General features: G+C 44.3%; 4 protein-coding genes and 1 long non-coding RNA gene across 9 annotated transcripts in view; 1 reads left to right on the top strand and 4 right to left on the bottom strand.

Moving 5' to 3' along the window:
• CLCN1 (chloride voltage-gated channel 1) overlaps positions 1–251 on the bottom strand; it is a 38,999-nt gene extending 38,748 nt beyond the window's left edge. Inside the window, exon 1 of the mRNA XM_006159591.2 lies at positions 72–251. Within this exon, the coding sequence (XP_006159653.1) occupies positions 72–251 (180 nt within the window). The remainder of the gene's footprint in view (positions 1–71) is intronic.
• A 7,976-nt stretch (positions 252–8,227) lies between these two features.
• CASP2 (caspase 2) lies at positions 8,228–25,753 on the bottom strand. Of its 2 annotated transcripts, XM_006159592.3 has the most exons (11): positions 25,653–25,753; positions 21,630–21,780; positions 21,164–21,331; positions 20,958–21,039; positions 19,446–19,540; positions 19,025–19,201; positions 13,655–13,783; positions 13,406–13,496; positions 10,191–10,340; positions 9,915–10,024; positions 8,228–9,760 (listed from the first exon to the last, which is right to left on the bottom strand). In XM_006159592.3, the coding sequence occupies exons 1-11, from the start codon at positions 25,724–25,726 to the stop codon at positions 9,629–9,631; spliced, it is 1,359 nt and encodes a 452-aa protein (XP_006159654.1). In that variant the 5' UTR covers positions 25,727–25,753; the 3' UTR covers positions 8,228–9,628. The 2 variants fall into 2 exon arrangements, with proteins under 2 accessions (XP_006159654.1, XP_006159655.1); XM_006159593.3 differs by lacking the exons at positions 8,228–9,760; positions 9,915–10,024 and adding an exon at positions 13,263–13,320 and having other exon boundaries at positions 10,219–10,340.
• A 289-nt stretch (positions 25,754–26,042) lies between these two features.
• LOC102499958 (uncharacterized) lies at positions 26,043–37,352 on the top strand. Of its 3 annotated transcripts, none has more exons than XR_336171.2 (7): positions 26,043–26,120; positions 27,696–27,956; positions 28,100–28,217; positions 28,829–29,004; positions 29,652–29,884; positions 29,966–30,079; positions 36,441–37,352. It is a non-coding gene; the product is annotated as an uncharacterized LOC102499958 (long non-coding RNA). The 3 variants fall into 3 exon arrangements; XR_336174.2 differs by having other exon boundaries at positions 29,652–29,856; XR_336172.2 differs by having other exon boundaries at positions 29,652–30,079.
• On the bottom strand, positions 26,114–28,987 carry TMEM139 (transmembrane protein 139). 2 transcript variants are annotated; one of them, XM_006159595.2, is made up of 4 exons: positions 28,983–28,987; positions 28,539–28,551; positions 27,855–28,103; positions 26,114–27,630 (listed from the first exon to the last, which is right to left on the bottom strand). In XM_006159595.2, the coding sequence occupies exons 2-4, from the start codon at positions 28,547–28,549 to the stop codon at positions 27,246–27,248; spliced, it is 645 nt and encodes a 214-aa protein (XP_006159657.1). In that variant the 5' UTR covers positions 28,550–28,551; positions 28,983–28,987; the 3' UTR covers positions 26,114–27,245. The 2 variants fall into 2 exon arrangements, with proteins under 2 accessions (XP_006159657.1, XP_006159658.1); XM_006159596.3 differs by lacking the exon at positions 28,983–28,987 and having other exon boundaries at positions 27,855–27,999; positions 28,539–28,832.
• Positions 37,353–38,373: 1,021 nt separating the features above from the next.
• GSTK1 (glutathione S-transferase kappa 1) lies at positions 38,374–42,564 on the bottom strand. The gene is made up of 8 exons (XM_006159597.3): positions 42,394–42,564; positions 41,861–41,942; positions 41,560–41,688; positions 41,243–41,343; positions 41,091–41,126; positions 39,442–39,558; positions 39,003–39,096; positions 38,374–38,671 (listed from the first exon to the last, which is right to left on the bottom strand). The coding sequence occupies exons 1-8, from the start codon at positions 42,463–42,465 to the stop codon at positions 38,622–38,624; spliced, it is 681 nt and encodes a 226-aa protein (XP_006159659.1). The 5' UTR covers positions 42,466–42,564; the 3' UTR covers positions 38,374–38,621.
• Positions 42,565–69,998: the final 27,434 nt, after the last annotated feature.

The following is a 69,998-nucleotide window of genomic DNA, read 5'->3' on the forward strand; positions in this document are numbered from 1 at the left end:
ATTCTTAATTCTCGTCAAGCTCAGGCATCACCGTCTCCCCTGATGGCAGCCCCCTCCCCTGAGGACTTTACCTGTGTGGGGTGGGTGCTGTGGTGGGGGTCTGCGTCCTTCCGGAGCCTGCGCTGGAGGCCCCTGTTCTCAGAGGGCAGTCCGTAGCTGGTGTGGTGTTCAGTGGGCAGGTACTGGTACTGGGGGGCGCTGCCCCACCAGCTTTGCTCGCCCCCACGTCGCTGTGACTCAGATCGCTCCATGTCCCCTCCCTCCAGCCCCGGCCAGGACCTGGCCTGCTTGCCCCGTCCTCCCCCCAAGGCAGCTCCTTAAGCCTCTGCTCCTGCCCGTCCCCAAGGCGTCTGGGGCAACATGCCCACCTCCAGCTATTTATAGCCACCTCTCCGTCACATGACCCCCCCCTCGGCCACATCTGATCTGCTTGGGGTCGAAGCAGGTGTGAGAGGCTGCGGGGTGGGGGCTGGGATGAGAACCTAAGGGGCAGCCCCCCAGGGAACTCCCTGGCCCTGGCCGAGTCAGCAGCATTGTCCTCTCCTGAGTTACCAGGAGGCTTCCAGCCCCACGTCCCTGGTCCCTCTATAAATATCACCCGAACCAGAAAGGGAAACTGCTTAGTACGCTGTCAGCCCCGTGTGCAGAGCAGATGTGCATGACGCCGCCTGTGTCCCCTTTGTCAGAGAAGGTAGGGTGGGCGGTTGGGCGAAGTGACTCTGACATCCAGAGATGCTGAAGGGCTGACTCACCTGGGAGAGTACCTGGTGCCTCCCTGCCATCTTCCCCTGTGGGGTGGCTCCCAGCTCCATCCCTTCGCCAGGCGGAGTCCTCGTTGCACCCTAAGATTCTGTCTGGCCAGCTCCCCCAGCCCGTCCCATTTCCAAGCTTCTCCTCCACTCTGCCTTTCTGTCCACCAGAGGCTCCTAAATAACACTTTGGTGACATCCTTTGATCCCACCCTTATCACCTACTGGGTGCGGGCTGCTTGTGGGAAAGTGATAGCCTTGGGTTCTGGAATGTTCCCTACTTCCCAGACTTCTGTGTGTCAGGTACTACACCAGCCCAGACCTACAGGGAGGGACAGAGCTTCCACATGGACCATCACAGTTCTATCAGGTAGGTGAGATAACAGAGATAACAGGCACGGGGAGGGTGGAGGTGGGAAGGGAGGCAGCGTTTCATGATGAGTCCAACAGACATAAAAGATGATGGGGAAGTACTCTCTGCTGTTCTTCCCTTTTCAGGCCAGTAAATCATTGTTGGTCAAGCCCAAACTATTCTATCTGGGATTGCTTTTATTTTTCCTCCATTGATCTTCCTAGGACAGTCCTTCCCTAGGAACTTGTCACTGAGGAAGATACAAACTGAGCCAAAGTGAGGTTGAGGTCCACCACAGGTGGGAGCCGTTCCGGAACAGTCTACGTTAGGGACTGCAGGGTGGGGGCACTGAACATCTCATCCATGAGGCGATTATCACCTAGCTAAGTGGAAAGAGCCAACACATGTAGGAAAATAGACACCCAGAAAGGCACCTTTCCCAGGTGCTCAACATCACTCTTCAGGGAAATGCAAATTAAAGCCAGAGATACCACCTCATACCTGTCAGCAGGGCTAGTCTCAGACAGGAGAATCTCTCAGTGTTCGAGAGACACAGGGAAAGGAGACAACCTGTGAGAAAGGAGAACACTCGTGCACCACTGGTGGGCGTAATTACGGAAAACAGTATGAAAAGTTCCTCAAAAAGTTAAAAATAACTACTATATGACCCAGCAATTTCACTTCTGCATATATACCCAAGGGAAGTAAAATCAGTATCTCAAAAGAGATATTTGTACTGCCACATTCACTGTCACATTATGAGAGAACATCAAAAAAGGTTCATGGAAAAGGAAATTAAAGTATCATTAAAGTATTTTGGTATTAAAAATACCAGCAGTTAGCGTAATGGCTATGTCACTGGACTCCCATGTAGCCGACCGTGGTCCGAGTCCCAGACCCAGTGGCTTAAACTTACGCTGGGCATGTGTGCATGCGTGCCTAAGATCCTGAGAGGAGAAAGGACTGTGGTGTGGCCATACCCCCTGGGGGGGTGATTTCTCACTTTCTGTCTCTCTGTCTCTGTCTGGCAAGCACACGTGCCCTATAGCAAAAACCTCTTCAAAAAAGAAAAAATATCTGAGGGCCAGTCAGGGGCTGAGGAGCCAGTTCCTACATGGCTGACCATGGTTCAGGTCCTGGCTACACACTTAGGAAGCATGTGGGTGCATGTGTGTGAACATTTAGGAAGCACATGGGTACATGTGCATGTGTGCCCCAAATCCTGACAGGATGGAGAAATGGAAAAGGGAGTGTGGCATGACTGTGCCCCACTGGGAGTTGCTTTCTTCCTGTCTCTCTCTTGTAAGTGCATGTACCATCTAACAATACATAAAAATAAAACAAAAACTGAAATCCATGCATACTTTTTTTTTCTTGCACCAGTGACACATTCACTCACCAGAGGAGAGAGAGGAGAGAGAGTGAGAGAGAGAGAATGCCCTAATGGGGCCCAATCATGCCACAATCCTTTTTCCTCTATGTCTCCTTTCTGTCCAGACTTTGGGGACACACACACTGTGGGTGCCTTTTTTAAGCCCCCGAGGCCGAGATTCAAATTGCACTTAACCACTGTGCTACAGAGCCAGCCCCATATTTCTTCCGTAATACCCATTTTTCCACAAACTTTTTGAAGACCTTGCATATTCATAACAGCTAAGATATGAAGACAACTTAAATGTTCAACAGATGGATTAAGAAAATATAGTGGAGGGGCTGGCAGGTGGCATGGTGGTTAAGGGTGCTGGACTCCCACATGGCTGACTGTGGTTTGAGTCCTGGACTTGGAGGCTTGCTTTCTCACTTTCCCTCTCTCTCTCTCTCTGGAACTATTCAAATGTAACAATAAATAAAGTTGAAGAAAATAATTATAAAAAAGAAAATATAGGGGACCAGCAGTTGGCGTAATGGCTATGTCGCTGGACTTCCATGTAGTCGACAGCACTGAGTCCCAGACCCGGTGGCTTAAACCCATGCCGGGCATGTGTGCATGCATGCCCAAGATCCCGAGAGGAGACTGGCGGAGAAGGGACTGTGGCATGGCCATCCCCCCGGGGGGTGATTTCTCACTTTCTGTCTCTCTGTATCTCTTTTTCTGGCAAGCACACAGTGCCCTATAGCAAAAAAATCCTCTCCAAAAGAAGAAAATATAGTGGATAAATATATGCAAGAGAGTATTATTCAGTTTTTTAAAAAAGAAATCCTGTCACTGTCAATGACATGGAGGAAACTGGCGGTCATTTTGGTAAATGAAATAAATCGGACACAGAAAAACACACCCCGAATGATCTCACGCCTACGTGGACTCTAAACAAGTCAAACATATAGAAGCAGAGAGTAGAAAGGAGTAGGGTGCAGGGGTTGGGAGGTGTTTGTCAAAAGGAACAAGGTTTCGGTTTCGTGACATGAAAATTTGGAAATCTATGCACATGGTGACTAGAGTTGCTGAGGATATATCTTAAGTGTTGTCATCACAAAAATAAAATAAAATAAAATGGTTACTGTGTAAGGTGATGAGTATGGGTAACCAGCTTAATTATGATGACCATTTCACAATGTGTATTAATACATCAAGTTTTATTTCACATCTTAAATAGGTACTTCTATTGTCAATTATGTCAATAAAGCTGTAAAATACAAAAGCATATTTTCTGACAATAGCCCTACAAACCTCAAGGCCTACAACCTACCCATAAAGATTACAAATGTGTGATTTGAGGGGTTAAAAGAACTGCGCCAGGGCTGGCAGGTGGCATGGTGGTCAAGGCGGCTGGACTCTGCATGGCTGACAGTAGTTTGTCTCGAACCCGGCAGCTTGCTTTTTCACTTTCCTTCTCTCTCTCTGGTCAACTTCAACAAAATTAAATAAAATGACAATAAATAATTGTTTCAAAAAAAGAACTGTGCTAATACCCACCTTTTCTGCAGGTAGACCATAAGAAAATATACTTAAGGGATTCCTGTGAAATGAAAGGAACAGCTTCTTAAGACAGAGCAGAACTGGCAAATGGCGTAGTGGTTAAGGTGCTGGTCTCCCACATGGCCGACTATGATTCAACTCTCAGGCTTGGCAGCTTGAAAATCACGCTGGGCACATGTGTGTGCATGCCCAAATTCCCCGAGAATGAGGAAGGGATTGTGGCATGGTTATGCCCCCTACGAAGGTGATTTCTCGCTTTCCCTCTCACTGTCTTTGGTGAGTTCATGTCCTCTATGACAAAAACCTTAAAAAACAAAAAACAAAGAAGATGGAGCACCAAAGTGAGCATACATTCCGTGGAGGACTTTAGAAACAGAGAAGATGGGGAACCAGCAGTTAGCGTAACTCATGCCGGGCGCGTGTGCGTGCGTGCCCAAGATCCCGCGAGGAGAATGGAGAAGGGATCGCGGTGTGACCATCCCCTTTAGGGGGTGATTTCTCGCTTTCTGTCTCTCTGTCTCTCTCTGTCTGTCTGGCGAGCGCACGCGCCCTATAGCAAAAAACCTCTCCAAAAAAAAAAGATGTTCACCTGCTGGAACCTGATAACCTTGAGAAACAAGTATCAGATGCAATTACTACTTCCTTACTATTCCTGAGAAAATTAAAACAGTGCAGCCTGGTCAGATTCTGAGATTGAAGGCAGAGTTCTGAGGGGATGGGGACTGCCCTTGCATTTGCTGAAGCCCAGTAGAAGTGTGCAGTCTAGAAGGAACAGGCCAACTGCAATTCTAGAAACCAGATTGTGGAATTAGGAAGGTCAAGGACACCTTGAGTGCCAGTGCTAAAAAGAATTTAAGAGTAAATATCTTGTGTTTGAAATTAGAAAGAATTCAAGTCCCATGGGTTGTTTTATAAGAGAATGAGAAAAATATATACTATGGCTACCTGTCACCCCAACATTCCACTGGGCCTCATGTTTAGGTTTTAGAAGGGCTAAAATGGGCTTCTGTGTTGTCTCAAGAAACTCCTAAATTTGAGAGCAAATTCATACTTATGCATGAATGTGTATTTTTCTATTGTTTTAGATTCTCCTAGGGTCTATAGTTCTAAGAGGTTCAAACCTATAGGCTTACAGAATTGCTCTTTGTAGGAAGGCTGTATAAAACGGCCATGCAGGGGACGGTACGTGGCATGGTGGTTTAGGCATTGGACTCCCACATGGCTGGCCATGGTTTAAGTTCCAGACCTGGCAACTTGCTTTCTTACTCATTCTCTGTCTGTCAAACTGAAGAATAAGAAATAAAATGAACAAATAATTAAAAAAAGAAAGTGGACATGCAGGGTACACCATGAAAGGGAGGAGTCTGTGTCAGGTGTACCCATGGTTGCCTATGAGCCAGCCTGTCCACATCCCACATCAGTTTAAGCATTAATTTTCTTTCTGGGTTATACCCTTGTTTTCAGACTCTATCTTTGGGTCTGGTCTCCCCAGCCTACTGGATAACATAACTGTTATTTTCTTTAAGGGTGTTTTCAGTCCTCATTTTCTCTCTACCTATCAGGCAGAGCAGAGCCCAGGTCCCTCTGCTTTTAGAAATGTCTGCTAATCAGCCAGGACCTCCTGTGGACATGCCTTCTGTGCAGCTTCCTGCACTGTGGCCCTTCTCCTCCACTCCCCTTTGGGCCCGGCCTTCCTAAGCCCCGAATATTCAGCTTTGCTCTAGCAATAGATAGTTCTCTTCCCCCCCCTTCTGGCTTTTCAAACATGATACACTTTCCCCCAAATTATCTTCTAAAGTGGGGCTAAGATGGAATACAGGTTTTAGTTTCTGTCTCATTTTCCCAGCCCAATGGGAAGAATAAATAGCCCCATGAGGTGAGGAGGAAAAAAAAGTCTCATGCCAGTAAGTTACAAAAAAAGAGTTATAAGCACACATTTAGGGTGACAGTTTAGTTTTGTAGCTTGGTCTGTTTCCTCAGAAAAACAGTAACTAGGTTTTGTGGATAAATGAATGCATGCAAAAAAAACTTGCCATAGCGTTTGACCCAGAGAGAGCACCAAATATTAACTCGCATTATTGAAGCTTGGGCCAGTCCCGTAGCCTAGTGGTTAAGGGAGCTGGCTGGGTCCAATGGGACTGGTCGCAGTCTAAATCCTGGCTCTGGTAGCTTGATAAACACATCAGACACATGTGCACGTATGCTCCCAAATCCCACCAGGATGAAGAAATGGCGAGGGAATTGCAGTGTCCGCTCCATAGAGTGGTACTTTCTTCCAGTCTCTGACAAGTACACATGTCCTCAAGCAATTAGAAAAAGAAAATAAATAAATGAAAACTCATTCTGCTAGTGAACACTTTTTAAAACACTTGGCAGAGGGCACATGTGCTTACTAGAGTCAGAGAGAGGGCAACGGGGAGGGAGAAATTACCCCTCAATGGGGCGTGACCACGCTGCAATTCCTACTCCATTTCTTACCCTGTTGGTATTCTGGGTACATGTGCATACCCCGTGGTTGAGATGAACCAGTTGGCCCTATAGGATTCAGCTGTCTTAACCACTTGGCCACAGGGCTGGACCCTAGACAGTTCACATTTATCAAGCATTATTAAAGCATGAATACCACGTGACTTAGATGTATCATCAAATTTACTACCTTGGCCAAGTCTCTGCTGTCTTCAAAGGCAGACCCAGCATTGGAAACCAGACCTACTAATTGAAGCTCATGCCCTTAAAGTGACATTTCCTCCTCTCTTGATAATTATTTCTGAGCCTCATTTTCCTGTTTTTTTTTTTTTTTTTGAGAGGTTTTCGATATAGGGCGCATGCGCCCACCCGAACGACAGAGAGATAGATAGAAAAAGCGAGAAATCACCCCCCAGGGGGGATGGCCATGCCACAATCCCTTCTCCTCCATTCTCTTCTTGGGATCTTGGGCACGCACGCACACACGCCCAGCATGAGTTTAAGCCACGGGGTCCGGACTTGAACCGTGGTCGACTACATGGGAGTCCAGCAACATAGCCATTATGCTAACTGCTGGTCCCCGACATTTTCCTGTTTTGAAGTGGGAAAATGACTCCTTCGTGGGACTGTGGGGTAGATAGGATGGAAAGCTGTTTGCTGTACCTACCACAGCACACACTCCATGTTACCAGCCTTGTTAATGTCTCTCTCCTGCTTAGCTGAGACTTCCTCCCTTCCCTTCCTATCACAGCCTGGCCTGATACAGGAATGTTTCATGTGTTCTCCTTTTTAGAGAAGACAGGATGGGGAAGGGCAGTCTCAGCTCAGGGAAGGGATAATTTTAGAAGAGAATCCCCTGGCAGAGGTGAGCAGGGGGAAGGGAATAGAGCTGTGAAATTCAACCTGAAACCCTTGTTCAAGGGTGGGGGTGGGAAGCATGTGGAATCCAGCTCAGAGCCATCCTGCTCTGTAATCCCCAGACATATCACACCTCCAACACTTATTCTATCCTGAAAATGGGTATTTACCTTATTCCTACTGTCCTAGTACTCTCCTAACTTCCAGATTGCATCTCGCCTCCCTCGAGGCTAACCCCTGCTTTTCCTTGCAATAAAACCAAGCTGTTTCGGCCCATTTCCATGTCTTTGTCCCTGATTCTTATGCAATAAATTCTCGTCTGTGTTGTATTTCAGCTCAACTCAGTTCTCTTTTGCTCTTCCCAGATAGACACCCACTCCTTTGTATTCCTTGGCTACGTTCCCCAGGCTGCGAGGTTGTTTCCTACCAAAAGGCTCCAATAAAATTTCCCATCTCTCACATACTCCACAGTCCATGTTTGATACAACGCACCCCAAGAATTCTATCACCTCTACACTGCAACAGAATCCTTAGACCTTGAATCCAAATTGGACCATGTGAGAAATGGAATTCCAATATCCCCACCCTGCCACCCTTCTAGTCCAGCCCAATCTGTAACATCAGCCTCTATTGTATCTCAACAGCCCCAGATCAACACAGCTTGGAGACTCCTCCATCGCATCAGACCTTGAGAAACCCCAGGACTTTGCCAAACGAGAAAGGCCCATATCTGTACATACATAAAAAGATCATGGCACAAAATAAGGAGCTTTCAGTTCTGGGTATGTCCTATGAAGTGCAAGCAACACTGCAATGCAGGGGCTAAGAGAGTAGACAGGGGCTTCAGAAGACTATCTACAGAAACAGACATCAGGCACACACAGGTAACAAATATGAACATTTATTTGGCACCTGATGGCAATACAAAATTCTGGCAGTGGGAAGTGGAAAGGTTGTATCACCCAATACTTCCATACTATACTGACCCCAGTCAGGACTTGGCAGCAAGTCTTCACGCCACCTGGCTCACATAACAAATATTTATTGAGCACCTTGACTACTGTGGCCTAGCGTTTTGCTAGGCACCATGGGAGATGCAAAGAAAGCTGTCTCATACACGATTTGTCCTCAAGGAGTTAAAAACACCAGTGGATAAAAACAAAACACATGAAAAAAATGGAGTACAAACACTACACTAGGTATAATGTCAAAAGGGAAGTTTTTTCAAAAAGTAGGATTCCAACCAGTGCCGGCTTGCTTTCTTCCTTCAGTGAATGCTTACTGAAGACCAGCTATGTGCCAGACACTGGGTACACCCTGCGGGGCACTTTCTTACCTTCCTTCTCTCTCTCTCTCCAGCAGAGTGCATGCACCCTATAATAAATTTTTAAAAAAATAATAAAATAAAAAATTAAACTGAATTTCTGCCCTCTTGGAGTCTGCAGAAAACCAAAGACAGAAATAAACACTCGAAATAAGCATATACATAATTACAAATTCCGATAAGTACAATGGATGAAATAATCAGAATGCAGTAAGACACAGGGCTGCTGAGAGACAGACAGACCTGAGAAGATCTCCACAAAAAGGTGACATTTAAACCAAGACTTAAAAAACAAAGATGCCACCTGCAGAAAATGGTGGCGATGGTGGTGGTGGGGAGAACAGACTCCATAGACTTATGTGGAGAATAGTTTGGAAGGAGAAAGAATGGAAGAAAAAGGCCTTGAAGAAAAGGGAAGGGTAGAGTCAGCAGGTGGCATGATGGCTAAGGTGCTGGATCCCAAATGGCCAACTGCATGGTTTAAGCCCCAGGCCCAGCAGCTTGAAAAGCATGCTGGGCAACTGTTGAGTGGGGGCCCAGAATGAAAGACAGGAGATGAGCTCAGAGACACTTCAACTAATGTTAATAAAAGCAATGACCAAAGGCCAACTGTGAAAGCCCTGGGGGCAGGAACTGAACATAAGCATCGACCACAAGCATTGAGGTGTCCCCTCCACATGATGACAGTCTTAGAACGTCACTTGCCAGGCTGTTCAACTGCAGCCAAAACAAAACATTCCTTGCAAACAAGTCCAACTCAGCTGGCTTTAAGAGGAGAGTACTTTCCAGGGAAGGTGCTGCCCTGGAATCCTATGTCAGAGTGAGAGGCAGAGATGGCGGGCAGAGGAGACAGGCCTGGTAGGTCCCACATCCCTGAGGGGGAAGAACAGAAGCTGTGTATCCTGAAAAGACTATCCTGGGGTCCAGTGGCCTCTGTGTAGACACATGCTGCGGAAGTGGCATCACGTGGGAGGGTGTCCTGGAAACAAGTAGAGGTGGCGGCACAGAGTGCTACAGTACTCAGACATCTCTTTGCATCGGTGGAACTCTGTGCCAGGGGCGTAGCCTTCGCGTTCCTTGATGAGTGCATTCACCTGGAAATGCAGAACCAAAGGTCCAAAGTCTAAGAATCATGCACTGTCCTGATAGCAGTCTAACAGCCAGGGTGAAGAGACAAACAGCATGAGGGGAGGAAGGCAGAGCACTATGGAGATGCTGAGGTTTATGAAGCCACCTGAGCTGACTTACCTTAACCAGCATGTCGGCAACATGCATGTCGCAAGCCCTCTCGGAGAACACCTGAGTGAGGGCCTGGATGTACCAGGAACCACGTTTGGTGTTTCGCATGGCAGCAGTCCCTGCGACCAGAGAACATCAACCTGTGTGAATGCTGTGAGGTTCTCTCAGTTGGATCACCCCAACCAGACTTTAATAGCCGCCCCAGCCAGGGCTCAGAGTGAAAAAAAAAAAACCAAATCCAGGAGAATAGGACCTTTTGCGCTATTCTCTGGGAAATTGAAATACCTTTGAGGCAGGCGTAGCCACAGATCATGTCGGAGCGAGTGGGCAGTCTCGTCCTCAGCATCTCCTCTTTGCTAGCATCACTCTCCTCACACCCAGGGGACCTTGCATGGTTCTTTCCATCTTGCTGGTCAACCCCACGATCGGTCTCATCTGTACAAAGGCAGACAGAATGGACAAAGGTGTCACTTCCTCCCATCTCTCTTGGGCCTGTCATAGGCAAGCCCCAAGCTCCCAACAAGCTTGACTGAGACGAGCCATTTCCAGCTGTGGCCTCCAACTCATGACTGATGGGGAAAAATCGTTATTCTCTCTGCATGCATCCATTACTCAGGAGGGGCCCGCTATAGGCAAGGCCCCGAGCTCAAGCACATGCACATATGGGGTGGAGCATCTCCCAGTCTGTGAGACCAGGGAGGTGCCCAATCAAACACTCCTTGTAATGACTAAAAACACATCCTAAGTTCACGATCCTCTTGTTCATTAGCAATATACCTGGAAGTCAGTGCTTTTTATTGCAATACACAATAAAATATTGATGCATTCAGTTTTACTACACAAGACAAGTTAATAAACAAAAAAAAGTGGTTGCTACATGTATGCCATATAAAAATCATCTTAAATTAGATATCAGTTAAATTATAAAATAAGTCTGACCAGCTGTTTCCAAGGTGGTTTTAATATTTTTAGAGAATGTAATATCTACTTAATGATTTCATAAGATAAATTAAAGCAGCACCTAAGATTTAAGATAAATTTGAAAGAGGAAAAACTTAAATTGAGAAAATTTGACTATTTTCCCCTACAAAATGGAAAAAGAACATCATTATTCGATTTTAGCAGTAATTTTTCCAGGGTAGAAAAGAGGGAGATGGAGGACTCACGGGGTGACACAGAGAAGGTGAAAGAGTACGCTTTCCTGCTCCCTGTAATAGCTGAGAAAGTCTGATAGGTAGGGATGCCCAGAGAATTGCAGGAAACAGAACCAAGACTAACCAATAAAAGCTGACTGAGCAACTGCCAAGTGCTAGGTACTGTTTATGGAACTCATGCTCCAGTTTTGGAGTCAGGCAACTAAGGTGGGGGACGCTTCTGACAGACACTAACCAAATACAGCGGGAAGACAGTACACTCAAATTTTCAAACTGGCTAGGGGTTATTACCCCTCAAAGGATTTTTATTTTAGAGAGAAGTTGGAAAGACAAAACAAACAATTCCGACATCTCTAGAAAAGAGGAACGTCTCCTATGTTATGGCTGTAATATTTTTTAAAGATTAATTTTCATTCATTTGATATTAAGCGCTTCCACATGTCAGGTGGTCCTCTGGGCCTGGAGGTGTAGCAGTAAATGAACACATTCATGCTCTTTCCTCAGTGCAGCTCCTGCCACGGGGACCACGTCATTTCTCACTTAGGCTCCAAACAGCTCTGTACTATCATGTGTTGAAGTCCCAAGTCTCGGCTGAGTATGGATCTGTTACCAGACAGATCTACTTCATGTAGCTGCTACATCTCAATATAGACCCACACAGACAGTTTAAGTAGATGCAGACTTCATTTTTTTTTTTTTTTTTTTGCGGGAGGATATAGAGGGAGGGCAAGACATGTCCTTTTTGGTGTGCCTGGCAGGTCACAATGACCCTTTTCCCATGAAAGACTCTCATCTCTCCAAACCTATGTAAATCATACTCATCTAGGCGCAAATTATGTCTTACCAGATTCACAAAAATCTCTTCAAACTACTTCACTTAAAGAGGTGAATTCTTTCTGCATATTCTTTTACATGGGCAGACTGCATATCACTATAATCAACCTTGTTTTCTTTTGCCTTTTACTTTCCCCCCCAAGGTTTGCACACTCACTGGAGACAGAGAGAAAGCAAGAAAGCATTCATCACAGGGAATGGTCACACCACTGTCCTCTCTTCCACCTCTCCCTCCCTTTGGGATTTCAGGCACACACGCACATGTGCCCAATATGGTTCTCATGCCACTGGGTCTGGGACTAGAACCCTGCAGTCGGTCATGTGGGATCCAGCCAACCTAACCACCATGCTGTGGGCTGGCCCACACTCTTATTTTCATTAGGCCCTTGAACTATCTTAAGGAACTTCATGTCATTTGCTTTATTCTCCTGAGTAATCAGGGGGTCCCTTATAGAGGCCACATTTTCTTATGCTCCTGTGATAGTACCTACTATAGTCCCAGTCACATTGTAGGACACTGATAAAACATTCTAGTGCCATTATGTTGGAGGATATTTATCCACCTATATTTGCCACCCAACAGTTAAATGATTTGAACGAAGTGACCTTTAAGCCCTATTATAAGCCCCCTGAGGGCCTGATCAATGTTACAACAGTTACAGTTTTACTGAGGCAGGTACTGTGCTAAGTTAGCCCCTTCAACACATAAATCCATTTCACCACAGAACCACCTTATGAAGCAGGTACAAGGACTATCTCCATTTAGTACCATGGGAATTGAGTGGAGGGAAGTCAAGGAACTTCTTGGACGCCACATAACTAGTCAGTGGTGAAGTCAGAATCTGACTCTAAAGTTACAACGCCCAATTGCTACTCTCCCCTGCAGGATGAGACACACACCTGTATGTCTTCTGAGCCTCATCATGCAGTCCTGGCTCCTCAAGGTTAAAACAGACTGCATGCAAGAAAGAAGGGGGACAGAGCAGCTCATGGAATGGGAAGAGTCAAAGGCTGGCATGGATTCTATGCTGCTATCCTCCATGGTCCATGAATGATAACGAGAAGAACGGGGGCAAGAATGAAAGTGCCAGGATGGAGTGGAAAGGGGGAGGAGAGAGAGACAAAAAAGAAGGGGATAAAGTGAGAAAGATAGGAAGAGACAGAAAATCCTTAACTGGAATGAGCAACAATAGAACAGCACATCAGAGGTAAGAAGCATAAAAAAGAGCAAGAGTTCTCAGAAAGGAAGGCAGAGACACTGAGAAGAGGATCCTGAGAAGAGGAGATGGTGGTGCACGGAGGGCTGACCAGCCTGAGGGCCATGGGCTGCCCAAGTCCCAGCACACCCCATGCATTGGGAGACACTTACAGAGCAAGAGAGGCGGTGGCAGCAGTGAACAGAAGGTGCCCAAGGGATCCAATAGCACCTGAGAGGAGCAAACAGGAAAGTGAGAGCTGGTGGGAGGCTTCCCAGGAGCCGCCACCCAGGTGCTGGTCTGCTAGGGCACTCACCTCCACGGCAGGCCTGGATGAAGAACATTTTCGGCTTGTTCTGTAGGTTCGGGCAGTTGGCATTGTCAAATAGCCGAAAAACCTCTTGTAGCTGCCAGGAAGAGATAATGGAGAAGGGCACTTAAGTAGTCAGCAGACCTCCGGAAGCCCTACCCATAATACAACAGCGGTCATCAATGCAAAGGCACGCGGGTGGGCAGGAGCGAAGGGGCCTGTTTCAACAGTTAGCTTAGACGAGACTGCACATACCTGAAGCAGCTTGCCATCCACACCGTAGATGCCACCCTCCACCCCATGTGAGAGGAGTGCCACTATGCAGGAGTCCGTGACACGGTGTGCTGGTAACTGTGCAAAATTCTGGAGTTTCTCTTGCATTTCCTAAAAGAAAGGCACCTTTTAGAGCTGCTCATTGCAGACACCACCAATATAAGCATCACTCTTTAGTTTTGTTTGAAACCCTGAACTATTAGAAGATAAAATGATTTCCATATATTCTCGTAGTCAGTAATAATGGAATAATAATATAAGTCAGATTTCCTTTGAGAGGCTAGAAATGCATGTGATTTCGTACACAAAACTGAACATAGATTCTCAGATTCACTGAGACAGGCTGAGAACTCTTGGATTAAGGCCAAGTTTTTAATGAAGCTAATTGGAGCAAGTCAGCTTTGACTCATTCCCTGATCATGAACCAGAGCAAGTACAACCAGCAGGGGAGCTGTAAGCACACCTATTCAGCTAGAAGAAAACAGACTGCTCTCTGACACAGGACCAACAGCAGCATGACAGCAGTGCAGTCCTTTATGTCTGAGACTAGAAGTATCCAAGAGACAGTGACAGTGTCTATATAAAACACTGTTCAGGGAAGAGCATGTTGTGACAGAGGACTCCATACAGGGATTCAGGACAGCGATAACACACACAGGGATCTGGGATCAGATCAATCTAGGTTTGAGCTCTGAGTTTGTAAATTGAAACAAGTTATTTAAGGCTCAAGGCTCCAATTTCCACATTATAAGAAAATAATTATGAGGGAACCAGCAGTTAGCGTAATGGCTATGTCGCTGGACTCCCACGTAGTCGACCGCGGTTCGCGTCCCGGACCCGGTGGCTTAAAACTCACGCCGGGCGCGTGTGCGTGCCCAAGATCCCGAGAGGAGAATGGAGGAGAAGGGATTGCGGCGTGACCATCCCCCCTGGGGGGTGATTTCTCGCTTTCTGTCTCTATGTCTCTCTCTGTCTGTCTGGCGAGCGCACGCGCCCTATAGTGAAAAACCTCTCTCAAAAAAAAAAAAAAAATTATGAGTAAAATTTCTCTGAGCCTGTGAAGATTAAATAAGTTATCACATAGAAAGGACCTATCACTGTGTCTGGTACACATTGTAAGGATCTATAATTAAGATGTGCATGTGTAACACAGAATAGTAATATTATCATTTTCCCAAACAAATCTTTTATGGTCAAACTTTGTCTACCTTAAGAATTTTACCTCACACTAATAAGATGTCATATGTGAGTACCACTACCTTAAGCAACTGGTCCATCCAACAGGAAGCTACACTGTACCTAATAGCATAATAATTGGGCACAAAATTTTAAACCTATGTCTCCCTCTACAGTTTGAGATGTCTGGGTCTTCTCTCCTATTGGAGATGAGCAGAGAGGAAACAAAGTACATTTTGTACATATCAATGAAGGTAAAATGTAGAATAGTTAAAGCACACGTTGGGACCAGCAGTTAGTGCAATGGCTATGTCGCTGGACTCCCATGTAGCCGACCGCGGTTTGAGTCCTGGACCCGTTGGCTTAAACTCACGCCGGGTGCGTGTGTGTGCGTGCCCAAGATCCTGAAAGGAGAATGGAGGAGAAGGGATTGCAGCGTGGCCATCCTCCCTGGGGGGTGATTTCTCACTTTCTGTCTCTGTCTGGCGAGCGCACACGCCCTATAGCAAAAACCTCTCCAAAAAAAAAAAAAAAAAAAAGAACACATGTTATTTAACATTTACCGGGGCCAGCAGGTGGCGTGGTGGTTAAGGTGCTGGACACTCCCACATGGCTGACCACGGTTCAAGTCCTGGACCTGGCAGCTTGCTCTCTCACTTTATCTCTCTCTCTCTGATAAAATTAAAATAAATAAATTGAATAAATAAAATAATTTAAAAAAATACATTTACCACACTGCACTTTCAACTATAAGCACTCTTATACAATAATTTATTTCAGTGGTCTTCTAATCATGGCCCCAACATAAACAGCAGCATCACCTGGGAACTTGTAAAAAAAATGTTAAATCTTGGGCTGTAGAAAATTATGTTTTAACAAGCCCTCCCAGTGATTCTGTTATGTTAAAAGTTTGAGAACTACTAACTAATCTATTTGGAATACTTTTATTTGGAGATAACTGGGATGTCATTACATAAAAAAAGTCTGCAAAAGAACTAGAAATAAAGGAATTGTTTTTGTTGGGACTTGCTGGTATGTATCTTTTTCTAAGTAACTGCTACTGGAAATCTTAAGATATCCAAAATTAATTTATTTCAAGAATATACAATTTCAAGAGAATACATAACTTTGAATGTTTTTCAGGACCTGACCATAAGATAATTAAATATACAATAGTTAAAGTAGTTAATTCTGCTTGAAGGGTGTAAAAATTACATACTTAGGCATCTACTCATGACCATTTTAAATTAAGTGAGATTACTGGGTCAATAACAGAGGACAACAAAGCCTAAAGTAAGAACACATACACTTTGTAACTGAACCTAATGAGACTAAGCCATTCAATAAATGGGGATTAGTCATTTGGGAGAATTTTTCCACAAGCAACATAGCTTAAAATAGGATCTGTAGATTTATTTCTGACAAAATTATTGTATTTCTATAAAGAGCAGAGTTCTTCACTCTTGTATGTATTTTTGACTGGGGGTTGAAGGACACACGTAAAGAAAATTAGCCTGTGAGCCCCCAAAATTATATGCAAAACTGTACAAGTAGCTCCATTTTCTAGGGATGATGCATCACCGGACTGTGCCTATGTTTTCAAGGCAGTCTGTGAACCAAATATAAGTTAAAAATGTTATCACATAGTAAAAGTAAATTTGTCAGTTAAAAATGTATTTAATTTCCTAATACATGGTAAATCGTTAATTCTTTAACTAGTAACCTTGTAAGGTAAATGCAGTGAGAATTTGATGACCAAGAGAAAACTGAACACATCCTTGGGCACTGAATACCAGTGTTCTCTACAGCACAAGGGAAGACAATTCTCTAAGACTACAACACTATTTCCTATTTTTAAACAGAATGTATAGCTAAAGTTAAAAGGTTTAATGGAGGAAAAAGGGGATCTTAATTTTGTCAGTGTTTCTCTGCTTGCCAATAGTAATGTGAGAAAAGAACCGATTCCTGAGAGGTCCCACCAGAGTATTCCGTACAGATACCCTTACTCTTCTCTCTGCTTTAGCTGTTTCTATCCTTCAAGGCCGTGTTAGTCCCACCTTCCATTATCCTTCTGTCCATACCTACCCAGGCATTCCTTCCTCTTAGCAATTATAGAAGATACTGTTTCTAACCTTGCTTGGTCTTTAGGAATAGAAGCAGACATGTCTTCTTTTCTGCTGATGTCAAGACCCCATATTCTAACTGAAGTCCCCTGAACTCAAGTTCACTTTTTTTAAAAAGTATTGTCTATTATTATTTAAAAATTTGCTGTAAGGCACACATGCTCACCAGAGAAAAATGGGGGGACAGGAGAGGTGAGAAAGCAAGTCACCAGGTCTGAACTAGAACTATGGTCAGCCACGTGGGAGTCCAGTGCCTTAACCACCACGCCACCTGCCAGCCCAAGGTCCACATTTTTATTAATGAAATATCTGGTAGCCAATGTAGTCCCCCATTACCAAGTCCTCAAAAGTTAACTCTACTCTAATTCCAATTACACAACAATGTAACCAGAAAATTACAATCCAATAGGTCCTTGAATCTACAGTAGGTTTAGCATAAATGGGACTGACATTTATGAAAGTGGGAGCACAGCTTCATCAAGTCTACTAGACATCTCTGAAAAAAACACAGGACATAGTTGAATGGGTGACTCAGTCCTGTATTCTTAACTACCACGCATGTGAGAGACTCCTTATCAACTGCATACGATGTAAAAGTCATGATGTAACAGAGTCCTAGTAAAAGGAATGGCTAGATCAAGCCTCTGAGGTAATATACACAGCAGACATTCTGTTAAGTGACTGTCTAGCAGGGTCCTCTATAGGCATTGCTCCTCTGTGCCCAGCAGGCCTCTAAGGAAAGTGTACAACCCACTTCAACATGTGATGACTGAAGCAGCTATGCCAGCCATGGCTTTGAAGCCAGAGTGAGCTTACTACTTTGCATGGGCTATTATTGGGAACCTGACAAAAATAGCATATAGATGACAACACACAGACAGCTCCTGATGAAACCAACCTTACAGAAGCATGCCAGCTACATAATTATTTATTCTCACAGAAGCAGGACTGCTGAGAAAAAGAAATGAAGACCACAGGCAATGCTAAACACAAAACCAGGGTCCTCCATCTTAAGAGTTCAAAGTCAAACTCCTAAAACTTCTAATTCATCACTGACAACCCCAAAAGCAAGTTGAAGAAAGTACCATTTCCTGGAATTAAGAGTTAATTTTCAAATAGGTTATTAGTGATTTTAGAAGTGAAATCCTAAAGGTCAGTACTGCACCTTGGTATCTGAGCTTAAGGAGCAATAACTGGCCCGGTGGCAGTGGTGCAGATGGTAGAAAGCCACTTTGCAATGCTGAAGTCACACAGAGAGAGGACTGTAAGCCACGCTGGAGGAGCCGAAATAGACTGGGATGCCCACAACCCTACCTGGCTGGAAGGCTGGGGGTGGGGTGCAGTGGGTGTGGGGGAAGACTACGGCATGCAGAGACTTGTCATGGCTATCTCTATAAACAAACTTAACAAAGAAAATAAACAAATAAATAAAATAAAAATGGAGAACCACCACCCATAATGAAAACGCTGATGCTCTGCAATAGTCTGGTCTAGATGCAATCAACTCTAAGATATGACTTGAGTCTATACAAACGATAAGAACAAGAAATTTCCCAATGTTAATGCACCTGACTGCTCTTCAACAGTGCTTACAGGGATGATTCTGGCACATTTCCATCTGCAAGAATTATATATGCCAAAGTGTTTTTTAAGCAGTAACTGGTACTCCTAAGTAGCAATACCAGCCAAGAAGTAAATGGCCTGTGTAGTCCTGGTTTATATCTTTTCTGAGTTGGTGAGAGTGAATCTCAGTATCTCATCACTTCCTGACTGGGAATCAAGTTTCTGAACAAGCAAAAGTGAGAGCCACACCCTAGACTGTTATTATTCCATGAAAGCACAGCTACCCTGTGACATCAGTATCAAAACAGCTGCTAACCTTCATTCTTTTTCACCAGACTGCAAGATGAGAGGTAGAAGAGAGTGAGTAAAAAGGTGAGAAGGGTAAATAACTTCAAAGACTTATCCCAGCAGGTGTGGGAGCAGCAGACGTTTCCAGCCTCAGTTCTGCCCGGCCCTCTAATTTACGGGTCAGCTTTTCTGCTTCAGATACCTGTGCAGTCTGATCATGTAGAACATGGACGCTGTAGCCCAAAAGCTTGAAGAGGGTGACTAGAGCACTGTGGTCTACATCCCCTCCAGAGCGAAATTCCAGATCTTTCTCTCCCGTGAAGTGTACATTGCTCAGCACCAGTGCTAAGCCTCGAGGTCGAGATTGCAGTCGATAGGCCTGGGGGAGAGCGAGCCAGTTAGATCATTGGCTTCTTGATGACAGACTGACTCCCCTACTAGCTTAGACATTTCAAAAAAACAGAGACATCACATTCTTCTCAATCCCACCAGATGAAAACAGAAATGCCATATAAAGCACTCAGTCAGCACTGACTAATGAGGAAATATATTCACAAACCAGTACACCCAGGAGGGTATCTCATTTTCCAACTCTTCCTCTCTTGCTGTTATGTAAGACTCACCAGCTGGCAGTGTTTCTGATAAAACTCGGGAGTGCAAGGCTTCACCTGAAGGCAGGGAGGGCCATCTCCATTGTCTAGGGAGTATTCCACAGCATCTGTGGTATATATAGAAAAAGAAAAAACTAGCATACTATCTAAACAGCAATTCTCGTATGCTCTGAACTGGGGTTTTGATGAATACTGGTCTCTCTTAATCCCCTGATCTGAAAGCTCCATGAGGGCAGAGGGCCTGTTAGCTTTAGTCCATCACTGGATCCTCTGCACTTAGCTTGCTTGGAATAGGTGCTCAACTTGCTGAATGACTGAATGGGCTTTCTGACAAAAGCCTCATTCTAATCAGTAGGCTACACAGTCAGGAGGCTGGTGTCCTCAAATGCAGTCTTTTTCTCATTTGTTTTTTTTTCTTTTTTAAGATTAGTTTATTTCTTTTATGAACTCATAAACAATTACTTTTTTTGGGAGAGGTTTTTGCTATAGGGCATGTGTACTCGCCAGAAAGAAGAGATAGAAAGAAAGTGAGACATCCCCCCCCCCCCGGGGGGGGGATGGCCATGCCGCAATCCCTTCTCCTCCATTGTCCTCTTGGGATCTTGGGCACGTACGCACATCCGCCCAGTGTGAGTTTAAGCCACTGGGTCCGGGACTCAAACCATGGTCGACTACATGGGAGTCCAGTGACATAGCCATTACACCAACTACTGGTCCCCATAAACAATAACTTCCGGTTTGTTGAAGCAGTAAGTCAGACAACATTTACCACAATAATGTCTGTCAAATGGCTGGCCATAAAAATCCCAGCACCACATTCATCTGAAGGGCACTCCCGATGAAGGTGACTAATTTTGCCATTTTCATCCACCTTATAGTATTTCAGGACGACCAGCTTAACCTTCTTTCTCTTATGCTTACTCTTCTTGGGAGTGGTATAAAACCTTTCTTTTCTTAGCACCACCACGAAGTCTCAACATGAGATGAATCGTGGACTCCTTTTGAATGCTGTAGTCAGACAAAGTACACCTATCTTCCAACTGCTTGCCAGCAAAAATCAGTCGTAACTGATCAGGAGGAATTCCTTCCTTAGCCTAGATTTTGGCTCTTACATTTTGTATTGTATTCAATGGTTCAACCTTGAGGGCAATAGTCTTCCCCTTAAGGGTTTTAACGAAAATCTGCATCTTGGTGGCAGTCCCACCATAGATGGCGGATGGAAAAACTTCTCATTCAGCATTATAGACAGGTCAACCATGTAGAATTTCCCTCCTGTATATATTGCTCAAAGGGCCAATTACCATAAAGGATATTATTTGTGATGGAAAGGAAAGGGGCCCAACTGACACCTCATCTAAACTGCCCTGCCAGTCCCTAGCAAATTCACTGAGGTGACTGCTCTCAGTCAGAAATAGGTCTCATGCAGGATAAGCCCAGCTACCGAACAAAGAAAGTCTATCTGTGGGACTACCAGTCACACAAAGAAAGTCTATCTGTGGGACCCTTTATCCCACTAATTCTTACCTGCTGACAGGCGGAGCTGTTTGTGAGGAGGACAGGACTCACACACCGGATATGGAAGATTCAAGTCATAGTCACAGCTCAACTGTAAAATATCAGACCTTAGCAAGACAGTCTAGTTCAAACAAAATAAAACCCCCTACCCTGTCTCAAAAATTCCTTTTCAGCCAAATTAGCCCTTCCTAGCACAGGCTGCCAGGGTTCCATACCGGTGGAAGTGCATGCTGAAGATCAGAGAGAGTGGTAAGCAGCAGATCCTCCAGGTGGCCCTGCTTGGTCTCCCTCAGGGCCTCACAGAAGGCATCAAAAGCCTGAGGACCCCTCTTGGGCAGCAAGTTGAGGAGTTCCACATTCTGGCTGAAACTGCCCACTTTGGCCTAAGATATAAGAATAAAACAAGAAATCTTTTACCTATATAGCTACAATTCTATTTGTCCTGCAAACTTCCCAGTGTATCCTCATCCATCTCAAGTATTACTTTTACAAAAAAGAGTACATGCAGGTAAAGTTCTTCCCATTGATCATGAATCATACATCTTTCCTCTTCAATGTCCCGGTGGAAGGGCATTACCCCTTCCTTTGAAAGGCACCACCTCCTTTCCACATTTTATTATGCTTTGTTCCTATCTGTAAGACCAATTATCTTCTTGGCTTCTCTCCTTCATCTCCAGATACCTGGATGAGCTCTCTCATTTCCAAAGTGATGATGTCCTTCTCCAGGAGATGTTCCAACAGTTCACTCGGCAACAGCTGTTTGGCCAGCACCACTCGGTTCTTTTTCAGAGTTTCCTGATGGTCAGGATGCATGCCACACACTCCTAATATCCTATAGTTAAAGAATGAAGGGAAAGATTGTCAAGGACAAGATTTAGGTAGATGTGTGGGTAGGAAAATTAAGAATGGGGCTTACAATAACCAAGATTAGGGCCAGCCCTATACCACAGTGGTTAAGTACTGTGCATAGCAAACCAGATCCTAACTGGCCAACTGCAGTTCAAATCCTAGCCCTAATAGCTTGAAAAACATGCCAGGTGCATGTGTATGCATGCTCAAAATCCTGAGGAGGAGGAGGATTGGAGGAAAAAAGATTCTGATGTGATCACCCCTCCAATGCAGCATGTTTTTTATTTTCTCTTTGGTGAGCATATCTGCACTCTGGCAATTAAAGTACAAAATAAATACAAATTTTAAAATATGCAATAACCAACTTCAGGTACATTTTACTGAATCTGAGTAAAATCAAAGGTGTATTAAGCATTAACACACTAATCATAAAAAAATATAAATACACCACACAAGCGTGCGTGCACACACACACACACACACACACACTTTTTTTTTTTGGAGAGGTTTTTGCTATAGGGTGTGTGCACTCACTAGAAAGACAGAGACAGGCAGAGAGACAGAAAGTGAGAAATCACCCCCCAAAGGGGATGGCCACACTGCAATCCCTTCTTCTCTATTCTCTTGGGCACGCACACACATGCGCCCAGCATGAGTTTAAGCCACCGGGTCCGGGACTCCCAACTGTGGTCGACTACATGGGAGTCCCGTAACATAGACATTACACTGACTGCTGGTCCCAAGCACACATACATTTACAAGAAGGAATAGTCCTCTCACAGACTTTTTTTTTTTTTTTTTTAAATGCCAGAGGGTACATGCATGAGTAAGAGAGAAATAGAAAAGCACCTCTTGAAATTGCCTGGTCATGCTACAATCCTTTTCCTCTAATTCTCTACCCTCTCGAGATCCTAGGCATGACTGTGTGTTCCTGGCCTAGGCTGGGACTCCAACACTGGTTGGTCATGTGGGACCCAGCTTTCTCTGCATAGCTTCTAACCAATGTACTAAAGGGCCAGTCCAGGACCATTTTGTGATTATTGTTATGATGGTAGAATTTGCACACCTGAGACAATCACCCTTGAGAGGACCTCATCATGCCATGATCTTCTCTCCCCAGCCCTCCAGCTCCTGAGGAACCTAGGCACACTCATGTTCTTAGGCCAACCAGTGGATTTGAACCCATGATTGGCCACGTGGCTTTCAGCCTTGCAGGGCACTGCATTATCACTGTTACATGGTGGCTGGGCCAGACCTATTTTCATTAAGAAAATTATTTCAGAAAACTTCTCACATTATTTATCTAGGCTACTGAAAGCAACATAAGTTTAAAATGATCTTGGGTTTTGGTTCCTGTAACAAACTGACACCAGAAATGACCAGAATCCTCTAAGATGCAGCAAAGTATCCTTAGAAAGTACTATAAGAGGGAACAGCAGATAATTACCAAAGATGAACATAACTGACATAATTTAGCCTTTACTAGCTTTAACTCTGATTATAAGTTATTTTGATAATTTAGTTTACTACAGATGACTTTATTTCAATGATTCCTTAGCTTTGGTTTGGGAAGAGATCAACATCTGCTTACGAACTAAAGGAATCCTATTTCCAATATATGTGCCTAATTCATTAAATCCAGAGCTCTGTAGCTTACTTCGCTAGTTTCTAAATATATGACAGGAGTCATATGACAGTGAGCAAGGGATATGATAAAGCTTCAAGTTTATAACTTAAAAGCTACCAAAGCATGCATTCAGATTTCAAAGATGTTAAAACTGTGTGTCAGGGGAGGGAGACACTCATTCTCCATCAGCGAAATACTGTGCATCTACAGGACTATTCTTTGCTCAGAGATGTATTTGGGTTATAGACTTACAGTTAGATGGAAAAGCAAAGTCTTGGAGTAACTGAAAGACTCAATGAAACACTAAGTGGATTCACAGAACCAGAGATGTGTTCCCTAAAATATTCCCAGGCTGGGCCAGCAAGTGGTGTTAACAGTTGAGGCACTGGATTCCACATGGCTGGATCCCAGACCAGGCAGTGGTTTAAAAAACACACCAGGCTAGGGCCAGCAGGTGGCATGGTGGCTAAGGGTGCTGGATTCCTATATAGCCCACTGTGGTTTGAGTCCTGCACCTGACATCTTGCTTTCTCGCTTTCCCTATCTTGTCAAACTGAAAAATGATGATAGCAAATAGAAATAAATAATTCTTAAAACAAAAAACACCAGGCACGTGTGAGTACATGTCCTAAGTCTGGAGAAAACAGTGGAGGAGATGGGACTGAGGAGGGGTGATATTTCTCACTTTGTCCCTCTCCAGTCAGCACACATGCCCTATGGCCCAAAAAAAAAAAGAAAAGAAAAGAAAATCCCAGGTTTGGAAATGGCTAACAAGTTTTGGATTTGTAACAGTGACATTTGAAATTCCATTTTAACTATTTTGTGTTCTAATGTTAATATTCCTGATACCCCCAAATTTTCTGTAAAAACTTGCTACAACAATTAAATCTACACAAATTAAAAACCCCTTTTAAGAATCACCATAAAATCTCTATCTGGTGAGCGCATGCGCCCTATAGCAAAAATAAACAACAGATAAAAACTCTCAAAAAAAAAAAAAAAAAGAATCACCATAAAACACACCAGACCATAACAGTGGTGACACATATGAACTCAGGAAATAATAAGGTTACACAGCAGCTGGTTACTTCCTTTGGGTACATAACCAATGGTGGAGCAGACATCCTCCTTTACTTAACCAGCAGTACGCTCTCCTCAAAACATTCTCTTCTGGTTTCCAGAACACCATTCTTTTCGGTTCTCTCTAGGCCAACAGAGTTCCTCTTTCCTCTAAGACGACCTTGCCCAGCCCTCCAATGTTGGTAAAGCATTAGGACCCCCATCAGAACCTCTCTCCAAGCAATCTCATGGATACTCACAACTCACTGATGCCCAGTTCTTAACTTTCAGCTGTGAATTTCCAATCATTAGTTTTGACTTAAAGCATCATCCATTTGCTTTCCATCTGCCCCTTCCTCTATTTCATCCTACTGTGAGATTCTTAAAAGTGAACTTTCCGCCAGTTTTCAATCACCTAGAATTTTAGGAGACACCTAGAACGTGAGGGAACTGCAGAAAAAACTGGACGCGAACAAGTTCCAAAGTCTTTATTCTGCGTCCTTCTGACGGTTCCTTTCAGATGTCCCATATTATCTTCTGGGTCTAGACCAGGAGGCATTAAAATACATTCTCTTGGGTCATGTGTTACGAAGTGAACGACCGAGGCAGAGACATTCAGAGCCACAGGAAACTCTTTGTTCTCCCAGCGTACTAAAAACGCAGAGCCTGTGCTGCTTTCTCTGAAATGCTGGCCATCAGACGGAAAGCAATGCCGACTGTGAAATAACCCGAATCAAATGCGCATCAGGCCTTACACCGAAGTCTGTAAGTCTGAGCTTTTTTTTTTTTTTTACGGGAATGTATTGTAGTGCCTCACGCGGGAACCAGGGAAAAGGATGGAAAATCTTTCAGAGAAGCGCAAGCCAAGTTCCAGCAAGCCTGGAAAGAACTCCCCTTTACTCGGAGACCCGCCCCCCGCAAGCAGGACGAAGGGAGGCTGGGGCAGTCTTTGCCCCCGAGGGGCTGGCCGAGGTGCAGCTTGCCGGCGCGACCATGCGCGGTTAGGCTGGGAGTCGCAAGGAGGACTCGGCCAGGCCTCCCACCCCAGCAGAAAGCGCTGGCACCGCGGCTTCCAGGGGTTGAGAAGAGGGGGCCGCAGGGCCGCACGCCTGGGTCCCGCGCTGCCCTACTTCGGCACCTCGGGACCTCTAGGACCCTTCCCCACTCACCTGCGCCCCCTGTCAGCGGCCATTAACCCCTTCTGCTTCAAGATTGGCCGAGAACCCGCGCTCCGAACCGCCATTTCCCGCTTTTCCCGGGCTTTGAGAGGCCCGCCGCGCACGCGCCCTGCGGCTCCCCAGCTGCCCCCCCGCACGCCAGACAGGCCCCGCCCCCACCCGTGCGGGCGCAGGCGCAGGCGCAGCGCTCTTGTGCTGGTCTCGTTGTCCAATGGGAGAGAAGGGGCTCGGCGGAAAAGGAAGTGGCGGAGAAAGAGTGAGGGGGACCGTCCCGCCTGCCCTAGGAATCCTATTGGCTGTCGATTCCCGCGGAAATCACTGCCCCCACCCTTGGCACCTCCCACTCCCTGGTGCAATAACCGTCAGAGACTGGGTTGGCCTGTCTATTTGCTTCATTGAAATTGAACTTCTGGGGCGGTGGTGCGAAGAAAATCGGGAGCAGTAAGAGGCTAGACAAATGTAAGCGTAATGGACGAAGGCTTGCGTGGGGAGTGCAGGGCTCGGCGATGCTTTAACCTCTCTCAGTGGCCAAAACCTATACCACAGGCGCAGCACCTAATTCCGGAAAATCTGGTTTCAAGTTTTGCTATCTGAGGACTCAGGTCAGGGCGCTGGCGTGAAATCCTCGCGAGGAGGGCACAGGGCAGGCTGAAGCAATTAGAGACACTTCAGATGGCCCCAGGGCTTCGTAATCAATGATTCAAGAGGGAATCTCTTAGATACTGCACCTTCCCCTTCCCTGAGAAACTTATGTTTTATACTTTCTGATGGTCATATACACCCATTGTCAAAACTCAAAGTCCTTCTCCCCGGGACAGTTAACTCCACTGCTTTCAGATGGGATGGACACCCTCTGTCTCCCCTGGGCAGGGGAGAAACACGGTAACTGCTGTCCACACACAGCATGGACTGCCAGGGCTCTGATTAGCTTTGCTCCTCGAGGCGGCTAGGGGCACTCCTGGTCACGTTGGGCCCTGCCTGTCTGTCAGGCCCTACCTGTCTGGTCCTCCATTCTGTGTATATGACTTCACTCCTGGCCAGCAGTTGTCCCAACACAGGGATTGAGGGGGTCCTGGTTTTTTGTTACCTTGTATCGAAAACAGTAGGCTTTGAAATCAGGAGTTCATTCAAGTTGTTTTTATGCTATTTACTAGCAGTGTGCCCTTGTGCAAGTTATCAAACTCCTCTGATGCTTAGAATCCTCATTTTCCACTGAAGGTACTAAAACCCCACAAGGCTGAGGAGCCTAAGGGAACTAACGGGCAAAGCATGTGGAACAGAAGCAGCTGTTCTGAGTTACTTCTTTTCTTGCTCTTCCAGCTTCTCTGGATCAGATCCCCACTCACCCTCAAGCTAACTCTAGAAATACTGGATCTCTGAATACTTTCCAAAAAGATTCAAACTGTGCCACCCACATCTCAACTGGGAATGGCTTACCAGGGCCTGCCTTCTGTCTAGGTTCAAGTCCCCAATTATAATGTCCAGGCAGAAACACAGTTCTTGACACACAGTAGGGACTGGGCAATCCTGGTCAAATGAATGCATGGTCTGGTGTGGACATATGATAAATCCTGGGACAGCCGTTTAGGGGGGTGTCCAGTTGTTTTCACCAAAAACGTCATCATCGTTAGGCTGGCCAAAGTAGACATCATAGGCAGGGGGTGGAGTAAGAGGCTCCAATTTGGAAGGGGCCCCCAAACTCTGCAGCTCAGGTGCAGTGGACACAGCCCGTGGTGCCCGGAGCCGAAGGCTAACTGGAGCTCTCCCAGGGCTTCCTCCCTGGGTCATAGACCCCTCTGAGCCCACTCTCCTGGGCCCCTCTGCTTGGCTAGGCTGGCCTTCGTCAGGTCCTGGAGAGATTGCAACACTGCTGTAGGGAGGTGGTTGGTCCAGCGCTTGTGGGTATAACTGTGGCTCCAACACGACCACCGCGTTGTCATAGGTTGGCACTTCAAAGGCTTCGTTGTCCCTAAGTGAGTAGAATAAGGTCATTGGTGATTTTCTAAAAGGAGCCCTATTTCCCTTTCTTACCAGCTACTAGCAACAGACGCTTCACTAGCCACTCACCCCTGACCCTCTCCCCATCACCCCACTGGTGCCAGTGACAGAGGACAGCAGAGACTCTATGCCTGGGACACTAGGATAAGAGAGTGGGCCCAAGATATATTCTCTCTGCCTTCTCCATAAACTCACCGCGCATTGCCTGAGGGCTCCGGGATCTCAGTCTGCATTGATCGGAGCCCCCATTCCAGAAAGCAGGCCAGGAAACAGGCAAACAAGAAGAAGCCACTCAAGGTGAGAAAGAAATAAGCAACAGGGGCGATGTCCGGCCGCACGCCTAGCAAAGCCAGCCCCAGGAGGAGGGAGGCGCAGCACAGGAAGAGAAATGGCTTCTTTAGTCTCCCCCACAACTGGCTTGGCACCATGGCCCTCCCCAGGCTCCTGCAAAGAGACACACAGCTGTTGTGTCTAAACGGTTGTCATCATGGCTGGATCGGATACCAGAGTGACCTTATCATGCACCTTTGGGTTCCAGGTTCTTCAATCTCCAGTCAAGTAAGTGGTCCCAGGATCCCCCCAGCTCCATAATTCTGTCTAGTTATTAGTGTGCACAGTAGCCAGGAAACCAGCCCAGGGATTCTGACTCCCAGCCCTGCCTGCCTGCCTTCTTCCCTGCAGTCTTCCTTCCAGCTCTTCCTTCTTCACCATCCAGGATCTAGTCCTAGGCACACCCTGTGCATGTAGGCATCTCTGGAATCCAGGTGGTGGGGCAGACCCTGTCCTTCTCTATTACATTATTGCCTCTCCTGGACCTTCGCTCCCCACCTCCCTAGCCAGAGGCCCACTGTTGGGGTGAGGAGGAGAGAGCACACTTACCCGGCTTCCATGTCTTCCACAGCCAGCCCATGCCCCGTTGGAGAGAGAACAGCAAATAGACACAAGTCACAGGAACACAATTACATGAGAAAGAGTCTTACAAAGCCCTGGAGCAATGGCCAGAGGCCCCATTATCTCCCCTCCTCTTCTACACCCCACATCTGCCAGGATCCCCCACCCCTGCTGATTCTAGCTTGCTAAACTCAGATTTCAAGTTTTCTGCCAGGAGTCGTCACAGGGGCTGGGAGGCCAGTGCACAAGGGAAGCCTTTTCTCTTTCTTCTGAAACAGCAACAACCTGAGGCAGCCCAGACCCCAAAAGCAGCCTGCCAGGAGCGCCTGGACTCTGCATAGCAAGGAGTCACAGACGCTGCTCACACCCCAGCCAGCCCCGTGACCCTACACCCCTCTCCGACCACGTCTCAAGAGTTTCCTGCTTGCTCACCTGTCTCCAAGGACTGCAGCGAGTAGGTGGTGCGGGTGGGAGGAAGGGGAGGTGCAGCCCATGGCCCCGCCCTCTTTTCTGCCCCAGTGCCTCAGCTCCAGCCCAGTCTTCCTCCTCCCCCTGTCGCCTTTCTTCCCAAGGCTGACCTGTTCCTCCCAACCTAGATTTTTTTCCTGGATTTTACTCACCCCACCCATTGTAGGGAATTTAGTGCCTGAATGCGAGTCCTCCCTTCCCCGTGATCTTTGTACTTGGGACCAGAGTTAGAAACTCGCCTGGTCCTCCTCAATGCACACTGTGTGTTAATTACAGCCCTGAGCAGTTTGCCTTCTCTTTGGGTCATTCATTTTGTGCCTGCCACTTCCGAGTGACTGGGAGTAGATCCGTGTCTAGATCCCGCAGGCCTTCGCACACAGTAAGCGAGTGGGCATGAGACGCCGGGGCTTGCCGCTGCTGCCCACACACGGTTCCTGTGGCCTCCCTGCGTTCTGCTGGCCTGTAAGAGGCGCTATGTGTATGCTTCTTGGCCTGGTTTACTCTCAGTTCTTCAAAATCCACCGCACAGGTGCTGCCTGCTGCACAGTGTGTCCACAGCATCCCTCCCTTCCTCGGTCCCAGCCTTTACCTGCTTATATGGTCATTTTCCTCTTACCTGGTTTCCTTCTGTAGGGAGTGGCTGAGACCACGCGTTTCGCCGAGTGGGACACAGCATCTTCCATTGTGAAAGCATCTCTGGATGAGCGATTAGTTTCAATCATCCTTGAATCCCAGAAATTAACATGGTTCCCGACATGTGGCAGGTGCTCACTCTGAATCGAGTGAATGCTTCCACTAGAAGGCTACACTCACCTGGCCTTGTCATTCCCCGTGAGATGTGAGTCAGGCTGTGAAGCCTGAGTGAAGTAGGTGCTGGGGGATTGCGGGGGGAGGCGTATGTTGTTCTCAGCTAGAGGTCGGACAAGATTGTTTCTCTGTCCCTTCAGAGCATTGCCAGTGGACAGACTAATGGGAGCTGTGAACAGTAGGGCACAAATCGAATCCATGCTGCCCTGGGACAGTCCCAGGGCCTAGCTAAGGCTACTGCAGCAGAGCGTGTGGTAAGTGTGTGTGAGAGAGAATGAGAATGAACGTGTCTGTAGTCATATACAAACGCAGGTAGTGGTGGGCTGCTGAAGATCCCCTGCCCCAGACTGAGAGTGGAGAGGAGGAGGCATAGATGGAAAGTGTGATGGTCTAGGGAGGCACATCTCCATGTGAAATGGGAACAGGAAAGCTGGGGTTTCCACCAGTTTCTTTACTGTTCAACCCCTATGGGAAAAATATGGCTCAATTATCCCGGAATGGGGATTTCAATCTACAGTTAACGTATGAAGAGAAGAAAATTGGCTGGTCAAGGGTGGTTGTGTGCAGAAAAAGTAAGGGGGCTTTGTTAAGCAGGGAGATCGAGATCTGGGGTGCAGGAGATGCAGGATCAGAGACAAGGGGCTCCGGGGAGTGGCCTGAATGTCCACAGAGGGAGGGCTTGTGTGGTCTGGGACCTCCAAGGGTACAATTGAGATTTGTTGGTTGAGACCAAAACTGAGTCCAAACCAGAGGTTGGATTTCTAGGTGGCTCTGCCCTTTAATAGATCCTCTTTTCCAATTTCAAATCAATTTTCTAAAATACACATTTGTTAGTTATGAGACATTTAAAATCTAAAGGAAAAAATGGCCTACTGTATTAACACAGTCATTTCAAGTTTTACATAATCCTTCCAGGCCATTGGCATACAAACCAGAATAAGCTTTGGAGGAGATCAGAGTTTATTCACCACTTTGTGTCTTAAAACAAAATTTAAAAATCAAACAACTTTTATTTCATCTGCTTATGCCGTCTTTGTTACAGTGATTTCTAACAGCCACACATGTTATTAAACGTATATGCTGTGATTTGATTAATATATCCTTATGTTACTGAATCATTAAGCTTCTTTTATTGCCTTTGTCATTGAAATAATGAAACAGGAGACAGAGAATGTGTAGAATAGAGGTTGCTAAGGGCAGGGATGGGGAGAGAAGTGGGAACTACTAATGGGTTTCTTTTTGAAGTGATGAAATATTCTAAAATTGAATAGCAGTGATGTTTGCATAACTCTTTACATATTCTAAAAAAAATCCTACTGATGTTTCAAAAGAGTGAATTATATCTTAATCATTAGCTGTTTTAAAAATATGATTACCGTCTTAGGTGTACAGTTTTCCTTCTTTTGAGATTATTTCCTCAGGATGAATTCTAAGGAATGTCTTTTTGTGCCTTGCCTTGCCCTGCCCTGCCCTGCCCTGCCCTGCCCTATCCTGCCCTGCTCTTCCCTTCCCTTCCCTTCCCTTCCCTTTCCTTCCCTTCCCTTCTCTTTTCTCCTTCCTTCCTTTCTTCCTTTCTTTCTTTTTCTTTTTTTTTCATCTTTGCCAGAGGGTGCATGTGCTCACCAAAGCGAGGGAAAGTGAGAAATCACCCCACCCCTGCAATCCCTTCTTCAATCTCCTCTCACGGTTTCCAGCAAGCACACAATATGCACCTGGAGTGATTCTGAAGCCACTGGTTCTAGGTTTTGAACCGTGGTCAGCCATGTGTGAGTTCAGCACCTTAGCCAGTACTCTTCCTGCTGGCCCAGGAATGTTGTTTCAGTGAGACAAACAATATCAAAGTTTTTATTGCCCTGAAGATGATGGCCAAATTGTTTTGATTTCCTTTCCTTTTTCTTCCTTCCTTCTTCAAAGAGCATCCTTAGCAAAATAAGAATGCACCACTTAATTCAATGATAGCTTCACTTTCTCCTTGCCTGCTGTTGGCAAGCCTTGCTAGAGACAGGTTCACCTCTCTCTGCCCTCTGTTTCCACATCACGCAGAGGATGATGGTGAAGGGAAGTTGGGGTGGGGGGGTAACAAGGTAGAGACAAGGAGGAAGTCAAGATAATTGACAGGCTTCTCATGGCTGCGATGCCTCCAACCACATGTTGTCCATCTGCCTTGTGTTTTCCTTGTATTTCTTTCTTTTCTTTTTGTGCGTATGTTATGTATGTTTGTGTGTTTTAAGTTTCTTTATTTTATTATACATAGAGAGAAACAGTACCCCCAGAATGGTCTCAATGCTGCGATCCACTCCCAGTCCTCAGCCAGCTCAGGACCATGGGCAAGCAGGGCCTGGTCTTCTCAGGGAGGTCTCCTGGCTTGCAGACCTGGTCTGGTACCCTCCCAGACGGGACTGCATTAGAGTGTAGCATTTTACCACTGCGCCACTGTCCGGCCCCCAAGGCTTTGGGTGTCTGTGCTTTTCAGCACAGAATCTGGGTCTGCTTTACAGTCCTAGCTAACACATGTGGAATGTTTGTGCATAATGCTCACCATTCTAAATGCACTCCACAAGTTGAGTAATTTAAAGTATGCATAATAGCAGGTAGTTATTATGATGATGTGCACTTTGTAGGTGATGTCAGAATCTTGATGAAAATGAGTAGCTAATCAAGGGTGGGGGTCAAGACTTGGCCCCTCCAGCCTGAGCCCCAAATCCTGGCTCTTAACCGCCACGTCCCGGTGCTCTACACATTGCTCTGGTCGCCTCAGTGGTAATTTAGCAGAGCACCTAGGACATCCTGAGATCATCTCTCTGGTCTTGCCTGGGGAGCAATTAGATCCTATTTGCCCACATTGTTTGGCATATTAAGAAAAGGCTGAGGGACTAGCAGATGGCTAATGCTCAGCCTTTTCTTAAGAGAGATTTTTGCTATTGGGCATGTGTGCTCGCCAGAGAGACAGAAACAGAGAGACAGAAAGCGAGAAATCACCCCTTGGGCGGATGGCCACACAGCAATCCCTTCTCCTCCATTTTCCTCTTGGGATCTTGGGCACGCAAACACAGGTACCTGGCGAGAGTTTCAAGCACCAGGGTCCAGGACTTGAGCAGCTGTCGGCCCTGTGGGAGTTCAACAATGTAATCATTAGGCCTTCTTCTGATCCCAAGAGAGATATTTTTGCTATAGGGTATATGCACTTGCCAGAGAAAGAGAGAGAGAAATCGCCCCTCAGGGGGAGGGCCACTCCACAATCCCCTCTCCTCCATGCTCCTCCTGGAATTCTGGGAAGGCACACAAACGTGCCTGGCATGAGTTTCAAGCCTCTGGGTTCAGGACCCGAACCATCATCAGCCATGTGTGAGTCCAGTGCTTTAATCACTATGCCACCTGTTGGCTCCCAAAGATAGCACTTTTAACTAACTGGTCACAGAACCCAATGCAGGTGACGTCTTCTAAAAGAACAGTGATGGTCATAGATACACACACACACACACACACACACACACACACATCTTTGCATAGAAGGAATGATTTGGCTCACATACATGATCTTGTTTGATCCTTAATAGCAACCACATGGAGTAAATTTGATTATCATTCTCATTTTTTTAAGAGACCAGCTCAGAAAAAGTACATGATTTGTTTAGCAAGAACCAGACTCACACCAGTTCAGCAGAGTCTGTTTGCTTCTTAAGCAATTTCCAGTCACGGCCCCTCCAAATGTGCAGGAAGGTGGACAGACGGTTTGATGCGAAGCAGGTCAGTAATGCTGTATTTCTGAGAGGAAAGCGTCCAATGAGCCAGACTCCTCAAGCATGCAAGGACAAACACATGCCATCACCCTCATCCGCTAGCTTCCGTATCGTGCAAAGTGCACTAGGGTAGAGCGGAGTAAATAACGGGGTTCGGCAGTTACTCTGGCTCAGATATCCAGCCCGAAGCCCCACAAAGCTAAACTGGAATGTGAGAAATTGATCATGATTGTTGCTGAGTAACAGTATCAACAAAAAGCACCGGGTAGAAACACCGTCCCACATGAATATACCCCTGAATATGAGTGAGCAGGAAGTGTCATGGTTCAGTGCATACAATTTATATAATTTAGAGATTCGAGGCTCAGTTCCACCACTTCCTAGCTGTGCGACCTTTCTGAGCTTCAGTTTCTAATGTGTAACATGGTGAAATAAGTCCAGTTTATCACACCCTTCCCACTCTGTTCCTCCAGTTAGGGAGCTGCAGCCCAGGCCAGAGTCCTGGGTTGAATGTAACGGGCACATCTGTGGGAGTCCACCAGAGGGCACCACCCCGTCCTTGGAACTGGATTCCACTGTGCAGCCCTTGGGTGTAACTGCATGGGACGTAGCCCCGGGCTCACCTCTTGGTATTCACCTGGGAAGGTAACAGTATACTTCATCTGATGTCCAGGGGTTTCTAGTGTGGGTAGAGATAAAATGCCCATATGAAAAAATTAAATGATGATTGAAGGCTGTGTCTGAGACAGTACCAACATGAATATCACCAAAATTATAAAAACGTAAAAGTCAAAGACACAGATGATTAAAATATATTTATGTTGGCTAATTAAAAAAATCTATACTTATAATATAAAACGGAACAGTCAAAAAGGATTGCAAGAGTGAATCTTTTTTTAATTGGAAGACTTTTGATATAGGGTGTGTGTGCTCACCAGAGAGACAGAAAATAAGAAATCACCCTCCAGGGGGATGACCATGCTGCAATTCCTTCTCTTCCATTCGCCTCTTGGGATTTTGGACATGCATAAAAACACATGAGTGTGAGTTTCAAGTCACTGGGGCCGGGATTTAAATCACAGTCAGCCACTTGAGAGTTCAGCATCTTAGCCACTGTGTCACCTGCTGGCCCTAGTAAATCTTATACACCCAAAACTCAGGCCCTGTCCCTAAAGGCAATCTGTTTCCCAACTTTTTCTGGATACTGCCCTTCTCAGAGGACATGAATATGGAAAAGCAATAAATGCTAGCTCCGTTTCTTAATCCACATGGGAACATGCTTTATATTTTAATTTATGTTTTACTTTTTCCATCTAACAATATATGTTGGAGTTTGTACCTTATCAACATATACAGTCAACACATACACTTTCATCATGAATTACTCAAAACTTTTTGTTTGTTTGCTATAGGACATATGCGCTTACCAGAGAGAACAGGGAGAGAGAGAAGAGAAAGAGAGCAGGAAAGTGAGAAATTATCCCCCAAAGGGGATGGCCATGCCTCAATCCCTTCTCTTCCATTCTTCCCTCAGGATTTTGGACATGCATGCACATGTGGCCCAGGTATTTTTTTCAAGCCACCAGATATGGGACTCGAACCACTCAGTTTGCCAGGTGGGATCCAGCAGTCTTAACTTCCGTGATACCTGCTGGAACTGAAGTGCTGAAAACTTACAGAAGAGAGTTTTACAGTGAACAGCCATGTCTCCACCACCTGGAGTTTACAGTTAACATTATACTATACTTGCTATATTGCATATCTGTCTAGTCATTCCTTCACCTTCACGTCAATAAATCTCATAGTTGTGGACATAAATATTTCAGCAGGTGTAAGTGTTTAGAGTTCAATATTCATTTAAAGTTTTTTCCTTTTGAAGTAAAATTTGTCTACAATGAAACACACAGATTTTCAATGGACCATTCCATGATTTTTGATAATGGCTTTCACTTATGTGACCTAAATTCGAATCAAGATTCAAAACATTACTATCACTTGAGAAGTTCTCTCATCCCTTTCCAGATATTGTTTTAATTCTAAAGCAGATCTTAGTATTTCTTTCCAGCTATTATACATCTAAACATATTTATATTTTATATACTTAATTATATTCTATTTTATGGAACTACTCATTTGTTTAATGGCTTCGACTGGTAACCATTCGATTGTTTTTAGGATTGTGCATTAATAATTTTTCCACATGTGTCTTTATTCACATGTATAAATAAGAAAAAATCCTAAAAATGAAGTTTTGATAGATATTGCCAAATTGCCTCCCAAAGAAAACTTGTTAAAGTTTAGGGACCAACAGATGGCATAACAGTTATATCACTGGACTCCCACATAGTCAACCACAGTTTGAGTCCCAGACATGGTGGCTTGAAACTCATGCTGGGCATGTGTGTATGCAGGCCAAAATCCTGAGAGGAGAGTCGAGGAGAAGGGATTGTGGTGTGGCCATCCCCGCTGTGGGGTGATTTCTCACTTTCTGTCTCTGTCTCTATGGAGAGTGCACATACCCTATGGCAAAAATCTCTTAAAAAATAAAATAAATAAAATAAAATTTAATTTTACATATTTAATTGTTACACACCTCTATGGGGTACACTGTGGTTTTTCAAAGCCTCCCAAAGAAACGGACAATTCACACACTGTAGGAGTGTCTGTTTCCTCATGGCAGAGTCAAGGAATTACCAAATTTGGACTGAACAATTACGTCTTTCTTTCTTCCTTTCCTCTCTTTTCCTTTCCTTTCCTTCCCCTTTTTTCCTTCCTCCAGAGAGTGAATGTGCTCATGAGACCAAGAGAGAGAAAGCACCCCCAGTGGGGCATGATCATGTAGCAATGTTTTTTTCTCTATTTCTCCCTCCTCTAGGGATCTTGGGCATACAGACACACGTGCCAGGCATGCGTTTCAAGGTGCCAGAGACAGGATCCGAGCCTCGGTTGGCCATGCAGGATCCGACTCCCTATGCACAGTGCTTGACCACCACTACAGGGCCAGCCCGACATTTTAAAATGTCAGGACATATTGGGATCATACTACATGTATAGTTCCATACTTTCCAGTCACTGTTCTGTCCTGGCAGTGGAGTAGGATGCCATGCACAGCTCTGCCCATTCTTCTTGCCCTCCTTTGCTCCTATGATGCCTGCGTTCTAGGTGTTGACCAAGGCCACCTCGTTGGTGTCAGGCTTGAACTCCTTGTTCAATTTACAGACTCCAGGCTGGCCATCAGGCTGGAGCTGAGGCTGCCGCCCAACCTGTGGCTCCCTTCCCAGCTGTGGTGCGTGCCTGTCCCCTCACTGCCTGCGCCTTGCTAGTGCCCTTTCTCCTGGTGTAACCACGCCCCTAGCTCCCCTCTTCTCAGCCAGGTGGGAGATGGCAGGCATGCCTGGGCTGGAGCAGACAGTGCTGACCCTCCAACTCTGGGGTTCTTTGGTGAAATGTTCTCCGTGGAGGAAGGACACTTGGTGTTACCCCTCTGAACAGCCTTCAGCCACTGGATCAGACGTTTTGGTCTTTCGGAAGGAGCCTGTGAAAGGAGACCACATGCCCTTCTAGGCAGAGCAGTTCGCAGCCACACAGCAGGGCACCATCGTGGGACTCAACCCAGTGTGCCACCCACAGCCAGCAGACCACCCCCAAATACAATAATTAATAGCTAAGAAACATTCCATCCTGGAAGTACTATTATGGCATAGTTTCCTGCTGTTAAATGTTTAAATTGTTCAGTTTTTTATATCAGCAAATAATTCTGAGTATCTTAGTTCATCGGCGTCTCCACTCACCGCACTCTGGGTAGCTTTCATCTATGAGAAGTTATGTTATAAACTGCCCTTAATGTGTTTTAAGATTGGATGTTTTCCTTCTTTTTGTTTTTTTTTTTTTAAATATTAGCTGTAGATGTCACAGAACTCCTTTGAAAAAATGAGTACTTAACTTGGAGGTGTACTTTGGCATTACTTCATGATAAGCCAGGAAAAGATGAGTTCGAACCTGGGGAGGTGCAGGAATCATGGAAAAGGGGAAGACTGAAAGACGGGAATAAAGGGAACAACGGGATATGAGAAGCCGGGAGCAAAGGGGGAGCTGGCCTTGGCCCTGACAGCCCCTCGGGGCTGTGGTAGGTTCTGCCTTTGCTTCTCAACGGGTGTCTGAGTGTCGTTTCAGCTTCCAAATAAAGAGTATTCTCAAGTCAAAATTCTGTGAAAACAGAAGGGATTCTGACGATTGAAGAGTGGGCACAGGCAGAAGCAGGGACTTTGCACAGATAACCTGGGAATGGGAACACCATCCACCACCAGAAGGTGACCCGAGGCCTTAGGATTCTTTGGGGTCCACCCTGTGGGTGAGGGAAGCAGCTGTGAAGGGTCGAGCAACTTCTCTGGGCCATGGGGCATAGTGGCCTGGCTCCCTGCCCTACCTTGTCCAGGTTGTTCTGGGCCCTGTAGCTAGTGTAAGTATCTAGCCCACGCTCAGCCATCTTCTGGCTCCTTGCATTGTTCACTCCCACTGGGCCTCGGGTCCTAGCCCCAGCTTAGTCCCCAGTGCTGGTCAGAGACAGTAAATGCCAAAGAGGTAGTTATAAAGTTGCAAAGTTCATCAAGCTTGATTTTCTGTCCCTGAGAGAGCAAGGAGGTGTCTAAGAGAAAGGGCTGGTTCCTGTTTCTTCTATACAAGCTGTGCTGAGGTGGGCTGGGCAGCCGGGGGTGGGAAAGGACTCTTCTTCCTCCCAAGAATGGGCAGCATGTGAGCACAGGAGCACGAATACACCGTCACCAGGGCACACACAGACCAGACACACATTCTGCCTGATAGCGTTAGGTTTATTGTGTGGAAGCAGAACCTGGGGCTATCCTAAAGGCACTTTGAGGCAGAGGCAAGGGCAGCCCACAGGGTACGGTAGCCCCCGCTTGCATCCTTCTGGGGTGAGGCAGTCCCCAGGGCCACAGAGGATACCTCCATCAGGAAGACTGCCATGTCCTAGTGCCTCCAGTGGCTGGGTTAAGCAGTTGGCCAGCCTTTCACACCAACAGTTTACTTCCAGGTCCTGTTAAAGCCTGGCATTCAGGGCTGGCGGCACGGGGCCCATCCACTTCTCCCCTGGATGAAGAAAATCACAGTCATCTACATACCGTTCTGGGGTGTGTCAGCAGCAGATGCTGGCCCCCCAGGGCTGGAAGGGTGTTCTAGGAAGAGCCCTGCCTGGCCTTAAGGGACTGAGGCCTCTTCTCTTCTAGGCGGGAGGTGGAGGGTGGTGAAGGCGGTCCCTCCCCATTCATCCCCAACAGCACTGTCTGTGTAAGGCTTCCTTGCTGGGAGTGCCAGGCACAAGTTCTTTTTTGTTCTGAACCCCTCCTCTGGTCACTGATACAAAGGGTGAGGCTGGGGTCAAAGGCAGCACCTCCGCCTCCGTGCAGAACCTTGAACTTACCCAGCAGGTGTGCCAGCAGCTCCATCCTGTCAGAGCCAAATAACATGTGGGTCTGGCCATCCACATGTGCCACAGTGATGGGCAGCCCAAAAGCCTAGAGGAAACAGCACAGGTGGGAAGAGGTGAAGGGGCTGGTGTCACTAGGTTGGGGCAAAGGCTTCCAGGCAATACATCCTGGGGTCATAGGGGCAAAACAGCCAGAAAGGTGTCTGCTAAGGTGTTTGTTAAGAGGCTCCAGGGCCCCCAGTGCCTTCTCTGTTTCTAACTCAGATGTTCCCCGGGCCCAAGGAAAAGAAGACACAAGGTGAGGGCTGTCTGGAGAGCCGGGCAGACTCAGGTCCCGGAGGGAGCTCTGGGATGGGAATATGCAAACCCACACTCGGAGAGTCTCAGTCTCTAGCTTCAGGATAGGGACTGGGGACACACATGAAGAGCTCACCCCATATTTGCAGGCTGCCTCGGTGGTCTCCTTGAGCTGGTTCTTCACTTTGGGTGTGGAGATGGTATCTAGAAGTCCACGGGCTTGTTCTGCAGACATACCAGCCTTCTCCGCAGCCTAAGGGGGTGCGGGCGGGAACAAATATGCCTGCATTCATGGGGTGCAGTGATCTCCGGAGAAAACTTTCTGCCCCCAAGTTTTCCTGGCGAAGCCTTTATCTATTCCAAATGGGAGGTCTATTCTTCCCAAGGGAAACTTTCCTTTCTCCAAAATCTTGATAGGTGGAAAATGCAGGCGGCAGAGACAGTACCAGAAATTAACACCAGAGGGCATCCCAGGGACCAGCTAGCCTGACCTTTTTATTCACATCACTTGCCTACAGTTAGAAAGTTCTAAGGGCAGAAGGACCAGCAGTTAGCATAATGGCTATGTTGTTGGACTCCCATGTAGTCGGCCATGGTTCAAGTCCCAGACCCAGGGGCTTAAACTCACACTGGGTGGCAAGAGCTCAGAGTACTTCTCATTTCCTATGAAATGCCCTGGAGACTTCAGAAAAGGCTACCTGGCTTCAAAATTAAGAATAAAGACGGCTGTTCTGGGTTTGTGGTTATAGTTTGGGATCGGGGTTCTCAACAGACTGCACCCTGAAATTTCCTGGGGAGCTTTTAAAGATCCTAATGTACAGGTCATCCCCAGCAGTTCCCGATGATTTTAATGTACACCCAAGTTTGAGAACCTTTGCAACCTGATCTCTATCAGGAGGGGGACATGCGGTCCAGCTTGGGGAGACACTGTCTTTGGTTGGGTAACCTAGAGACCCAACCACAGGGAAGTGGACAAGTACATACAAATTAGTCCACTGAACAGAATGCTATGTAGGGATGAAAAATTATACTTTCAAAGAGTTAAAGATAGCATGAAAAATTATTAAGTATTAATTTAAAAAGCAAATACATATACTTTATAGGAATAAAGATGCTAGACACTAGAAGACTTTTTTATATATATTTGAAACTTCTGTGTAATTTGTCATTTTATATTTAAAATTTTAAATTTGAACATACTTCACTACCTTTTGCAAACTGGAAGAAACATATTCAAAATTCCCTGATTTAGTCCCAAAGTAAAACTTCCTTTATACACCGCCCTCCCCGGAGCTGGTTGGTCAGTGTGTTGAGCTGCTTCACTTACTCTCATTCAGGCTACTGAACAACTGTGGCATTCGTTCTCTTTTCAAAGTTGTTTTTTTGTTTGTTTGTTTGTTTGTTTTTTAAAGTCTCTGGCCTTCCTCTGAGTGTGCTGGTGAGGCGTGTATTGCAGTCTTTGGAGATGTGTGAACACTCACTCTGGTTCTCCCTCGCTGGAGGTCTGACCACCACACTTACCATCTCTCCCTACAGACTTCCCTGGCGTAGTGGACTCTCCCCTCACACCCTGCCCCTGTGCTGTTCAGCACTCCCCCTTTCACAAGAGCTCCTCTTTCGAGATCCGTCTTCCAACTCTTCAGTAACTTGTCCCTCCAAATGCAGACATCCTTTCCCCCTAAACTATGGCCTTTTCTCTGCAATAAGGAGCTGACTGTCCTCCTCTCCCCCATCACCCACATCCTCAGACTCCCTGAGAGATCAGGGTAGGGCAGGGACACTCACTGCCAGGATGCTCTGGGGCTGGGTGATGTCCTCGTCCTGGAAGAGAGGGCGCTCATCAGGCATGGCACTGGGCTGAGATGGGGGGACAGTGCCCAGGCAGGGTCAGAAAGCCAGCCAGGGTCCCCTGGTGGATTTCCACAGCCGGGCCTTACTCGTGACCAGACGCGCATCCACAGCTCCCTGGACACTTTCTGCAGCAGCTCTGGATGCTCCAAGTTCACGGCGGTGAGGAATCGCATGGCAGACAAGCTTCCTGTGGGGCAGAGGTGCCAGGGGGTTCTCGCACCTGCTCCCAGAGCTTTCCGCAGGAGGTACTAGCGTCCTCCTTTTCACCTCCCCACCACCTCCTGCCACCAGCTCAGACCATGACCTTTCCCAGGGCACTGTTCCATCTAGTCTGGGCCTTGTCCTTCCATCGCAGACTTCTGTGCCCTGAGATCGTGCCCCACCTGCATCACACTCTCTTCACCTTTTTCGAGAATCACAGTCAAGAAATCCTTGGGGATGTGGAGGGGAACCTGGAAATGCTGTCCCAGGAGCTTTATGTCCCTTGTCAAGTACTGTCCTTTGCGGGGAAGAAGGGCTGGCGGCTTGTTTCCTGCCAGGGCAAGGTCAGGTGGCTGGTGAGAGAAAATGTATTGGATCCCAGGCTTGGGGGGCTCCTACCCGGGTGTTGGGTCGAGGGTAATCACTAGCAGCCCATGCCAAATGCAGACCCAGTTGTGGGCCACTGGAACCAGCCTCCCTGCCAACTAATGCCGCCTTCCTACCACTGTCCTTCATGATCCCCGCGATGAGGCTCGGTCGCAGCTGTAGGTTGACGTTCCAGATATTCTGGTATCGGCACAGGACCTAGTGGGGCAAAGGTGAGACCGAGGGCCCATGTGGAAGATGGCGGAGAGAACCGGCAGGGCAGTTCCATGGCTGCTGATCAGCCAGAGGAGTCAGGCTCGGGCAGGGTTTAGTCACAAGGACCTCTCTGTGGTTTGGTTAGAGATGGCAAATGTCCGTCTATGCTGCAAACTGCACTGCAGGCTCTCTGGTCCTGCGAGCACTTGCCACCTGTTGTGCACCCACCCCCGACACTGACATCGGCGGCAGCGAGGTGGTGGCGCCAACGATGGCCGTTGTTGTCCCTCTGCTTCCTTACACCTTTGGTTAGACGGTACCTGCTTCATCCCCAGTGACCTTTAGCCGCCCTGCCGCCAGGAATCCCCGCACCCCTCTGTCCCCGTGCCCCGCGCTCGCTCTTCCCTCTGCCTCGCCCTCCAAGTCCCTACGGAGGCGGCTGCCCCGGCGTCACCTCGAAGCCCAGCCAGGAGTAGGGGGACAGCACATCGTAGAAAAGCTCCACGGTGCGCGGCAGGGGCCCCATGCTGCAGCTCCCGGGCAGGAGGCGACAGCGCAGGCGAAGGGACGCAGGCCCGGGTAGCGGTGGCCGGCGCAAATTCCACGCCCCGGATCGCAGGCACCGCCCCGCTTCCGGCCCGCGCGCTAACAGCCCTGGCGTCGGCTGCGCAGCCTCGGCGGAGACAAACGCAACAGCCCTGGCGTCGGCTGCGCAGCCTCGGCGGAGAGAAACGCCCCGGCGGATCCGGCAGTGTCGCGGGCACAGCCGAGGGCGCCCGGGGTAGCGGGGTCGCGGCAAACGGGCGGGTCTGAGCTCAGCTGGCAGTGCCTCTGTCCTAGCTGTGCGCCTTCGGCAAGCCACTGGCCCTCTCTGAACCTCCCACGTACGGAATGCGTAATGGTGACACCTGCTTGTTGCTGTGAGGGCTGAAGGGACCCCAGTAAATGTCAGTCTTTATTACTAGCAGTTGTGTGGCCTTCTCAGGAACGGGACAAGACAGAACCTCCCATACATTTTCTTGTATTCCTTTTCTCAGAGATTAGCCTGGAACATATTTGACAACCAAGGCGTGTATTTAGAATGAGTGAAAGAAGAACTGCTGTCCTTCCTCCTGAGAATTGTAGGGATAAAGGGGAATAATCTGCCCCGTTTGCATTTGCAAGTTTATCATGGCCTTATATTGAGTTTCCATTGAATGCAAAGACACAAATTTAAAAAATAATTCCACTTAATTTTATTGAAATTATTTTTAACATTACTAATGTTATAACCAGAAAAATAATAATAATAAAGCTTCTTTGTCCCATCAGCGGGTGGCAGGGTGGTTAAGGTGGTTGGATCCCACAAAGCCAACTTTGTCCTAGCAGCTCAAGGAACAGCTGGGCACATGTGCCTCGTGCCTTTGGTCCATAAAGAAAGGAAAAATGGAGAAGGGACTAGGCTTGGCCATTCCCCGGGGAGGTTCTTTCTCACTCTCTCTTCTGTTTCTTTCTCAATCTCCCTAAAACAAATTTTTAAAAATTAAAAAAAAAAAGATTCCACTTGCCATTGGGGTTAATTAGGAAAACGACTTCAGGTTACCAGAATACAAAGAGAAGATGTAAAACTCTACATGGGATAGAACATATAAATGGAGAGAAATGTCTTACCTTTACTGACTTGCAAATTAAACGAATTGGCCAACAACCACTGACAATGAACAATTCTACTATCATTTTATTCCAACAATATTAATTTGAAAGTGTCCAAGAGCTAATTCTGCATGGCAATGTAAGATTTTATTTTAAAAGTAAAATGATCAAGTATTTAAAAAATTATTTGGGAACAATTTTTAAAATTATTTATTTATTATTTTTTTAAGTTTGCTACAGGTCATGTATGCTTATCAAAGAGCACCACCAGGTCTAGGACTTGAACCACCTTCAGCCATGTGAGAGTCCAGCACCTTAACCACCACACCAACTGCTGACCTTCAGAGGGTGGGGGGAACAATTTTTGACTTACAGAAGAATTGTAAAGATAGTACAGAGTTTCCCAATATTCCTCATTCAGTTTCCCTAATGTGAATATCTTTCATAAGCATGGCCTGATGATTGAAACTAAGAATTACCATTTCTATGAACTGAATTAGAGATTTTACGTAGATTTTACCCATTTTCCACTAATGTTCTTTGTCTGTCCTAGGATCCAACTCAGGATACCACACAGCATTTAATTATCATCTGTCTTTAGTCCCCTTCTCGCTGTAAGCTTTCTGGGCCTTTTCTTGTGTTTCATGACCTTGACTCTGATGCAAAGTGTGTACCGGCCACGTTGGAGAATGTCTCTCCATTTGGGTTTGCCTGATGTTTCCTCAGGATCCGCCTGGGGCCATGCGTTTGGGGGAAGGAAGCCCAGAGGTGCGGTGCCCTTCATGTCGCCTCTTGTTAGGTAGCACACGATATCGACGTGACATCACACTAGGGATGTTCACCTTGATCACTTAGTCAAGGCAGAGCGATGGCACATTTCTCTACTGTAAGATCACCATTTCCTCCTTTTCATACCCCGTTCTTTGGAAGGGAGTCACTAAGTGCAGCCCACAAGAGGGGTGAGGGTAAGAGCTGGAGAGACTGTGCATCTCCTAGAGGTAAACATATGAACGAATTTGTGGACTAAAGTCACTACAGTAATTAACGCTTTTGTTTTGTTTTGTTTTTTAGTTATTTGTCCTGGGGTGGGGTCAGTGCTCTCTTGCTGAAGAGAGATAGAGAGATGGAAAGCAAGAAATCACCCCCCAGGAGAGATGACCACGTCACAGTCCCTTCTCCTTCATTCTTCTCTTGGGATTTTGGGTATGCATGTGCGCACACCAGATGTGATTCTCAAGTCTCTGGGTCTGAGACTTGAACTCTGTTCGATCATGTGGGAGTCCAGTGCCTTAACAGCCATGCCATCTGCTGGCATCAAAATTAAGAAGTGTTTGGAAGAGATATTTCAATGTTATGCAAACATTCTCTTGCTCCTTAAACTCTGACCAACAATTTTATAATCAATCAGTAGATTTTGCCTGCACACAGATTACTGTGGTATTAATAATAGTAATTTTGCATTTCCCTTATTTCTTCTACACTTATTAGCATTCTTTTGAAAGAAGAATCAGTCTTTTTTCTACATTATTTATTCAGTCATTTATTTAAATCACTGTGGACTCATTAACATTTATTTTAAAGATAGAATTGTGAAAATGGATCTGAATCTCTGTATCCTGCTTGCATGCACTATTACTGTTACGAGGTTGGGTCCTGCTGTGGATAAGACAAAGTGGGAACAAGAGCAATGAAAATATTTACCCTGTATTTGCTATTATCTTCATAGTGCATAAAGGGTTATCTATAGTTAAAAGAAACTTTAGACAAATTCAATTTAACAGAATTTACTTGAGTTAAGACTCATTCTTAGAGCTGGCAGGGTTCAGAGGGCTCTACCATGCAACATAGAAGTATTTATAAGCAGATTATGGAAGTAAAGAACAGAAATTCTCAACTAGTTAGAGAGAGGGTGTAGCTTTATTTGGACCGTGTCTGATCAGCTGGCTGCTTGTGACTGACTGAGACCCAGATATCTGTTACAAAAAAGAAAGCCTTGAGTTAAGTTTTTGTGTCTTTATGTACTAAGTTAGGCTGCAGTTTGTTTCATAGACACTCAAACTACAGAGACAACCTTAGGGCAATGGCTTCCTGCTTGTTTAATTTAACAAAAGATTAGAGTGTTGAAACAAACAATAGGGGTGTAAGTAAATTATTTCAAGTGGCAAAAGTAACCAGTTGAACAACTAAACATTATATAATTATCAAGCATTAGAGGAGGGAGAAAAAGGATGGTGTATAGAAACTAGCCTCTCATCATTTATAGATGAGTCAATAATATTGTGGACTTCGGAAACTTCAATAAATAGAGCTTTTTCATCATGTAATCTGGAGTTAAATATTTGACACTGTAAATGCTTTAAATAAGATGACTTTTCAAATTAGTGAAAGGTGGGCTATTCAAAAAATGACACTGGAAGGTTTAAGAAGATGTAGCTATACCATCAGGCCTGTCTCATAGCCTGTTCCATGCTCCTTATAAACGGAATGTCTCTAAGTGGATCAAATATTTAAATATTAAAAAAAAGAGAAAACAATGAAATACCCAAACAACTTATTTGTTGGGTATGTTTTCAAAAATCTGGAAGCAGCCTTCCTTCCTATAACACCAAACATGGAAACCATGAAAGATTGGCACACAAAAACAAATGTTTTAAATCTGCTTGGCAAAGTCCAATTAAAAAAAAAAAAACTGGGAAGATATTTGCATTCATTTCACAGCCAAAGCTAATTTTAATGGTCCTAATGTACAAAGAGCTAAAAATCAGTACATTGAAAGAACATAAGCCTAATGAAAACATAGGCAAATTAAATAAATAGAACGTCACAGAAATAGATGTATAGATGGTTCTCAGGTATCCATTCATGCTTACTCAGGAATACTTCCCATTAAAACTACTCTGTAATATGCATTTGTCTATCAAAGTGGCAAAAACCAAAAAGTTTGATGACTCACTGTTGGCAGAAATTCATGAAAGGTTATTCCATTATGTAACCAGTAAAAGGGTCAAGGGCAGTGTACCAATCTCTCTTTTTTTTTCTTGGAGAGGTTTTCACTACAGGGCGCGTGCGCTCGCCAGGCAGAGAGAGAGAGAGAGACATAGAGACAGAAAGCGAGAAATCACCCCCCAGAGGGGATAGTCATGCCGCAATCCCTTCTCCTCCATTCCCCTCTCAGGATCTGGGGCACAAGCGCCCGACGTGACTTTTAAGCCACCGGGTCCAGGATGCAAACCACCGTCGACTACATGGGAATCCAGCGACATAGCCATTACGCTAACTGCTGGTTCCCCCAATATCTCTTTATGTTACAAATGCACAAATGCTTTAACCTAGCACTTAAAATTATTTATTTATTTATTTATTTTAGAGAGAGATTTTTGTTATAGGGCACGTGCACTTGCCAGAGGAACAGAGAGGCAGAAAGTGAGAAATCACCCCTACTGGGGGGATGGCCACACTGCAGTCCCTTCTCCTCCATTCTCCTCTCAGGATTTTGGGCACGCATACACACATGTCTGGCTTGAGTTTAAAACCACCAGGTCCAGGACTTGAACCACGGTGAACTATGTGGGAGTCCAGCGACATAACCATTAAGCCATCTGCTGGTCCCTGACCTAGCGTTTTAAAGAATTGTGCTATAAACATGGTTGTCTACCTGCAATATGATATGATGTGCTATGAGGTTAAGTATCTTAGTATTTTAAATTACAAATCATAAGTGTATGTATTTCAACATTTCTAGTTTTTTTTTTTTTTTTTTTTTTTGGAGGTTTTTTCTACAGGGGACATGGCACCGCCCAAGCCAGAAAGACAGAGAGAGACAGAGAGACAGAAAGCGGTTCGAGTCCTAGACCTGGTGGCTTATTTTCTCACTTTCCCTCTTCCTCTCTCTCACTCTGTCCCTCTCTGGTCAAATTAAAATAAATAAAGTTAAAATAAAATAATTCTTAAAAAAAGTTATAGATCATTTAATATTTACTTTGTATATTTAGGAGGTCCTATGTTGAGTATATATATATATATATATACATACATACATATATATATACACAGTTGTTATAGCCTCTTAATGAATTAGCCCCTTTATTATTATTTAATTACCTTCTTTGTCTCTTTTTACAGTCTTTCTTAACTACCTTTTCCCCCTTAAAGTCTACTCTATTTTATTTATCTCGTGAGAGAGAGAGACCAAAACCCTTGACTAGGTTCTATCATACTGCAATTACCTCTCCTACTCCCTAGGCCTTCCATCCAGCTTGGTTGGCTCAAGAGCTGAACTTTCCAAATGGGTTCTAGCACTGAAGAGTAGCCCTCCATCACCTGGACCATTGTAATTGGGTCTCTTTTTATGTTTTTTGACTTATAGTCTATTTTGTTAAATTTAAGTTAGCTATTCGTGTTCTCTTTTGACTTCCATTTGTCTGGCATTATCATTTCCACCCTTTCACTTTAAGTATATGTGTGTCCTTCCTAGTAAAGTGAGTCTTTTTTTTTTTTTTTTTCCCCTTTTGGAGAGGATTTTTTTTTTTTTTCCTATAGGACACCTATCCCCTGGGTGTATGGCCATGCCACAGTACCTTCTTTGCCAGAAAGACAGAGAGACAGAAAGCAAGAAATCACCCCTCCCCTCCCCCCCACCCAGGGAGATGGCCATGCGCAATCCCTTCTCCTCTTGGGATCTTGGGCACACATGCATACACGCCTGGCGTGAGTTTAAGCCACTAGATCCAGACTCGAACTGTGGTTGGCTACATGGGAGTCCATGCGACAACTGCTGGTCCCAAGTACCACCTTCTTAATACCTTCATAATACAACCAAACTTTAATGCATGAATTTTTGGGAGCCACATTCAAGCCGTAGCAAACATAACAGGATATTTAAACAATTTTACTTGAATTACATACAAATGCTTTACATTTTTTTTACCCCCACACTGTATAATTTTGATGTAAAAATTTATGCTTCTTTGTAATTTTTATCTCTCAACAATGTATTGTAAATATAGTTATTTCAAATAACTGTCCTTTAACTCACATCATAAAGATAAAATTGCTTACGTTTTTCAGTATCATGCTAATGTTCTGACTACATATTGTATATATTATTGTTTTTTTTAAATGTATTTTATGTTGTTAATTGGTGGCCTTTCATTTCAATGTAAAGAACTTTCTTTAGCAAGTTCTGTAAGACAGGCTTAGTGAGGATGAACTCTTGGATTTTGTTTGTCTGAAAAGGTTTTTATTTCTCCTTCATTTGTGAAGAACATCTGTGCTGGATAAAGTACTTTTGTTTAGCAGTTATTTTCCCCTCTTCAGGATTTTAAATAGATCATCTGATCCTCTGCAGCCTGCAAGGTTTCTGCTAACAAAGCTACTGATAGCCCTATAGATACTCCCTTGTATGTAATATGTTTTTTTTTTTTTTTTTAATCTCTTGATTCTTTCAGAATTCTTTTGCTTTTGCTTTCTGATAGTGTGATTTTGACATGTCTTGATGAAATCCTTTTTGGGTTGGTTTTGACTGTAGATTCATAGCTTTCTCTACTTGGATGTTGTCATCTATTACTAGATTTGGGAAGTTTGTTTTCTGAAGTATGCTTTTTGTCCTTTTGTTTTTTTTCCCCCTCTCCTCTTTTTGCCACTTCTATTATGCAAATATTAATTTGCATCAGCCCTATTCTTTTCATAGTCCTTTCTTTTTCTTTCTGCTTCTCTAACTGAATAATTTCAAATGTCCTGTTTTTGAGCTCACTAATTTCTTCTGCTTGATTGACTTTGCTGTTGAAATATTCTACTGATTTTTTCAGTTCTCTGGTATATTATTTATCTTTAGATTTTCTCCTTTTTTAAAAACTGATTTCTATTTGTTTGCTACATTTCTCTTGTTTTCCAAAGTTTATTTAATATAATTTTTAATCTATATTATCTTGTATTTCCCTGAACTTCTTTAAGATGATTATTATGAATTCTTTGTCAATCATTTTATAAATCTCAATTTATTTTAGATCTATTATTGATACTTTATTAGTTTCTTTTGTGGTGTCATAAGCCCCTGATTCTTTGTAATACTGTGTCCTTGCATTGGTATCTGTGTATTTGAGGAAGCAACCACCTCTTCTGACCTCTGCAGTTATTCTTTGGTGGTGCTAAGCTTTCACCATTTAGTCTAACCTGGGATTTGTATTATTCAACTATTAGCAGTCACAGGCAGGCAGTCCTTGCAGTCAGGTTCTCTCTCTCTCTCTCTCTCTTTTTTTTTTTTTTTTTTTGAGAGTTTTTTGCTATAGGGCGTGTGTGCTTGCCAGAAAAACAGAGAGAGACAGAGAGACAGAAATCGAGAAATCACCCCTGGGGGGATGGCTGTGCCACAATCTCTTCTCCTCCATTCTCCTCTCAGGATCTTGGGCATGCACACACATGTACCCAGCATGAATTTAAGCCACCAGGTCCAGGACTTGAACTGTGGTCAACTACATGGGATTCCAGCGACATAGCCATTACTCCAACTTCTGGTCCCATGTTCTCTATTTAGACTGAGCCACTGCCTGTGATCTGAGGTAAAGTGGGGCTGCTAGCTGTGCTCTGTTACTGCCTTTGATCAGGGGATCGCAGACTATATTCCCTGGATAGGTGTTCTGCTGATTGGAATCTTTTGTTGGACAGGGCTTCAGACTGGGCTCTGAGGCTGCATGAGGTCTCTGGGGTCACTGTTCGTCCTTCAGAATGGGCAAGGATAGAGGCTGTGATCCACAGATGTACACAGTTGTGAGCTTGATTCCTTGTCCAGGCCTAAGAAGAGCTCAGATTGGGCTCTGAAAGTAGGCAGAGTCACTACTTGAGTATTAGAGTCAGGTAGTGCCAGTGTTCTACTCTGCAAATATATAGGAATGGTCCTTGCCTGCCTATCAGGTATTTATTAAAACATTGGTTACAATAGGAACAGATCAAATACTATGTAAACAGCCATCATTAAGGAACTAATTCAATAGTTAGAATAGTTTGCAACTTTAGAATACTAAAGTCAAGAGCTCTTTTTATATTAATATTGGACAGTATCCTATATATCAGTAAGTGAAACATCAAGATGTAACACAGCACATATTAATATTATTTTTAAAGGTTAAATACTCTATACATGTATGACATACATATATATACTTTTTGATATTGCTAAATGAAGAGATGAAGAACTGACAACACTGGTTCTTTTTGAGGAGGGAAGCTAGGTAACTGAGTGGTAGGGTAGGAGGGAGAGTTACCATTATAGATAACATTTAATACTTAAAAAGAATTCTGTTCATTTACTAAGTAAATTATCAACTGAGAAAGACAGATATGCAGGAAGGAAGGAGAAAGGAATGAGGGGAGGGAAGGCTGGAGGGAGGAAGGAAGAAAATATAGTAGCGGAAGGAAGAGAGTTTCCCTTAGGCACTTGTATTGGTAGAAGAAGATGGGATTAGAAGGAGACTATTACAATGAGTAATAGTCAAAAAGTTCATGGAGGGAACCGGCAGTTAGCGTAATGGCTATGTCACTGGACTCCTACATAGTCGACTGCGGTTTGTGTCCTGGACCCGGTGGCTTAAAACTCACGCCAGGTGCGTGTGCGTGCGTGCCCAAGATCCTGAGAGGAGAATGGAGGAGAAGGGATTGCGGTGTGACCATCCCCCCTGGGGGGTGATTTCTCGCTTTCTGTCTCTATGTCTCTCTCTGTCTGACTGGCGAGCGCACGCACCCTATAGCAAAAAAAAACCTCTCCAAAAAAAAAAAAAGTTCATGGACAAGTGGAATTAAAGTATGAGTTTATTTAGTGCCTCCCCCCAATTGAAGTCCTTTTTCATAAGATACATTCCCCTGAACTGTTCCAAGAACCCCTTGTATTTATGTGATTTATTACCATTTGTATATTTTACATTGATTTAGAAAAATGTCAGTTGTGAAGGCCATGTAGCAACATGTGTGACACAGTGTTAAGATGTAATATTTGCCAAGACACAACTGAGTATTTACATCGTTGGTTCTCAACACTTGACATTTTCCTGAGGATTTACCAAAGGTTATGTGAAATTCTGTGTGCTAACTTTCTCGCTTAAGAAACCATTCTAAAATGCAAGATAGCAAAGTTGACATTATTGTAATTCTAACCTTGGATATGTTATGCTTAGCATATTCGACTGCTTTAAATCTGATTAAGAACAAGTTTCAATGGACTATCTCACAGTTTATCAGACCTTACCAGTATAGCAACATCAAAGCAGAGGACGGCTAATATATGCTATAATTGCACATTATAAAATATGTATGCATAGGGACAAAAACAAAACAAAGTGAAAATAGCAATATTAAGGATCATGCACAATTTTCTTAATTTCTTAGACTTTCTTCAGGGACTTAATAAAGTCCAATCTAAATGATATATAACAATTTAATGTATGAATAATAATTTAAAAAATGAAAAAATATGAAAAAAGCCCAGTCTTTCTTTCTTTCTTTCTTTCTGGCTTTATTGAAGTATAACTGACATACAATAATTGTACATATTTAAAGTACAGTCTTTGATAAGTTTTGACATGTATATACAACCGAGAAACTGTCACCACAATGAATTTAATGAGCGTGTACTTTAGCCCCAAATGTTTCCTCAGGAGTCTTTGCAATCCCTTCCTCTACCCATCCCTGCTCTCCATCCCAAAACATCCACTGGCCTGCTTTCTGTCATGATAAATTTGTTTGCAGATAATTTTTTTGTACATTTAAACTCTTGTTCTAAAATAAATTTTGGAGGCCAGAATCCTTGTTCCATATTGTCTCAGTTGGGAGGCAGACTTATGGAGATGAGAGATTCATGAAGGATTGATTTTATGATCACCACCTGCAGAAAGGAAGTGGCAGGGAGGGGAGGAGAGGGCAGGGAAGCAGGTTAAGGGAGACGTGGGCAGTGATGCTGCCTCCATGGACTTCACCAGGGATTATGAAGTCGGGATTGATGTTCAGAGCTTCTTTGGCTGAGTTTTCACCCTTCATGAGCTTGGGAAGGGCCTAACCTTGACTGAAGTAGCTGTTCTGCTGAGGATGACAGCTGAGGGCGTGCTGTCTACAGAAGTTTATGTCTGAAGGGACCTTCGGAAAGCACCATAGTGCCACCTAATGTCCTGATCCTGGTATTTCCTCACCCTGCGGAGTTCTATGAAAGAAATGTTAGAGAAACAAAATTTAAGCATGGAAGGGGAAGAGATGTGTTACTTCTAAGATTTTTTTTTTTTTGTATTTGAAAGGACAGTAAGGACAACTGCTAAATTTAGATCTAAAAAAAGATTCATTTGTTCTTTAACTCACACTTTCAATCATTCCAGTAGTGCAGGATTTCTCAGCCTTAGCATTGTTGACGCACTGAACTGAATTCTTGGTTGTGGGACCGTCCTGAACTTTGTAGGATGTTTTTGCAGCATCTGCGGCCCCTACCCATTAGATGGCAACGGCATCCCCTGTACTCCAGCTGCGATGATCAAATATGCTAACTGAAAGAAGACAGGTACAAAGGGCTCTTTGTATTACATGATTAATCTATGTGGGGTTTCCAGAAAAGACAAAACAGAGCAGCAGGTTCTCCCTGAGGCTGGCAGTAACAGTAGGAATTGACTGAGAATTGGTACAGGGAACTTTTTGAGGAGACAAAATTGCCAAATGTCTCCTGTAGCCTTCAAAGTATCCCTGGCTGAGAACTAGTGCACTGGTGTCACTGAATGTCTTTCTGTCCCATATTCTGTTCTGAATGCTTGGGCATGCAAACATTTGACCAGTCCTTCAATGTGAAGGTCAAAGGAAAAAAGCTGATGGGCAAATTCAAGATGATGTGTGAAGTGTGTGTGTGTGTGTGTGTGTGTGTGTGTGTGTGTATTTGGTTGTCTTGGAGAAAAAGAGAAAGAATTAAGGAAAACTTCCCAGAGGGTGTGACCCTACATAAAGACTTGGAGGGCAGGCAGGATCAACTGACGATATCGTAGCCAGGGCTGTCATGGAGTACCGCTGACTGGGTAGCTTATAAACAATAGAAATGTACTTCTTGCAGCTCTGGAGGTTGAAAACTCCAAGATCAAGGGGCTAGCAGATCCTGTGTCTGGGGAGGGCTTACTCCTGCTTCATGGCTGTCCTTTCACTGTCATTTCACATGGCCCTTCTCACAGGCGCTTATCCCATTCATGAGGGCTCCACTCTCACGATCTGATCATTTCCTAGAGGCTCACCTGGTAACACCAGCACCTGGGGGTTTGGATTCCAACATATGAATTCTGGAGAGATGCAAACATCAGTCTATGGGAGAGAGAGAGAGAGAGAGAGAGAGGGAGAGAGAACAGGTGGAAATTTTATCTAGGCCCAGCAACCAGGTGAAAAAGCCCATTGTGAGGACCAGAGCTGGTGTAATGGTTATGTTGCTGGACTCCCACATGGATGACTGCAGTTTGAGTCCTAGACCTGGTGGCTAGAAACTCATGCCAAACTCGTGTGCATGCCAAAATCTTGAGAATAGAGGAGAAGGGATTGTGGCATGGCCATCACCCCTGGAAGATGATTTCTTGCTTTCTGTCTCTCCAGTGAGCATATGCACCATATAGCCAAAATCTCTTTTAAAAAAAAAAGAAAAAAGAAAAAAGCTCATTGTTTGGAATCTCAGAAACTAAGAGAAGTTCTCTTTGGCTGAAGGATTTGGAAGAGGGTAGTGAAAGGAGATGAAGCTGGAGCCATGACAAGCAAAGGCTAAGTCATGTGGAAAGTTTCACTGTCTTCTTGAATGACCTTAAGTTTAGTGTGATTTTAAAAACATGTTTTATAGAAGAGAAGCAATTCCATTGCCTGAGTATTCAGAAGTGCTTCCTATTGTGTAGGAAAACATTCAGGAACTTAGTAATTTAGGGAGCCATTTACTCGTGAAGACTCAAATATTTATTTTTCACCTAGCAAACACATATAGCACTTACTGCATGTCTACCACTGAGGAGACAAAATTGCCAAATGTCTCCTAAGTGGTTTATAACTAATCGTACCCCAAGGTAGGTACTCCTTTTTGTTTGCAGCTTTATTTATGTACCATAAAATCCACCCATTGTTAAGTGTACCACTCAGTGATTTTTAATATATTTATACAGTTGTGTAGCCGTCAGCACAGTCTTAAAGCACTTCTTTCATCTCTAAAACTTCCCTTGTGCCAATTTGCAGTTATTCCTACCCCTGTCCCTAGGAAATCACTTATCTTCTTTTATCTTCATTGAGTTTTATTTTCTAGGACCTTTATATAAATGGAATGGTATGGTAATCTTTTGCATTTGGCTTCTGTCACTCAACACAATGATTTTGCGATTCATTCATGCTGTACATGTATCACTAGTTCTTTACTTTTCATTGCTGAATTTATTCCATTGCATGGATGTATCGGTTTTTGTTTATCCATTCATCAGTTGATAGATAGCTGAATTGTTTCCAGTGACCCGCCTCTATGAACAGCGGTGATGTGGATATTGGCGCACTAATATTAGTGTGGACGTGTGTTCTCATTTTTTTTTTTTTTTGGTAAATATGCAGGAGTGGAGTTACTAGATTTAATGCCAAGTTTATGCTTAACTGTTTAAGAAACTGGCCAACTCTTCTCAAAGTAACGGTTCAGGTAGTTCAGGGGAAACTGAGGCATGGAGCAATTCAGAAACTTGTCTACGGTCATAAAGCCTGTAGGTGGTAGAGATGGGACTTGAACCTATCCAATCTGGAGTCCACCTCTGTGGACTTCACACTAAACTTTGATGGTTCCTTTCTCCGAAATTCTCAGTTTCAAAGTGTGAATCTTGTGTACTTTCCCTGATCTTGATTTCGAAGCTGCTAAAAGACACCATTCCATTATGTCCGTGGGAACTGTGCTTGAAGACATTTCTGTGGTGTTCTTTTCCTTCTTTGCCTCTAGGGTCATTCCCTAAGCAAACTTTGGTCCACTCGAGTATTTTTATCTTTGTGCTCTTTCCGTGAGAAAAATGAACAAACCTGGCAAGTGTTTTGCAACCGGGAATTGTAAATTCCTTAGGGATCAAGTCTCCTTTCTTGGCCCAAAAGCCAACTCCTTAGGGAAAAATGACATCCTAGGTATGGACCTAGTCTGAGCGGCTGGTAAGTTTTCTTTTAATATCACAGCTGGCAGGTGTCTAAAAGCATACACCAGTGTTAGTGTGTGGAACGTCAAAAGACTTTTGCCCCTGGCGGTAGCTACTTCCTTCTGATCTGAAAGATGACCACAACCATCACTTTTTCTGTTTTCAAGATTTTATGACTCTCATCCTGTGTGTCTTCATTTCTCTGAGGATTACAGAAGAATGATGGCAACTCTCTAACACATCTGAACAAAATAGTAAGGGGATGCAATTGTTAGGTCTTTAGCTTAGCATAGATAGGGCTGGGCCAGCTAATGGAGAGGTGGATCCCACATGGTCAATTGTGTGGCTCTAATCCTGGAGGAAGTGGCTTGAAAAACATACCAGGAGCATATGTGTGTGCATGTCCAAAATACTGAGAGGTGAATGGAGAAAACGGGTTGTGGCATAGTTATTCTTTCTGGGGGTGTGCTTTCTCATTTTCCCTCTCTCTGTTTCTCTCTCCAGTGTTTTCATGTTTCTTCTAGAAAATAAAAAACAAATGTACATGGGTTTTCACAAAGCTCATGGAAAAGTGAATATTTTGAAAAAGCTATACATGGATTTCAAATTTCTCTTTGTACCAAAAATAAACTCAAAATTTAATTCCATTATCCCACAAACTTTATGAACTCCCTTATACATGACTAAAGACTCGCAAGGAGTGGGAGGCTGGTTATCAAGAGATAGGAACGATATTGAGAGAAAACTCGATAATAGGTTATGGTGCAATTCTTCTGGGGTCTTTCAGTAATGTATTCTAAAGGCCTGGGTGTTTTTTTGTTCTGTTTTTTTTTGTTTGTTTGTTTTTGCTAGAAGGTATGTGCACTCTTTAAGGACAGAGAGAGAGAAGAAAAGGAGAAAGCATACCCCTTCTCACCAATGGAGAAGGATCACACTGCAATCCCTTCTCCATTCCCCTCCTTTTTCTTTTCATGATTTTAGGCACACGTGTGCACACGCCTAGAGTGTTTCTCAAGCCACAGGGTCCAGGACTCGAATCAGTAGGTCAACCATGGGGTCTGGCTGCTTTAACAACTAGGCCATGGAGCCCACCCAGAACTGGTTTTTTTTTTCCTAGGGGCTGTTACTCTGGGAATGTAACTTGCCAAAACTTGTATAGGCTAGTAAGAGACACAATCATGATCCCAACCCAGGTCTCAAACCTTAAGTCTTAAGCTAGACTGCTTTCCTCTGTGAACCCTCAGGCGAGGCACAGTGTCCCAGAAGCATTTAATAAACAATCTGTCCTTTTCTCTCTTACATATAGTTCACTATTATCATATTTTAAGTTTTTTTTACCCTCATTTTCCTGTTATAGTAGTCCAACTGTAACTTAGTGCAATGGTTTGAAGAGGTCCCCTGAAAATTCATGTGCTGAGCCTTAGTAATGGGGTTAAGAGAGAGAATACTTGATCCAGTTATGTTTTTGAGAGGTGGGACTTTTGAGAAGAGATTAGTGATTGGGTTATTCTTGGGACTAGCAGCTGGCATAATGGTTATATCACTGGACTGCAACATGGCCAACCATGGTTCGCATCCTGGATCCAGTGACTGAAAACTCACACCAGGTGCATGTGAGTGTGTGCCCAAGATCTTGAGAGGAGAATGGAAGAGAAAGGATTGTAGTGTGGCCATCCCCCTTGGTGGGTGTGTGTGTGTGTGATTCCTCTCTTTCTGTCTCTCTGGGAACCACATACGCCATATAGGAAAAATCTCTCTTTTTTTGTTTTTTAGAATCCTTATTCTTCTATATTAGTTTTAGGTTGGGTTTATCAAACTTAATATTTTACTTTTGGAAAGATCTGATAGATAGGTAATTCCTTGCTTATGTAAGATTCTTACTTGCCTTTATACCTTTACTATCTTGCACAATATCTCACATTCTAATAAATATTTATAGAACTGAACTTTTACTCATTTATGACCTCCTTTCAACCCCTAAGTGGGAAAACAAATTATGCAATAATTGAAGGTCAGATTCAAAGCCATCTTGTCTTCTTTTGAATAAGAGCAGAGCAAAGGCCAGGGAGTTGACCCCTTTTATAATCGGGACAACTATGGCTTTGGCTTTAATTCTTTTAATAACTCAGCAAGATTAGCAGTTGTACAAAATAGCTTCTGCATAGAGCTTTAGCAGTGGCCGTGGACAAGGGCCATAGCTGGGCTCCCAGTGGAATTTCAAAGAAAAATACCTAGCTTAAACTAGGAGATAACAGAGGCAAAAATGTCAGTTAGTCCATGTAATCAAATGAGTAGTTTGTTGAATGTTGAGTTACAAATACCTCTGCAGAAAAAGGTTACGTTACAGAAATGAGGAGATCGCCATCTAGTGATAATATATACAAACACCACCACCGGATCTTTAGTAATAAGCATAATTTGTAGTGCTTACTTTATCATACGTACGTACTACTCTAAAATTTTTACATGTTACAGCAATAACCTTGTGAGTTAGATATTACTATTACTCCTATTTTAAAGCTGAAAAAAAATTGAGATTTGAAAGAGTTAAGCAACTAGCCCAAGGACAGAGAGCTAACACGGTGCTGAAGTCTAGATTATGTGGTTCTAGAACTGGCGTTTTCAACCGTTTTGGCTGTTATGCCTGAAAGGAAGAAAGCAGTGTGCTGGAGTTAGCTTCTTCCAGCTAGAGGGCACAGATGGTGTGTATTTCTTCCAATACTCCATCCAGGGATGTCACGTTGGTAGTTTGAATTCTGTCACAGTGGGAATATTCACACAACAGAAATCAGAAAATCCAACACATCTGGGCCTTTTCTCCTGCAAATCCAATTTTCTAACATCCTGGGTGAGAAAGACTGAATTAAGAGACAGAGCCATAAGCTTTCTTCAGGGAAGCTGAAAAAGAGATATGGAAAGTACTGAAAACCTGGTTTTAGAAAAAGAAAACTTTTTGATTTTTTTTTTCAGGGTGAATATCAGAATAGAAACAGGCATTTTATGACAATATAAAACTGCTTAAAATGAAGACATATTGAAGAGTAATGTGGGGTTGCTCAGCTGCTTTATAAAACAAAACAGTTGCTGGGCCTATGTTGGAAAGCATACATTAAAAATGACCAAAGAAGCAAATGAGTCTGAAAAAAAAACAAATGCAACCATTTTAAAAAGTTTTTACACTGGAGAGGGGCCAGCAGGTGGCATGGTGGTTAAGATGCTGGACACGCCCACATGGCCAATCACAGTTTGGTTCTGAACTTGGTGGCTTGCTTTCTCACTTTCTCTCTCTCTCTCTCTCTCTCTGTGTGTGTGTGTGTGTGTGTCTGGTCAAGTTAAAATGAATGAATGAATAAATAAAATAAAATTAAATAAATAATTCTTTTAAAAAGTTTTTAAATTGAAATATGCTAGTTGTGTATCTTGGTGGGGTACAGTGTAGTTTTTCAGAATATGTACACAATATATGATGATCAAATCAGGACAACAAGCAAGTTCACCGTATCAAGTATCTATCTGGGGTGACTTTGATATGAATTACCCTGAAAATTAGTGATGTCAAGCACTTTTTCCATGTACTCGTTGGCCATTTGTATGACTTCTTTTGAAAACCATTTGTTTAGATTTTTTCTTTCTTTCTTTTCCTTCCTTCCCTCTGTTCTTCCTTTCCTCCCTTCCTTCCTCTCTTCCTTTCTCCCTCCCTTCTTTCTTTCTTTCTTTCTTTCTTTCTTTCTTTCTTTCTTTCTTTCCTTCCTTCCTTCCTTCCTTCCTTCCTTTCTTTCTTCCCTGCTGGTGATCTGTTTGAATTACTTGTGCATTCTGGTTATTAATCTCTTGTTAGATGTGTAACTTGCAAATATCTCTTCCCATTCTGTAAGTTGTTTCTTCACTCTGTGGTTTCCTTTGCTATACAGAAGCTTTTTTTTTTTTTTTGGAGAGGTTTTCGCTATAGGGCGCGTGCGCTCACCAGACAGATAGAGAGAGACATAGAGACAGAAAGCGAGAAATCACCCCCCAGGGGGGATGGTCACGCCGCAATCCTTTCTCCTCCATTCTCCTCTCGGGATCTTGGGCACACACGCACACGTGCCCGGCGTGAGTTTTAAGCCACCGGGTCCGGGAAGCGAACCGTGGTCGACTACATGAGAGTCCAGTGACATAGCCATTACGCTAACTGCTGGTTCCCTATACAGAAGCTTTTAATTAGATGTATTCCCAGTTTTCTATTTTTGCTTTGTTGCTTTGTGCTTTTACTCTGTTTTGTTGTAGTAATTTCATGAGTAATTTCTTTTCTTTTCTTTTTTTTTTTTTTTGTTATAGGGCACATGTGCTCACCAGAAAGACAGAGAGAGACAGAGAGACAGAAAGTGAGAATCACCCTTCAGGGGGGATGGCCACACTGCAATCCTTTCTCCTCCCTTCTTCTCTCAGGATCTTGGGCACTCATGCACAGGCACCCGGCGTGACTTTAAGCCACCGAGTCCAGGACTCAAACCGCGGTCGACTACACGGGAGTTCAGTGACATAGCCATTATGCTAACTACTGGTCCCTCAATTTTCTTCTTACTTTTACTTTTTTTATTTAATCAAGATATAATCAAAGGTACAAATGGAAAATGCATGATAAATCAACAATTAGCTTGAAATTATTGGGATGAATAGAAGTGTTGTTATGCATACTTTAATCCTAATGAACATGTATAATTAAACCAATTTATGAAATAACCTTCCCCCTTTTCTTTTTAAAAATTATTTATTTAATTTTATTTATTTATTTATTATTTTAAAATTTGACCAGAGAGAGAAAGAGAGGGAGAGAAAGTGAGAAAGCAAGCCTCCAAGTCCAGGACTTGAGCTGTGGTTGGCCATTTGTATGGCTTCTTAACCAGTGCTTCCCCCGCCATACCACATGCAGGTCTCATCTTTCCCCTTTCTAAATGCTTGCAAATTCATGTTTATACACACAAACACAACACAGACGTATGCATGTATGCCTTCCTAATTGGGAGAAGACCTTTATTCTTGTTGACTACATTTAGGAATCTCTTGGAATGTTTGGAGTTCAGAACATCTTACAATGTTACTGTGAGAGTAATCACTGTCAGCCTGCATTTATATTATAATGTATGAAGAGAATACACCTGAGGTTTATTCCTTTCAGAATCTGTGGCAGGAAAGACATTGATGGAATTCTAGTCCATGTGCATCCTCACTTTTATTTATTAATTTTTGAAATGCTGCATTGCCTCTCCTGCCACACACTCGGAAATGCAAAGTGGTGCATGTATTGAAAGACTTGTAAACTAAATAAATTAGCATAAAGAGGGGCTAGGGATTTGAGAAAACTTGAATGCAGCTTTCTCCTGTGCTCTGTGTTTATTGCATGGGAGATTGGATTACAAACAACATAGTCCTTTGAAGTAAATAGGTGACCTTTTCTCAGCAAGCTTACCACACATCTTTACAATGAAAAATTTTGTAAATGTGCAGTGGACAAGAAAAAATTAGTCAAAACTGTGGCCTTGACTGAAGTTTGAGAAGTCTTTTTATAGAGGGTCAGTTACCAGGAATTTTTATGCAAGTAGTTACAGAAGTTGAATCAAGCAAGTTAATTATTTCTGATGGGAGTGGGGTTTCCATGCAAGCAGTTACATTGCTAAACAAAAGTGTTTTGGGCTAGTTAGCAAAGACAGTAGCAGGTACAAGATGTTGTCCTGGATATGGTTTTCTGTATGGCTAGCACAATCTATTTTCTCATGGGAAGAGCAAACAGGTTTATAGAAGCAGACAGCCATGTTAGAGTAACGGAACAAAATGAACCAACAGTTATTCGAGTGCAAGATCTAATATGTGGCCTTCCACAATACAAACAATAGGCTTTCTCTACAACCAAGAACATCTTTAAGAAGGAAGTTAAAGACTTACTTGGAAACAAGTGCAAGAGCTATTATGTAGGACAGGGGACATACTAACCAGTGATACTTGACTTGCTTCTGTGGGAAATGGGCTACCCTGGGCTTCTTGAGGTGCCAGTGTAGCAGGTTACCCAAGTCGTTTTCCAGCAGATCTGGGCCACTGTTACACAGGGTGGTCTCTGACACCCTCCTATAGGAATACATGCAAAAACTCACCTCCTCTACCCTCCTGACTGTAATTCCTTAGACTAAGAATTACAGCTAATACAAGCTGCATTATATTATCCTCCAAGAACTTAAAAACAGAAAGCATAGCACTACACAATGGAGCTGCAAGATTGTTTAGAGCTGGGCCATGGCAATCTCAAACAAAAAGTCAGTCTTAAAGGATCATGAGACAAATGAACATCCTTCCAGTGGAAAGTGGTTAGAAGAGAGGAATTCAGACAACTGTTCTTCAGAAGCCTTCGCAGTCAGCACTGGAAAAATGGTGACGGTTGCTGAGGCTGAGTAATGGATATATCCTGGAAACTAATGTGCGATTTTCCTGACTTTTGTGTTCTGTTTACAGTTTTTCAAAATAAAACTTAAGAAATAAACCATCGGGATCTTTAACTGATTATGTTCAATAGAGTAAATAAGATAAGATAAAATAAAATATCAAGAGCTGTCGGAAAAGGTAGGTCTGAGATACAGTGCAGAGGGCTCTGTACTGCAGTGGGAAGATCTGTGAGTAATGACAAGTCTTTGGAGAGTTTTAAGCAGGTAGAATGTGTGCGTGTATAAGAGTGTGAGATTATCAGTGTGTGAGGAGTGTCAATTTGTGGTGTGTTAGTGAATGGGTGTGTGAGCGCAAGCGTGTGTAGGTGTGGTTGTACAAGTATGTGAGTGTATGAGAGTACATACAGAAGTATATAAGTATGTGAGAGTGTGTGATTGGTGTGTGTGGGAGTATGAGTGTGTATAAAAGCGTAAATATGTGAGGGGTGTGATTGTGTGGTGTGTGAGAGTGTAAGAGTGTGTGGGGAGTGTAAGTATGTGTGTGAGAGTGTGTGATTGTGAGTATATAGGAGTGTGAGTATGTGAAGCCGTGCACATCTGAGAATGTGAGTGTGAGTGTGGGAGTGTGCTTGTGTATATTTCAGTTGTATGTGTGTGCACATCTCCTGCTCATGAAGAAATGGAACAGCAGCGACTATCATAGCTATATGTGAAATCACACTTGAAGCCTGAATATAGTCTTGATCCTTTGGGTGGTGCGGGGTGACCGACCATCTCGGTTTGTTCAGGAAGGAGGAGTTTTCTGGGATGTGAAGCTTTCAATTTTAAAATCTGGGTGGTTGCTTGCCTTATTGGTGGAGGCGAATAAAAGGTACATTGGGAGTTTGAAGGGTGCCTGATGGATAAGGAAACAGAAGAAAAACCAGGATGCTGAACAGGTATGAAGCTAAGGGTGAAGAGTTTCAACAGGAGGGAGTGGTGGCCAATGCCCCAAACTCAGGGGGATCAGAAATGATGGAGACCCAGCCCACAGAGTTTGAATTCTTTTCCCTTTTCCCCCCTAATTGTCAGAGGGTACATACACCTGCCGGAGAAAACAGAGAGCGACAGACAGAGACAGAGACAGAGTGAGAAAGCACCCCCAGTGGAGCAGGTCTCGCTATGATCCCCTCTCCTTCATTCCTCCATTCCCTCCGGATTTTAGGCCTGTATACACATAAGCCTGGTATTCTTTTCAACTTTCCAGAGCCAGGATTGAAACCTTAGTTGGCCACGTGGAATCCAGCTCCCTTAACCAATAGGTCATGGAGCTAGCTCAAGATTGCCTTTTACAAATATCTTTGACAGAGCAGACTTGCTGTACATACTTTCCAGCTGTTAGCCTTCAAGAACAAAACCAAAACATTTCTGCCATCTGGTACAGTTAATAGGATCAGTGCCCAAAATGTAAATTATATCCACATGTTTAGATGTTAGAATGCAGACATCATTAGAGCGCAGACATCAGAATTAAATAACTCATAAAAATTAACATTGAAAGGCGAAAGTATTCTAATCATTTAACAAAATTTGTGTAGTTAACATAATGGTTAAGGCAATCTCTTACAATGCTTGGAAATATTTCATTTTTATTATATTAAGATAAATATCACATGACATCAAACAGGTATTAGTCAACGATGTATAAAATATAAACATATAGCTAACTTAATATACTCTCCAGCAAATATTTTTATCCTGCTTGGTCATCTTGGTAATCTTAACTACTTGATTGGCTCTACTTAGCATTTGCTATGATGCCCTGGGAATGAGGTTGCATGTGGACTAAGGCTGTGAAGAACAGAAAGTTGCATTAGATAGTCTTTCAACGTGATAATCATTTTCTTTGGCTGGAAGGTTGCATTAGGCTGTATATTTCTCAAGTTTGCAGTTTGGACATTGGGGTTTACTCATCAAAGCTGTCGGTGTGCTGATTCTCTAGAGTGTTGCCCTGTCTTTTCAAACACACCTCAGTCAGGGAGCTGCAGTCATATGGTCTTTCAATGACCGCAGAGAAAATGCTCCCCCCATCCTCCTCCCTGATGGCATTGCCTTTTAAGACAGCTCAAGGGGATGGGGGATCTTGGGCCCCTTGCTTAGGGTAGGGGCTGGGGAAGAGGAGTTATGCTATGACTGTTTTGTCTCTACCCTCAGCAAAGGATTTGAAGTCCAGCTTCCCTTATCCACACCCCCACAGAATCCTCTGGTAGATGTTCCACTGTTTCTTGGGAAGACAGGTCTTGACGCTGAGGAAATGTTGGAGATGGCTACAGTGCCTTCCAAGTGACTAGTCTTGACTTTCCCAAAGCATTTTCTGAGACTTTGACTCCTAAGGCGTGCAAGTGAGTACGAGGTGCTATTCCACTGGCAAGCGGGATGTGAGAACAGGGGCCCGTGGGGCCTTTGATCTTTTCCAGAATCACGTTGCCATCACCTTCTTGCTGAGCATTTCTGTGACCCATAGACCCAGCTGCACTCAAGGCCACCAGCCATGATCTATTATCCAGCTGCTGGTTTGAATAAACCCGAGATTTATTCGCAGTGTCGATGGTGCTGGGCAGGAGATGCAAACAGCAGTTTTTCCTAGGCAGCGTTGGATGTAATGGGATTCTTTCCTGTTTTGCATCCTCAGGCCCTTGACAGCAATCTCTAAGGATGGTCGGTGCAACAATTCTCTTTCTTTCAATCCCAGTCTCTTGAAGAGGGTCAGTTAGGCCGAGAGAAAAGAATTCTGTCCTGGATTCTCCCCTCCAGGCAGTGAAGGAGCTGAAGGAGGAAGACGAGGATTATATAATTATTTTATTTTGAGTGTAGGGATTTAGATGGCAGACATTTGAGGTTTAATCCATGGCATGTACACCTCCACTGAAGTAGTTCCCACATTGTAATTTAATCAGTTGTTTCTTTCCAGCCTCTGAACTCTTAGCAGGTGGATTTTTTTTTTTCAAAATGATTGAATTAATGAATACCTTTGTGCTAAATGAATAAATGCACTTATCCTTGTATACTGAGTTTATGGTTTATTATACACATGTGCATTATTTCCCTCGAGCTTTACAGCAAGTGCGTGAAGTAGATGTCATGATTATCTTCGTCTTTCAGGAAACTGAGGCACAGAGAGGATCAATGACTTCCCCAAAATTCCCCAGAGTGGGGACTCAGATCCAGAGCTTTGACACCATAGTGTCCATGCCCCACCGACTCTAGGCCTCTCCCATCATCAGACAATAAATCGGCCTACTACTCACTTATCTAAAAAGAACATAAAAACACTAGCATTGCTATGCAGGATCGGATCCATGAAGACAACCATGGCCTAGAGCTTGACTCTTACAGAGATAGTTAAGGTTTTATAGCATCAGCTCTAGACTATATCTCTGTCTACAACATTCCCAGGGACCCAGCAGGGGTCTGTTGACCCTTGTTACCAAATGAATAGTTTCCTGGTCATATCTTTCAAAGCTTTAGAGAAAAACAAATGTTTGGCCTTGTGCCCGTTTTTTAGCAAGCAGGAGAAAGGGGATTAGGACATAATATTTTTTTGTTTATGTTTTTATGATGAACTAAGACTGTATTTCTTTAAACATACATTTATTTATTTATTTATTTATTTATTTATTATGTATCTATTTATTTGTTGTGGTCTTCTGGCCTCAGGGCCTGTGATTCAAACTGTAGTCAGCCATGTGGGAATCTAGCACCTTAGCCACCCCACTAGCTGTTGGCCAAGGACTATTTTAAGAGTTGCAAGAGTAGAGGAAACCTGGAGAAATTAAAAGTGGCAAAAACGCTGGGAAAGTTGCAATGCGTAACACAAGGCAAAAGTTGTCACAGCAGTCTCCCCGTTTGACAGTGAAGTCTAATGGGTTTGGGGTATACTCTGCTCCCTTGGGTTGGAGAAGACACCAAGAGCAAGGTCTGCAACTGGGTGAAAATCCAGCACACACTTTTTTCGTATATCCCATGACCAAGAAGGTTCTGTGCATTCTTAAATAGTTGAAAAGATATCACAGAAAGGCTATTTCACATGAGAAAATTATGTGAGATTCAAATTTCGCCATCCCATTGGGTTATACGTTGTCTCTGCAGTTTTTGCACTGCCACGGAGGGTTGGGTACTTCTGGCAGCGACTGTGTGGTCCACCACGCCCAGAGTTCTTTTTTTCAAAGTTCTGACCCTTGTCAGAAAGAGCTTACTGACTACTGATCTAGTACCTCAGGTGTTCATACTGGCACTCACGTAAATGCCAGACAGTTAAACAGTGCAGTATGACATTGCCATGAGGGGTGAAGGAGCTGACTATTTCAGGACACCCTTTGCTTTCCACGTGCCACTTGGTTGGCCACACTGCTGCTGCATCTGTGCTGATGTTCTGCCACTGAGTCTATGGGACGGTAAAGGCCTGGGCTCCTCTGGGTGCTGACAATTGCATCTGGGTCTATCTGCTTCACATAGTCTCATTTTAGCTACTGTCCCTCAGCCTCAGCTACTTCTCTTCCCTTCGGAATAATAATAGCTGGCAGTTTTCAGCAGCTCTGGGACACCGTGTGCTAAATATGGTATTTCACCCGTCTCATCGGATGGGGTAATGCTAGGCAGTAGGTATTGCTATTATGATTATTCCTGTTTTACAGATGTGGAAACCAAGGTTCAGAGAGATGCAATGACATGCCTGTGTCAGACACCATTATGCAGCAGACCCAGGGCCTAAGCCTGTCTCTTGAGTCCAGGGACTGCGTGGCTGGGGATGGCAGTCGAGTGGATGCAGCTGCCCAAGGGCCCAGGAGGTTTCACAGGAACAATCCCATTTGGGTTCTTTCCTTGGGCACCCCCCTCACAGCCAGCCACTGTTACACCCAAACTCAGGGGATCCTGGATTCTTTTTCTCTTTGGACTGGCTTTAAAACTACTTTTCTATTTTCTCCTGGTATGCCTGAGAGAAAGTAGAACATTCATCAAGCTCCCTACTAAAAGAAGGTATGGCAGGCTGGCCCCACAGTACGCTGTACTAGAAAGCTGCATCTCACATGGACGACAGTGATTCAAATCCCAGTCCAGGAGGCTTGAAAAACATGCTGGAAGGTTGTGCATGCCCCAAATTCTGTCACAATGGAGAAATGGAGAAAAGATTGAGGCATGACCATGCCAGCTTGCAAGCAGGGAGTGTTTTCTCTCTTTTTCTCTATTGTGAGCACACATATTCTTTGACAATTAAAAAAAAATAAGGAAAGCAAATCAGAGGCAAACCAGAACATTAAAAAAAAGTCTATATTTTTGCCCACTGAGTTTGGTGGATAGGCCCGCATTGCAGAGGCAGAGCACCTCTGCAATGCCACACCCTCAACTGGGTAGGGCCCTACACAGAAACCTTCCTTTCAAAGCTCTTGGGAGACTTTTCATTTGTTGCTTGCAAGGATGATCCCCACAGGTTTTGGCAGGAGCTGTCCCTAGAGAGCTTCTTCCAGACCAAGACTGGCCAAGAGTGTCACCCACACCCTGCACTCCACTCCTTCCCTCCCATGGTTCTTTCCATCCGGCCCTTCACCCCACACCCTTCTTTCATCTACATTGTCCTCTGCTCAGGCCTGACTTTCCTGGGCCACGTCCCAGGCTCAGAGTTCTTCTGTCCCTCCACCACCAAAACCTGATGTGTTCCAGACGACACCTGAGATGAACATTTCTCTATGGCTTTTTACTTTCCACTGTCAGGCAACTCACTCCTCCCCACTTCAGGAAAGGACACAGAGTGGCCCTCCAGCCTCCAGACATTGAGCCTGGCCTCCTGACCTCTCTCCACTCTCCTTTCTGCTCCCACAACCAGTCTTTCTGCGTCAGTTAGACATTTTTCTCCTCTCACCTCTCCTCTAAGAGGAGTAGGAACTTCCACTCTGTTTCTCCTTCTTTTTCTTCCATGGTTGCTTCTTATATCTGCTCTTGGTTTCTGCTCACCTCCATCGATGCAAGACTTGTTTCAGGCAGGTTGACCTCACAGTTGCTGTCCCCTTATGAAACAGATCTTTCTATCCTAGGAGCTCAAAGGACATGTGAGAGAATAGGATGGATTTTCTGCAGAGAAAACTCAAAGAAAAACAAGAGTCACAGTGGAATTTTAGCAGCACTGAGGTAGCTGGAAGGCAAAGGTGATATTAGATTTGAGACAATCTGGTGCTGGTGTCCCTGGAGTCACAGCCCTTAGGTTGGCCCTGACTTGCCTGTGTAGCCTCCATTTGTAAGGACTCCACCAAATGTGAAGAAATATGGCAGACACACCGTCCCTACGTCAGGCCTTTCAGACCAGAATCCCTTGGCAACTGAAGTCTCTTGTGCTGCTCCACAGGGTAGATGAATATCCAGAGCGATTTGTGGGGAAAGGGATCCTTCACACTATAACTTCCTATCTCCTCTAGGGGACAGGAAGAGGGGTGTAGAGTTTGCAAGGTAAGAACACACAGTGGTAAAATGACTATGTCTCTAGTTTGTAGGAATTGGAATGAAACTTCAAATCTAATTTGTTTTACTAAAACAACTACCCAAACTTAAATAGTCGTACATAAAGCATCACTTAAGAAAATGATCAAAATTGTTTTCGTGAATTTTGCTTTCTAGTTAAATAGGTCCCAAGTTGTCTGAACTGTGAAAGGATAAGTATGAGTGTGTGTGAGCAGTTTGAGTGTTAGAAACTTTCTCTGAAGAAAGTCCTTGGTAGCCAGGAGCTGGGAGTTTAAACTTTGGAAGCTACCTGAACTTGGTAGGATCAGTAGCATTCTTTTCACATTTCCCTCAGTAATCATAATGCAAAAAAAACTTAATAAAAAATATTCAAATTCCTAACTTTGGAGTTCTAAGATATCCAGGAGGTGGCTATCTGATTTTGTGAATAGCCTGAGATAGTGTTGATGGATTATTTGGAAGAGTGATAATAGAAAATAACACTTTCCTTTTTTTCCAACAGCCACTCCTAGGGGATCTGCTCTTCCACAGTAGTTACTTCCAGGTAACCCAGGACCAGTAAATCAAGAGACACAGGCACCACTCACATGGGCACAGAGGTAGGAGCTAAGCAAACCAGATGCTCACTGACTCAGGCCTCTTCATTTCTAATTTCTGCTTCCTGTTTACCTCACTTTTCTTCCTTCCTTCTTCCTTTGCTCTTTTCTCACTGTGTTCCCTCCCATTTGGAAAAATAAAGCATTTTATTGACTAATCACCTCTCCACCTGCCATTCTGTTTCATTTATCTCCAAATGGTTTCCCTAAGTGTTGATCTTTGCACATTCCTGGCATTGTGGATCACTTTCCCTTGAGACTCCTAGAATCTGGATGCTGCCCTATTACTCCATTAACAGTACAAAGGCCTCCTTTAGTCAAATCCAAAGCTCTTTGTTTTCTTTTTCTTTTTCACCCTTTACTTTTCTTGGAACCTCTGCAGCACTTTGTGATTTGGCCAGCCTTTCTCTCCCGAATCTATTTTCTCTGTAGGGATTCTGGTTTCCTTTCTACTTCTTGAACTGCATACTGTGTCCTTTCCTAGCCCCCCTTTCTCTGATTGCAGCTAGTTAGTAGGGTGACTTATATAGGGTGGTTATATTATTTTTCCATCCAGATCAAGGTATCCTCAAAATGTAAATGGTGCTCAATTGACAACCAACAACAAATAGGTATTGTCCTAGGCTAACTGGTCACCCTCTTCTTTAGGCTCAGAGGAGAAGTGGAGAGGAGCTCAGGGGAGACCAGGAATGTACACAGACCAAGGAGCTTTGATAAATCCATGTTCGAGTTGCTTAGCTCCTTCTGCTTAGAAGCTCCAGGTAAAAATTCCGGCTCACGTTCATGAAAGGATCT

The sequence above is a fragment of the Tupaia chinensis genome, unplaced genomic scaffold (genome assembly GCF_000334495.1).
Source record: "Tupaia chinensis unplaced genomic scaffold, TupChi_1.0 Scaffold000637_1, whole genome shotgun sequence".
Taxonomy (NCBI): Eukaryota; Metazoa; Chordata; class Mammalia; order Scandentia; family Tupaiidae; genus Tupaia; species Tupaia belangeri.

Excerpts from the sequence above, each read along its gene's own strand:
- CASP2 (XM_006159592.3), bottom strand. The coding sequence starts at position 25,726 with ATGGCGGTTCGGAGCGCGGGTTCTCGGCCAATCTTGAAGCAGAAGGGG. Across the intron at positions 21,040-21,163 it reads TTCAGCATGCACTTCCACCG|TTGAGCTGTGACTATGACTT; the intron begins GTATGGAACCCT and ends GATATTTTACAG. Across the intron at positions 19,541-20,957 it reads ACAGCTCCGCCTGTCAGCAG|ATGCTGTGGAATACTCCCTA; the intron begins GTAAGAATTAGT and ends TATATACCACAG.
- TMEM139 (XM_006159595.2), bottom strand. Across the intron at positions 27,631-27,854 it reads GAGCCCTCAGGCAATGCGCG|GGACAACGAAGCCTTTGAAG; the intron begins GTGAGTTTATGG and ends CTACTCACTTAG.
- GSTK1 (XM_006159597.3), bottom strand. The coding sequence starts at position 42,465 with ATGGGGCCCCTGCCGCGCACCGTGGAGCTTTTCTACGATGTGCTGTCC. Across the intron at positions 39,559-41,090 it reads AGCCCCAGAGCATCCTGGCA|GCTGCGGAGAAGGCTGGTAT; the intron begins GTGAGTGTCCCT and ends GCACCCCCTTAG. Across the intron at positions 38,672-39,002 it reads GCTGCTGGCACACCTGCTGG|GGGAGAAGTGGATGGGCCCC; the intron begins GTAAGTTCAAGG and ends TTCTTCATCCAG.